Genomic DNA, 72,089 nt, shown 5'->3' with positions numbered 1-72,089 from the left:
ATGCTTGGCACAAATCGAGGCCAAATGGATATTTTCGCTTTAAACTATATCATCATATGACCTTAATGAGCAAATTTGCTTTAGCTCCTTTTTGTAAACTATGATTTAGAAATTTTATATTTTTTGCAATATACGCTGCTCAAAAAAATAAAGGGAACACTTACACAAGAGAACACAACTCCAAGTAAATCAAAGTTCTGTGAAATCAAACTGTCCACTTAGGAAGCAACACTGTTTGACAATCAATTTCACATGCTATTATGCAAATGGTATAGACAACAGATGGAAATTATTGGCAATTATCAAGACACACTCAATAAAGGAGTGTGCAATAATTATAGGGGATAACTCAGGAGACTCTTTGCGTGGAACAAGACAACTACAGGACACAGTTTTATAAGTGGTAAAGTCTATATTATCACACGGTGATTCAAACAGGTGCAGACAGAAACTCAAGTCCACAACACTTGGTGTAAATATTAAACGCAGCTTAGCAGTCTATAGGAAACTTCAGAGGAAAATGCAATCAAGCAGAAAGTCTATGAAGCACAGTTATTCTTGAGGATACTTGACACAAATAAATCCTTGTCTTAGTCCAAACACAGATAGATCAGCTTAAAAGGCAGTTCAAATAATATCTTAGCTCAACCAGGGAGGCCTGGTTAATAGTCTCAGGTTTTTGCAGAGCAGAAACAGCTTACATGTCCAGCAAATGCAGATGGAAGTAAACACGAACAGCAGATGAAGGAGGATTACTTGAAACTGGTGTATGCAGCAGGAACTCAGAGCAGAGTAGCAGGATCACCACACAGGTTCACAGGAGCAGGTATATAGCCAGGGAGTAATCAGAGGTCAGGAGCTGGATGCAAGGCAGAATACTCTAGCACAGACTGAAGGCTGGGGTGGAGTTTTATAGCGGGAAGACACAGTGCACATGAGACCAAAGACGCCATCTTGGAAAAGGGCAGTAATGCACAAAAGGTAAAAAATGTTCAGAGTCCTGACAGAGTGGTTCTGCAGGTGGGGACCACAGACCACATCTCAGTGCCAATGCTTTCTGGCTGATGTTTTGGTCACTTTTGAATGTTGGTTGTGCTTTCACACTCTACAACCCAAACAAGTGGCTCAGGTAGTGCAGCTCATCCAGGATGGCACATCAATGCGAGCTGTGGCAAGAAGGTTTGCTGTGTCTGTCAGCATAGTGTCCAGAGGCTGGATGAGCTACCAGGAGACAGGCCAGTACACCAGGAGATGTGGAGGAGGCCGTAGCAGGGTAACAACCCAGCAGCAGGACCTCTACCTATGCCTTTGTGCAAGGAGGAACAGGAGAAGCACGGCCAGAGCCCTGAAAAATGACCTCCAGCAGGCCACAAGTGTGCATGTGTCTGCACAAATGGTTAGAAACCGACTCCATGAGGATTGTCTGAGTGCCCGACGTCCACAGATGGGGGTTGTGCTCACAGCCCAACACGTGCAGGACGCTTGGCATGTGCCACAGAACACCAGGATTGGCAAATTCGCCACTGACGCCCTGTGCTCTTCACAGATGAAAGCAGGTTCACACTGAGCACATGTGACAGAGTATGGAGATGCCTTGGAGAGCGATCTGCTGCCTGCAACATCCTTCAGCATGACCGGTTTGGCAGTGGGTCAGTAATGGTGTGGGGTGGCATTTCTTTGGAGGGCCTCACAGCCCTCCATGTACTCGCCAGAGGTAGGCTGACTGCCATTAGGTACTGAGATGAGATCCTAAGACCCCTTGTGAAACCATATGCTGGTGCGGTTGGCCCTGGGTTCCTCCTAATGCAAGACAATGACAGACCTCATGTGGCTGCAGTGTGTCAGCAGTTCCTGCAAGATGAAGGCATTGAATCTTTCAACTGGCCCGCCCGTTCCCAAACCTGAAGCCGATTGAACACATCTGGGACATCATGTCTCGCAGCATCCACCAACGTCACGTTGTACCACAGACTGTCCAGGAGTTGGCGGATGCTTTAGTCCAGGTCTGGGAGGAGATCCCTCAGGAGGCCATCCGCCGCCTCATCAGGAGCATGCCCAGGCATTGTAGGGAGATCATACAGGCACGTGGAGGCCCCACACACTACTGAGCATCATTTCTTTGTCTTGAAGCATTTCCACTGAAGATGGATCAGCCTGTATCTTCATTTTCCACTTTGATTTTGAGCATCATTCCAACTCCAAACCTCCGTGGGATATTAGTTGTGATTTACATTGATCATTTTTAGGTTTTATTGTTCTCAACACATTCCACTATGTAATGAATAAAGATTACCAACTGGAATATTTAATTCAGTGATTTCTAGGATGTGGGTTTTAAGGGTTTCCTTTATTTTTTTGAGCAGTGTATTAAATCATGGTTCATGTCTAGGGTTGAGCGAAACGGATCGTTCATTTTCATAAGTCGCCGACTTTTGGTAAAGTCGGCGTCTCATGAAACCTGACCCGATCCCTGTGTGGGGTCGGCCATGCGGTACGCGATCTTGGCGCCAAAGTCGCGTTTCGTATGATGCGTTTAGCGCCATTTTTACAGCCAATGAAGGAGCGTGGGCAGAGTGATGACATAGGTGTTAGGGCGTGCACGCCTATCATCATTTTATTGCTTGTGCGCAGTAGCAATTTGGAATGTGTAAAACGAAATTTTCTGTGCTGGGACGGAGGGGGAGAGAGAGAGAGAGAGAGAGAGAGAGAGAGAGAGAGAGAGAGAAAGAAAAAAAAAATCCCCATTGATGTGCATAGGGTTTCGTGTTCCGGCCGGTCCTCGACTTTGCCCAGTAATCGGCCGATTTCGCCCGACTCGACTTTTCCAACAGTCGGGTTTCGTGAAACATGACTCGACCCTAAAAAAGTCAAGGTCGCTCAACCCTATTCATGTCATATTTTTTCTTTGTTATATATACAATTTGTTAAATAGTAAATTGTTATTTTTATTTTTATATATTTTTAAAAATTTTCAATTAACTTTTTCCTCTTTTTTCTTTATTTTGCATAATTCATCCTATTCATACTCTTCAAATTTTTTTATCCAGTCAGCTATTATTTGACAAATTATGCTTTGTATGCTGTGTCTTTTTAATATTTTTATTAAATAATAGATTTATTCTTTTTTATTTTTCACTCTCACGCCATTCACTTCACATTCTTTTTGCTTTATTATTGCATTATATAATTCATTATATATTTATATGTTTTTGTTATTCATTTATTATTTATTGTATAAGTATTCAGGAATTGTATCCAAATTTATGCACTATTGTTTACCTTTCAAATGTTTTCATTACATACACACAACCACATATATTTATTTTCTATTATACTCCATTAACACATACACACATTCTTCATACAGTACATCTATTTATTTGCGGTATATACATTTGAACCCTTTTTCCCACTGCTTGGGTAGCCTATCTGTGGACATATTCTATGTTGGTGAGCTCCACTGTAGAGCACATATGCTATTTCCTGTGGGTGTTCTTGCCTTCCACCTACTGGGATCATGTGCGCTCCAAGCTGAAGCGCACTATTACTAGAGATGGGCAAACCCGAACAGTAAAGTTCAGCATCAGTACCGATCATATACTTTTTGGGCACCGACACTGAACACGGACTTCAACAGGAAGTCCATGTTACTGTTCAGGTTCGGCTGCTCGAACACCGGGTGTTTGTCGCACTATCATGTGCATGGCAGCACGGCAAACACGCTTCTGATCGGCAGAGAAATCCTCCCAGCCAGTCAGAGAGCCATGGCTCCGATGCTGTCAAAAGACAGCGTGAGCACTCAGCTATGATCGGAGATATAAAGTTTACCTCCAGTCAGTGGTGTCATTTGATGGGACTACAGCTCCCATCATCCGACACCTTCTGCTACTAATAACAGCGAGCGCAGGAGAGGCTGATGGGTGTATTCATTAGCTGGCTCCTGCATTGTAAATAAATAATAATAAAAAATAGCGTGGGTTTCCCTGCATTTTTGATAATCAGCCAGGCAAAACAACAATGTCCCTCACCTGTCCATCGTTCTGTCCCATGCCATAATTGATGTCTGGGGGAAAAACAGTTTTCAACCTGGATGGTACCAAGATGTGGCCGTCCAGGCTGAGAACAACTGGTGACTAAACTGCTGTGAGTGCAGCCTCAGTAACTGGCGGTGACATCATTGAGGTTACTGCCGGTCACTGCAAGAAAAATTCTGCGGCTGTGGGCTGCTATTTGTAGGCTGGGGGAGCCAATATCCATGACCCCTTACCAGCCTGAAAATACAAGCCCCCAGCTGTCTGCTTTAGCAAGGCTGATTGTCAAAAATAGGGGGATCCCATTCTGTTTTTTAAAATTATTTAAATAATTTAAAAAAACAGCGTGGGGACCCCTCTATTCTTGATAACCAGCTTTGCTGAAGCTGACAGCTGAGGGTTGCAGCCCCCAGCTGTGAGTTTTGCCTGGCTGGTTATTAAAAATATGGAGGAACCCACGCCAGTTTTTTAAAATTATTTATTTACAGTTCAGTAGCTGGCTAATAAATGCACCCATCAGGTGTCGGATGATGGGAGCTGTAGTCCCATCAACTGACACCAGTGACCGGAGGTAAACTTTATACCTCCGATCACAGCTGAGCACTCACGCTGTCTTTTGACAGCATGAGAACTGTGGCTCTCTGACCAGCGGGGAGGATTTCACCACCGATCAGAAATGGTGTTTGCCGCGCTGTCATGCACAGGACAGTGTTGCAAACACTGGATGTTCGGGCCCCCCATCCAAGTGAATGGGGTCTGGGTTTGGGTCCGGGTCCGGGTACACTTCTGGTACACAAACTCGAACGTTTTATAACTGTTCGGCCAAACCTGCCAGACCCTGAACATCCAGGTGTCCGCCCATCTCTATTAAAGACCAAAGTGAGCACAGCCATCTACCATGAAATTTTAGACCACTTCATGCTTCCCTGTGAAGACAAACTTTTTGAAGATGGAAATGTCATAATCTAGCAGGACTTGGTACCTGTCCACACTGCCAAAAGTACCAATACCTGGTTTAAAAACAACATTATCACTGCACTTGATTGGCCAGCAAACTCACCTGACCATCACTCCATAGAGAATGAATGGTGTATTGTCAAGAGAAAGATGAGAGACACCAGACCCAGCAACGCAGTCAAGCTGAAGGCTCCTATCAAAGCAACCTGGGCTTCCAAAACACCTCAGCAGTGGAGCTCAAACCAATCTATTAGATGCACCAATTCTGGCACTTTGCCCAGCTCTTCCCACTTGCCCTGTAGCGGTGGAAAGAGGGGGTTCATATTTGTGAGGTAGATGTCACCCTTGTTTTGTCAGGTGACATCAAGCCCACGGATTAGTAATTGAGAGGCATCTAAGAAACCTATCCATTACTAATCCTATAGTTATATGGTAAATAAAGACACAGACAGAATAAAGTCCTTTGTTAGAAATAAAACAATACACATTTTTCCATTTTAATTAAAAATAACAAACACAGTTATACTCACCTAACACATAATTCCACAGAAGCCCTCGTTCTCCTGTACTAAACTAAAAAAAAAAAAAGCAATATCCCTCACCTGTCCATCATTCTGTCCCACTCCGTAATCCATGTCTGGGGAAAAAAAAGTTTTCAACCTGGACGGTGCCAAGATGCGACCATCCAGCCTGAGAACCACTGGTGACTGAACTGTTGCGAACGCAGCCTCAGTGACTGGCGGTGACAAAGAAGAAAGATTGGACTAAAACAGGCCCGCACAACCACATGATGTAGAAAAGTAACAAACGTTTTATTGAACACCACAACAAACAGCATAAAAACATTTAAAATACTTCAAATATGCACACAACACCCCTATTCAAATGTATCTGCAAGATTGAGTATATATGTGTTACACTGATGCGCTAGATAGGACTAGTTATTATGTATATAGCAACACATATGCACCAGCACTATTTGCCAAAATCTGAGAGGACCCACAGAGTGAACCAAGCGATGATAATAGAAGTCCAAAACAATATATGATTGGTCCCTTTGCTCTATAACAGGAAAAAGTAAAGAGATATAACTCTGAAAAAGTCAAAAATGGCAAAATAAAACTCCTAAATATACAAGAGTACGGCATCACGCCATAAATACCCAACTAAGACAGGAGCAAGCTGGAGCCACAGGAGTATAAGACTACACGAGTCACACAAGTCCGCATGCCGAAAATACTCAGCATGAAATGCAGATGGGGTGTGAGGAAATGGCCCCACGCGTATCGCTGCCGCAGCAGCTTCTTCAGGGGAAGTGGGTTGTGTGATGAACCGCCCACGTTATATGTAGAGCATAATTACCTTAAGTGCCCACCGTTGTGCTGCCACGAGAGTGGGAGACATAGGTCGCGATGTGCGCACCGGCCGGAAATAGAAAGGGGAGGCTGGGCGGAAGTTACAGGAATCTCCATGGAGAGGAGTTGCGCATGTGCACACATTGCTCAAGTAGTGAGCCATGTTGCGCAAGCGCCAAGCGGAAGAAACAGACAAAGTAGGAAGAACAGAGGCATATGATGTAATTAACCCACTGAAACAAAGTAAGGCAGGACACAAATGTGGACCTTAAAGGTACAAGAGGAACATAAGATAACCTGTATAACCGGGGAATAAATTATGTAATTAGTGCATGAAAAAACAGGCAAATACATATACAAGCCGGATGGCCACCAAATAATTCTCCATAAATGAAAGTACGGGAGTAGTGTATCAGAGCTACCACTCGTCAAACTCAATCTGACAGGTGCCCGCCCCTATCAAAATGTATCAAAAGGGTGTAACCCCCTCCTCCCCTCCCTGTCAGCCAGCTGTCCCTCCTTGTCTGGCTGTCAGCTTTTGATACACTTTGATATAGTTTGATACAGTGCTTATTATCCCCAGTATTGTTTTTATATTAGATTTTGATATGTAGTTGTTACATAGTTACATAGTTACATAGTTATTAAGGTTGAAGGAAGACTTTAAGTCCATCTAGTTCAACCCATAGCCTAACCTAACATGCCCTAACATGTTGATCCAGGGGAAGGCAAAAAAAACCCATGTGGTAAGAGTAAGTTCCATCATGGGGAAAAAAATTCCTTCCCGACCCCACATACGGCAATCAGACTAGTTCCCTGGATCAACGCCTTATCAAGGAATCTAATATATATACCCTGTAATATTATACTTTTCCAGAAAGGTATCCAGTCCCCTCTTAAATTGAAGCAATGAGTCACTCATTACAACATCATACGGCAGAGAGTTCCATAGTCTCACTGCTCTTACAGTAAAGAATCCGCGTCTGTTATTATGCTTAAACCTTCTTTCCTCCAGACGTAGAGGATACCCCCTTGTCCCTGTCAGCGGTCTATGATTAAAAAGATCAGCAGAAAGGTCTTTGTACTGTCCCCTCATATATTTATACATTAACATAAGATCACCCCTTAGTCTTCGTTTTTCCAAACTAAATAGCCCCAAGTGTAATAACCTATCTTGGTATTGCAGACCCCCCAGTCCTCTAATAACCTTGGTTGCTCTTCTCTGCACCCGCTCCAGTTCAGCTATGTCTTTCTTATACACCGGAGACCAGAACTGTGCACAGTATTCTAAGTGTGGTCGCACTAGTGACTTGTATAGAGGTAAAATTATGTTCTCCTCATGAGCATCTATGCCTCTTTTAATGCATCCCATTATTTTATTTGCCTTTGTAGCAGCTGCCTGACACTGGCCACTGAATATGAGTTTGTCATCCACCCATACACCCAGGTCTTTTTCATTGATTGTGTCTTTTACACATTGTTGTGTGACTGCATTCTGTAATCAGGGGGGCAGTGTGTTTATTACCAATGGTATGTCGTCTTTCTTTTATAACAACAGCCTCACTATATGGGCACATTATCTCATTTACACAGAGCCCTTATCTATTCCTTACTTAACTATAAACAGCTGTAGCCCTGCAAGAGCTGCGAGATTAACACAAACAGTTGTTTGTGGCTTCTGTAATATCTCATTGCCACATCACTCTAACACTGGGCATTATATGAGAATTACACTATCATACAGCTAACATTACAGTCTGATACATACTTTAACCCCTTCGTGCCATGCACTGCATTAGTGCCAGCCGCAGTACTAGTACGGCGCATCGATCACCGCGGTCTTGCGCTGAGCGCCGCGGTGATCGGGTGCGGGTGTCAGCTGTATATGACAGCTGACACCCCGCAGCAATGCCCACGATCGCGGGCATTTAACCCCTCTGATGCCGCTGTCAATAGTGACAGCGGCATAGAGGGGGATCGCGCAGGGACGGAGGCTCCCTGCGCTCTCCCACCGGAGCAACGCGATGAGATCGCGCTGCTCCGGTGACCTGGAAGGAGTCCCCGGATCCAAGATGGCCGCGGAACTCCTTCCGGGTCATGAGATGACCCTGCTTGCCGGCGTCTGCTGAAAATCCTCATAGCAGGCGCCGGCAAGCCTCTGCAATGTGCCTGTCACATCGGTGCACACTGTCAGATCACCGATCTGTGATGTCCCCCCCCTGGGACAAAGTAAAAAAGTAAAAAAAAAAATTTTCCACATGTGTAAAAAAATAAAAATAAATAAATTCCTAAATAAAGAAAAAAAAAAATTATTCCCATAAATACATTTCTTTATCTAAATAAAAAAAAAATCACACAATAAAAGTACACATATTTAGTATTGCCGCGTCCGTAACGACCCCACCTATAAAACTATATCACTAGTTAACCCCTTCAGTGAACACCGTAAAAAAAAAAAAAAAAAACGAGGCAAAAAACGACGCTTTATTCTCATACCGCCAAACAAAAAGTGGAATACCACGCGATCAAAAAGATGGATATAAATAACCATGGTACCGCTGAAAACGTCATCTTGTCCCGCAAAAAAAAGCCGCCATACAGCATCATCAGCAGAAAAATAAAAAAGTTATAGTCCTCAGAATAAAGTGATGCAAAAACAATTATTTTTTTATATAAAATAGTATTTATTGTGTAAAAGCGCCAAAACATAAAAAAATTACATAAATGAGGTATCGCTGTAATCGTACTGACCCGAAGAATAAAACTGCTTTATCCTTTTTACCAAACGCGGAACGGTATAAACGCCCCCCCTAAAAGAATTTCAGGAATTGCTGGTTTTTGTTCATTCTGCCTCCCAAAAATCAGAATAAAAAGCGATCAAAAAATGTCATGTACCCGAAAATGGTACCAATAAAAATGTCAACTCGTCTCGCAAAAAACAAGATCTCACATGACTCTGTGGACCAAAATATGGAAAAATTATAGCTCTCAAAATGTGGTTATGCAAAAACTATTTTTTGCAATAAAAAGCGTCTTTTAGTGTGTGGCGGCTGCCAACCATAAAAATCCGCCCAAAAAACGCTATAAAAGTAAATCAAATCCCCCTTCATCACCCCCTTAGTTAGGGAAAAATAATAAAATTTAAAAAAATATATTTATTTCCATTTTCCCGTTAGGCTACTTTCACACTAGCGTCGGTACAGGGCCGTCGCGCTGCGTCGGCCCGACATACCGACGCATACTGTGCAAGCGCCGCACAACGGGGGCAGCGGATGCTGTTTTTCCATGCATCCGCTGCCCCATTGTGAGGTGCGGGGAGGTGGGGGTGGAGTTCCAGCCGCGCATGCGCGGTCGGAAATGTGGACCGTCGGCACAAAAAAAGTTACATGTAATGTTTTTCGCTGCCGGCGGTCCTCCACAACATGACGCAACCGTCGCACGACGCTTGCGACGTGTGTCAATACGTCACTAATGTTAGTCTATGGGGAAAAAACGCATCCTGCAGATGACTTTGCAGGATGTGTTTTTTCGCCAAAACGACGCATTGCGACGTATGCAAAAAAACGGTAGTGTGAAAGTAGCTCTAGGGTTAGGGCTAGGGTTAGGGTTGGGGTTAGGGCTAGGATTAGGGCTGGGGTTAGGGTTGGGGTTAGGGTTTCAGTTAGAATTGGGGAGTTTTCACTGTTTAGGCACATCAGGGGCTCTCCAAACGCGACATGGCGTCCGATCTCAATTCCAGCCAATTCTGCTTTGAAAAACTAAAACAGTGCTCCTTCCCTTCCGAGTTCTCCTGTGCGCCCAAACAGTGGTTCCCCCCAACATATGGGGTATCAGCGTTCTCAGGACAAGTTGGACAACAACTTTTGTTGTCCAATTTCTCCTGTTACCCTTGGGAAAATAAAAACGTGGGGGCTAAAATATAATTTTCGTGGAAAAAAAATATTTTTTTATTTTCACGGCTCTGCGTGATAAACTGTAGTGAAACACTTGTTGGTTCAAAGTTCTCACAACACATCTAGATAAGTTCCGTGGGGGGGTCTAGTTTCCAATATGGGGTCACTTGTGGGGGGTTTCTACTGTTTAGGTACATCAGGGGCTCTGTCATGATCTCTGCAGGCAGAGATCATAGCAAGCCTATAGAGGGACAAGCTCTCGGAAGATGGAACTATACTGACCATGAACTAAGCCTGCCGCGCAACTAGAAATAGCCAGGTAGCATTTCCTATTTATCGCTAGATGCCCAGCTCTGGCCTAAGACCTAAATAGCTAGCAGAGGGAAATATAAGACCTGGCTCACCTCTAGAGAAATATTCCAAAGAAGACAGTAGCCCCCCACATATAATGACGGTGAGTTCAGATGAAACTACAAACGCAGCAGGAAAATAGTCTTAGCAAATTTGAGGTCCGCTTACTAGATAGCAGAAGACAGATAGTATACTTTCATGGTCAGCAGAAAAACACTAACAAAACACCATCCAGAGATTACCTTAAACTCTGGCATTAACTCATAACGCCAGAGTAGCAATCCCTGATCAACGAGAGCTTTCCAGACACAGTAACAAAACTTCAGCTGTGAACTGGAACAAATAGGCAAAACAAAACATGGACAAAAGTCCAACTTAACTAGTAGTTGTCTAGAAGCAGGAACAAGCACTGAGAGGCATCAGATAACATTGTTGACCGGCAAGAAACCACCAGAGAAATGAGCTTAAATAGCGACACCCACTACTGATGGAACCAGGTGAAACAGGAAAGAGGATGACAAGTCCAATTCCACAAGCGGCCACCGGGGGAGCCCAGAATCCAAATTCACAACAGTACCCCCCCCTCAAGGAGGGGGCACCGAACCCTCACCAGATCCACCAGGGCGACCAGGATGAGCCCTATGGAAGGCACGAACAAGATCAGAAGCATGAACATCAGATGCATTGACCCAAGAATTATCCTCCTGGCCGTAACCCTTCCAGTTGACCAGATACTGGAGTTTCCGTCTGGAAACACGAGAGTCCAAAATTTTCTCAACAACGTACTCCAACTCACCCTCAACCAACACCGGAGCAGGAGGCTCAACTGAAGGTACAACAGGTACCTCATACCTGCGCAATAACGACCGATGAAAAACGTTATGAATGGAAAAGGACGCAGGGAGGTCCAAACGGAAAGAAACAGGATTAAGAATCTCCAATATTCTATAAGGGCCGATGAACCGAGGTTTAAACTTAGGAGAATAGACCCTCATAGGGACAAAACGAGAAGACAACCACACTAAATCTCCAACACAAAGCCGAGAACCAACACGACGATGACGGTTGGCAAAACGCTGAGTCTTCTCCTGGGACAACTTCAAATTGTCCATAACCTGCCCCCAGATGTGATGCAATCTCTCCACCACCGCATCCACTCCAGGACAATCCGAGGATTCCACCTGACCGGAGGAAAATCGAGGGTGAAACCCCGAATTACAGAAAAACGGGGACACCAAGGTGGAAGAACTGGCCCGATTATTGAGGGCGAACTCTGCCAATGGCAAAAAAGCAACCCAATCATCCTGGTCAGCAGAGACAAAACACCTCAGATATGTCTCAAGGGTCTGATTAGTCCGCTCGGTCTGGCCATTAGTCTGAGGGTGAAAAGCAGATGAAAAAGACAAATCTATGCCCATCCTAGCACAGAATGCCCGCCAAAATCTAGACACAAATTGGGTACCTCTGTCAGAAACAATATTCTCAGGAATACCGTGCAATCGGACAACATTCTGAAAAAACAGAGGAACCAACTCAGAAGAAGAAGGCAACTTGGGCAGAGGAACCAAATGGACCATTTTAGAGAAACGGTCACAGACCACCCAGATGACAGACATCTTCTGGGAAACAGGCAGATCTGAAATAAAATCCATCGAGATGTGTGTCCAAGGCCTCTTAGGAATAGGCAAGGGCAACAGCAGTCCGCTAGCCCGAGAACTACAAGACTTGGCCCGAGCACAAACGTCACATGACTGCACAAAGACTCGCACATCTCGTGACAGAGAAGGCCACCAGAAGGATCTTGCCACCAAATCCCTGGTACCAAAAATTCCGGGATGACCTGCCAATGCAGAAGAATGTACCTCAGAGATGACTCTGCTGGTCCAATCATCCGGAACAAACAGTCTATCAGGCGGACAACGATCCGGTCTATCCGCCTGAAACTCTTGCAAGGACCGCCGCAGATCAGGAGAAACAGCCGACAAAATTACTCCCTCCCTAAGGATACCTGTGGGTTCAGAATTACCAGGAGAGTCCGGGTCAAAACTCCTAGAAAGGGCATCTGCCTTAACATTCTTAGAACCCGGTAGGTATGACACCACAAAATTAAAGCGAGAAAAAAATAAAGACCAGCGCGCCTGTCTAGGATTCAGGCGTCTGGCAGTCTCAAGATAAATCAAATTTTTGTGGTCAGTCAATACCACCACCTGATGCCTAGCCCCCTCGAGCCAATGGCGCCACTCCTCAAACGCCCACTTCATGGCCAAAAGCTCCCGATTCCCAACATCATAATTCCGCTCTGCGGGCGAAAATTTGCGAGAAAAGAAGGCACAAGGCCTAATGACGGAGCAGTCGGAACCTTTCTGCGACAACACTGCCCCAGCTCCGATCTCCGAAGCGTCAACCTCAACCTGAAAAGGCAGATTCACATCAGGCTGACGCAACACAGGGGCAGAGGCAAAACGGCGCTTAAGCTCCTGAAAGGCCTCTACAGCATGAGGGGACCAATTAGCAACATCAGCGCCTTGTCTGGTCAAATCAGTCAGTGGTTTAACGACATCCGAAAAACCAGCAATAAATCGGCGGTAAAAGTTGGCAAAGCCCAAAAATCTCTGAAGACCCTTAAGAGAGGAGGGCTGAGTCCAGTCACAAATAGCTTGCACCTTGACGGGATCCATCTCAATGGAAGAGGGAGAAAAAATATACCCCAAAAAGGAAATTTTCTGGACCCCAAAAACGCACTTAGACCCCTTCACACATAAAGAATTAGACCGCAGAACCTGAAAAACTCTCCTGACCTGCTGGACATGAGAGTCCCAGTCATCAGAAAAAATCAGAATATCATCCAGATATATTATCATAAATTTATCCAGAAAATCGCGGAAAATATCATGCATAAAAGACTGAAAAACTGAAGGGGCATTAGAAAGACCAAAAGGCATGACCAAATACTCAAAGTGGCCCTCGGGCGTATTAAATGCGGTCTTCCACTCATCCCCCTGCCTGATCCGCACCAAATTATACGCCCCACGAAGATCAATTTTAGAGAACCACTTAGCACCCTCTATACGAGCAAACAAATCCGTAAGCAATGGCAATGGGTATTGATACTTAACAGTGATCTTATTCAGAAGCCGATAATCAATACATGGTCTCAAAGAGCCGTCTTTTTTTGAGACAAAGAAAAACCCAGCTCCCAAGGGAGAAGAAGATGGACGAATATGTCCCTTTTCCAAAGACTCCTTTATATATTCCCGCATAGCAGCATGTTCCGGCACAGACAAATTAAACAAACGACCCTTTGGATATTTACAACCCGGTATCAAATCTATGGCACAATCGCACTCACGGTGCGGAGGTAACGACCCAAGCTTGGGTTCGTCAAAGACGTCTTGATAATCAGAGAGGAACTCAGGGACTTCAGAGGGAATGGACGACGAAATAGAAACCAAAGGTACGTCCCCATGAATACCCTTACATCCCCAGCTCAACACAGACATTGCTCTCCAGTCCAAGACTGGGTTGTGAGACTGCAACCATGGCAATCCCAGTACCAAATCGTCATGTAAATTATACAGCACCAGGAAACGAATAATCTCCTGGTGATCCGGATTGATAAGCATGGTTACTTGTGTCCAGTATTGTGGTTTATTATTAGCCAATGGGGTGGAGTCAATCCCCTTCAGAGGAATAAGAATCTCCAAAGGCTCTAAATTAAAACCACAACGATTGGCAAAGGACCAATCCATAAGACTCAGAGCGGCGCCAGAGTCAACATAGGCGTCCGTGGCAATGGATGACAAAGAGCAAATCAGGGTTACAGACAAAATAAACTTAGACTGAATGGTGCCAATGGAAACAGACTTATCAAGCTTCTTTGTACGCCTAGAGCATGCTGATATAACATGAGTAGAATCCCCACAATAGAAACACAATCCATTCTTCCGTCTAAAATTCTGTCGCTCGCTCCTGGACAGAATTCTATCACACTGCATACTTTCTGGCGTCTTTTCCATAGACACCGCCAGATGGTGCACCGGTTTGCGCTCCCGCAGACGCCTATCAATCTGAATAGCCATTGTCATGGACTCATTCAGACCTGCAGGCAAAGGGAACCCCACCATAACATCCTTAACGGCATCAGAGAGACCTTCTCTGAAAGTTGCCGCCAAAGCGCACTCATTCCACTGAGTAAGCACAGACCATTTACGGAATTTTTGGCAGAAAACTTCAGCTTCGTCTTGCCCCTGAGATAGTGCCATCAAAGTTTTTTCTGCCTGAAGTTCCAAATGAGGTTCCTCATAAAGCAAGCCCAAGGCCAGAAAAAACGCATCCACATCGCGTAACGCAGGATCCCCTGCTGGCAATGAGAAGGCCCAATCTTGAGGGTCACCCCTGAGCAAGGAAATCACAATCCTAACCTGCTGAGCAGGGTCTCCAGCTGAACGAGACTTCAGGGACAAATAAAGCTTACAATTATTTCGGAAATTCTGGAAGCTAGCTCTATTCCCTGTGAAGAACTCCGGCAAAGGAATTCTCGGCTCAGATACCGGAGCATGTACCACAAAATCTTGTAAATTTTGTACTTTCGTGATGAGATTATTCAAACCCGCAGTTACACTCTGGAGATCCATTATTGTCAGGTGCACACAGAGCATACAGAGATTAGGAGGAGAGAGAGAAAAAAGACTGCAGCAAGGCAGACTGGAGGAAAAAAAAAAAAAAATTCCAGCAGACTTCTTATAACTCTCCTTTCTCAACCTGGGTCTTTAACACTTTATGGGCCGGTCAAACTGTCATGATCTCTGCAGGCAGAGATCATAGCAAGCCTATAGAGGGACAAGCTCTCGGAAGATGGAACTATACTGACCATGAACTAAGCCTGCCGCGCAACTAGAAATAGCCAGGTAGCATTTCCTATTTATCGCTAGATGCCCAGCTCTGGCCTAAGACCTAAATAGCTAGCAGAGGGAAATATAAGACCTGGCTCACCTCTAGAGAAATATTCCAAAGAAGACAGTAGCCCCCCACATATAATGACGGTGAGTTCAGATGAAACTACAAACGCAGCAGGAAAATAGTCTTAGCAAATTTGAGGTCCGCTTACTAGATAGCAGAAGACAGATAGTATACTTTCATGGTCAGCAGAAAAACACTAACAAAACACCATCCAGAGATTACCTTAAACTCTGGCATTAACTCATAACGCCAGAGTAGCAATCCCTGATCAACGAGAGCTTTCCAGACACAGTAACAAAACTTCAGCTGTGAACTGGAACAAATAGGCAAAACAAAACATGGACAAAAGTCCAACTTAACTAGTAGTTGTCTAGAAGCAGGAACAAGCACTGAGAGGCATCAGATAACATTGTTGACCGGCAAGAAACCACCAGAGAAATGAGCTTAAATAGCGACACCCACTACTGATGGAACCAGGTGAAACAGGAAAGAGGATGACAAGTCCAATTCCACAAGCGGCCACCGGGGGAGCCCAGAATCCAAATTCACAACAGGGCTCTGCAAATGCAACATGACACCTGCAGACCAATCCATCTAAGTCTGCATTTCAAACGGCGCTCCTTCCCTTCCGAGCTCTGCCGTGCGCACAAACAGTGGTTCCCCCCCATATATGAGGTATCAGCGTACTCAGAACAAATTCGACAACAACTTTTGTTGTCCAATTTCTCCTGTTACCCTTGGGAAAATAAAAACGTGGGGGCTAAAATATAATTTTCGTGGAAAAAAAAATATTTTTTATTTTCACGGCTCTGCGTGATAAACTGTAGTGAAACACTTGTTGGTTCAAAGTTCTCACAACACATCTAGATAAGTTCCGTGGGGGGTCTAGTTTCCAATATGGGGTCACTTGTGGGGGGTTTCTACTGTTTAGGTACATCAGGGGCTCTGCAAATGCAACATGACACCTGCAGACCAATCCATCTAAGTCTGCATTTCAAACGGCGCTCCTTCCCTTCCGAGCTCTGCCGTGCGCCCAAACAGTGGTTTCCCCCAATGTATGGGGTATCAGCGTACTCAGGACAAATTGGACAATAACGTTTGTAGTCCAATTTCTCCTGTTACCCTTGGGGGAAAAAAAATTGCGGGCTAAAACATCATTTTGTGTAAAGAAAAAATGATTTTTTAATTTTCACAGCGCTACATTCTAAACTTTAGTGAAACAATTGGGGCTTAAAAATGCTCACCACACATCTAGATAAGTTCCTTAGGGGGTCTTCTTTCCAAAATGGTGTCACTTTTGGGGGTTTCCACTGTTTAGGCACGTCAGGGGCTCTCCAAACACGACATAGGTTCCGATCTCAATTCCAGCCAATTTTGCATTGAAAAGTCAAATGGCGCTCCTTCCCTTCTGAGCTCAGCCATGTGCCCAATCAATGGTTTACCCCAACATGTGGGGTATCGGCGTACTCAGGACAAATTGTACAACGACTTTTTTGGTCCAATTTCTCCTGTTACCCTTGGTAAAATAAAACAAATTGGATCTGAAGTAAAAATTTTGTGAAAAAAAAGTTAAATGTTCAATTTTTTTTAAACATTCCAAAAATTTCTGTGAAGCACCTGAAGGGTTAATAAACTTTTTGAATGTGGTTTTGAGTACCTTGAGGGGTGCAGTTTTTAGAATGGTGTCACTTTTGGGCATTTTCTGTCATATAGACCCCTCAAAGTCACTTCAAGTGTGAGGTGGTCCGTAAAAAAAATGGTTTTGCAAATTTTGTTGCAAAAATGAGAAATCGCTGGTCAACTTTAACCCTTATAACTCCCTAACAAAAAAAATTATGTTTCCAAAATTGTGCTGATGTAAAGCAGACATGTGGGAAATGTTGTTTATTAACTATATTATGTGATATAACTCTCTAATTTAAGGGCATAAAAACGAAAAATTTGAATATTGCTAAATTTTCATAATTTTCGACAAATTTCTGTTTTTTTCACAAATAAATGCACGTCATATCGAAGAAGTTTTACCACTATCATAAAGTACAATATGTCACGAGAAAACAGTCTCAGAATCACCAGGATCCGTTGAAGCGTTTCAGAGTTATGACCTCATAAAGTGACAGTGGTCAGAATTGTAAAAATTGGCCGTGTCACAGGTGAAAACAGGCTTTGGGGTGAAGGGGTTAATAAATGCTTCTAAAACTCAAACAATGACTGTCATTTTTCATAATATTGAGAATTATACTATCATGCAATGTTGAGAATTAGCTAACATTAACATTGCAGAGTGTCACTGTGGTTAGCTGGCCACATTGCTGTTTCACTCTAACACTGGTCATTATCTGTACAGGGTGGGGCGTTATCACATTCTAGCTAGCAAAGTGAGTTGATTGAGTCTGATACTATAACTTCTGACAGTTGCTAAAATAGAGTTTCTGCAACAGAAACTAGTGACCATTAACTAGATGCTAGCAGATGTTAGCGAGCAGTGTGAAGCTGATAGATGATAGACAAGAACATTTTTTATTAAATTGAGAATTTATTGCTGTAAAATAAATACAGCTCAGAAGACATTTCAATACTATACATTAACTAAATGCTAGAGTTTCTGTAACAGAAACTAGTGACCATTAACTAGATGCTGGCAGATGTTAACTAGCAGTGTGAAGCTGATAGACAAGAACATTTTTGATTAAATTGATAAAGCGATAATGTCAGGGTTGGACATGCATTTATGAGTCTTTCATACGTATCACGGTGTTGATCCTTTTCAGCTCATCACCCTGGCCTCGGTGTGTATGGCAATGTACCTGGTTTATAACACATTCTCACGGGTATATTATGTATATTTTGTGTTTTGCACCATTATTTGATACTATAATTCTCATTTTATATGAGATTTATAACACATTCTCATTTTTATATGAGATTTATAACACATTCTCACTGGTATATTATGTATATTTTGTGTTTTGCATCATTATCTGATACTGTAATTCTCATTTTATACAAGTTTTATTACACATTCTCATTTTTATATGAGTTTTATAACACATTCTCACGGGTATATTATGTATATTTTGTGTTTTGCATCATTATTTGATACTGTAATTCTCATTTTATATGAGATTTATAACACATTCTCATTTTTATATGAGTTTTATAACACATTCTCACGGGTATATTATGTACATTTTGTGTTTTGCATCATTATTTGATACTGTAATTCTCATTTTATATGAGATTTATAACACATTCTCATTTTTATATGAGTTTTATAACACATTCTCACAGGTATATTATGTATATTTTGTGTTTTGCATCATTATTTGATGCTGTAATTCTCATTTTATATGAGATTTATAACACATTCTCATTTTTATATGAGTTTTATAACACACTCTCACGGGGATATTATGTATACTTGTGTTTTGCATCATTATTTGATACTGTAATTCTCATTTTATATGAGATTTATAACACATTCTCATTTTGATATGAGTTTTATAACACACTCTCACAGGGATATTATGTACATTTTGTGTTTTGCATCATTATTTGATACTGTAATTCTCATTTTATATGAGATTTATAACACATTCTCATTTTTATATGAGTTTTATAACACACTCACGGGGATATTATGTATATTTGTGTTTTGCATCATTATTTGATACTGTAATTAACTAGATGCTAGCAGATGTTAGCAAGCAGTGTGAAGCTGATAGATGATAGACAAGAACATTTTTTATTAAATTGAGAATTTATTGCTGTGAAATAAATACAGCTCAGAAGACATTACAATACTATACATTAACTAAATGCTAGAGTTTCTGTAACAGAAACTAGTGACCATTAACTAGATGCTGGCAGATGTTAACTAGCAGTGTGAAGCTGATAGACAAGAATATTTTTGTTTAAATTGATAAAGCGATAATGTCAGGTATTTGACATGCATTTATCAGTCTTTCATACGTATCACGGTGTTGATCCTTTTCAGCTCATCACCCTGGCCTTGGTGTGTAAGGAAATGTACCTGGTTTATAACACATTTTCACGGGTATATTATGTATATTTTGTGTTTTGCACCATATTTGATACTGTAATTCTCATTTTATATGAGATTTATAACACATTCTCATTTTTATATGAGATTTATAACACATTCTCACGGGTATATAATGTATATTTTGTGTTTTGCATCATTATTTGATACTGTAGTTCTCATTTTATATGAGATTTATAACACATTCTCATTTTTATATGAGATTTATAACACATTCTCACGGGTATATTATGTATATTTTGTGTTTTGCATCATTATCTGATACTGTAATTCTCATTTTATACGAGTTTTATAACACATTCTCATTTTTATATGAGTTTTATAACACATTCTCACGGGTATATTATGTATATTTTGTGTTTTGCACCATTATTTGATACTGTAATTCTCATTTTATATGAGATTTATAACACATTCTCATTTTTATATGAGTTTTATAACACATCACATGCATTTTACGGGCATATTATGTTTATTCTGTGTTTTTTGCAGCTTTATTTGTTTCAAATTTACAAATCTAAAATGGTCTGTATGTATATGCGCGTTGAAATTGCGGGGCAGCCTTTGATGATGATAAAAATGCTGTAAAACGTCTGAACGATCTACGACATTTCATTATTAGTTAATTTTTCAACCAATAGCCAACCAAGCTTAGTCATGTGGACTTAGATTTATTTAAATTCACAGGTGGAGTGTATGTACACATGCATGATTTAGTTTAAAAGCATATAGTTGAGCGATAATGTCAGGAGTTGGACATGTGCAAATTGCCTCTTCTGAGAAAAAGAGGACTTTACTCTATAGCGCCACCTATTGGAAGTAGCGATCCTACAAGTCACAATCAACCCTTTAACGAGTCGTGCAATATGACTTAGGATAAAAGCCAAATCAGTATCTCAATTCGCAGACATGGTGTTTCGGGCTATTGGCCCTCATCAGTGCGAAGCATGAGAACTGATTTGGCTAGGTGAGAGGCTCTGGAGTGGGGTCTATGGAGAGTGACATACCATCTCTGGCTTGTCAAGGTAAGGAGGCTTATTCGCCGTGCAATGCTCCTCTGGGAATTTGACTCTGGGAGTTGGACAGACATTTATCAGTCTTTCATACGTATCACAGAAAGATTTTAAGTTTGATCTGTGCGAGTTTGATATTGACGTACTGAGCAGATATGGCAATAAAGATTTTGATGTGTTCATCATTCCACACAGGGCTCCCTGTGTAAGATGAATGTTCAGCAACAGGCTGTTTTTTACTTACGCGGCGCCGTAAGGTGCATATTTAGTTGTGCTGTATAATATAGTTTTATAGTTAACACACAGAACACGCCCATACAGCCAATTATTGCTTGTATTAACTCAATCATGATATATCTGGATTAAAACCTGAAATTTTACTCAATTGAGTTTCTGAGAGGTCTAAATTTACGCCTACTGCATAAATATGTTTATACTATGTAAAACATAGGTAATACGGAATAAGTCTTGCTATATTAATTTTACACCACAGACAAACACATTTTATACAGTAAAACTATATTATACAGCACAACTAAATATGCACCTACTGTATAAATATGACTATGTTAAACAAAACATATGTAATAAGTCTTTATACACGGTTAAATACCTCAAGCGATGAATACGGTAGTTAGGATCTATTAACAGCTATTAACTATTGTATTACACAAATTATGTCATAATAAATATACGGTTAAATTAATAAAACAAATACAACATAAACACGGGTTATACCGTAAAACTATATTATACTGTATCAGCTGCTTTAATCCTTTGTATGTAAACACGAACTAAGTGCAATTTCTCATACAGATACTGACACGTATCCATTGGTTTATATGCCGGAAAACTGGTGTGTTCCAGAACCATGTGACAATCTGGATTCAGATGTCGAGATCATAGATGTCAAGAACACTGTAATTTCGCCGCTACCCGCAGCGCCTAAAAGCCGTGGAAATTCATTAAGCAGCTGTCTCAAGAAAAGAAAAGGTAACGGTTCACTTGAAATACATACAGTTCTCACTTTTGTGTAGAAAATCACTTCTGTGTTAACTAATAGTTGTATTTTATTTACACCTGCGAAACTAGCTGTCAGAAAAATTCAATTTGAAAAAGAGAATATCCCCGTCTCGACGAGTTTGAACAATGCGCGGTCCATTAAACCAGGAGCTGCGGAGGTGCAATTCCCGGTTCATGCTTGTAAGTATATATCTGGTCTGCTCTATACTGTATTTATGCAGATATGGTTACTAGGGTTGAGCGAAACGGGTCGATCATTTTCAAAAGTCGCCGACTTTTGGCTAAGTCGGCGTCTCATGAAACCCGATCCGACCCCTGTGCTTGTCGGCCATGCGGTACGCGACTTTCGCGCCAAAGTCGCGTTTCAATGACGCGAAAAGCGCCATTTCTCAGCCAATGAAGGTGAACGCAGAGTGTGGGCAGCGTGATGACATAGATCCTGGTCCCCACCATCTTAGAGAAGGGCATTGCAGTGATTGGCTTGCTGTCTGCGGCGTCACAGGGGCTATAAAGGGGCGTTCCCGCCGACCGCCATCTTACTGCTGCTGATCTGAGCTTAGGGACAGGTTGCTGCCGCTTCATCAGAAGCAGGGAGAGCGTTAGGCAGGGTCCACTAACCACCAAACCGCTTGTGCTGCAGCGATTTCCACTGTCCAACACCACCTTCGGTGTGCAGGAACAGTGGAAGCTATTTTTTTTTTTTTTTCCCCTCAGCGCTGTAGCTCATTGGGCTGCCCTAGAAGGCTCCGTGATAGCTGTATTGCTGTGTGTACGCCACTGTGGAAACCAACTGCTTTTTTCAAAGCACATATCCTCTTGTTCCTTCCTTTCTGCACAGCTATCTTTTTTGTTTGTCCACACTTTTTATTTAATTTGTGCATCAGTCCACTCCTATTGCTGCCTGCCATACCTGGCTTACATTACTGCAGGGAGATAGTAATTGTAGGACAGTTTTTTTTTTTTTTGTTTTTTTTTTGTGGGAGATTAAGATTGGCATTTCTGCTACAGTGCCATCCCTGTGTGTGCCATCTCTCACTGAGTGGGCCATAGAAAGCCTATTTATTTTTTCCGTGATTTGTGTTCTAAAATCTACCTCAACACAGAAACACTACATCAATCAGTGGGAGAAAAATATTGGCCTCAGTCAGGGCTTGTGTGCCACTGCTGTGTGTGCGCTATCTCTCATTCAGTGGGCTATAGCAAGCCTATATTTTTTTTTTTTTTTTTTTTTTAATATTATTTGGTTTCAAAAGTCTCCCTGAAAAAAAAAAAAAACCTAAAAAAACAGTGGGAGAGTAATATTGCCCTTTCAGCTTGTGTGCCAGTCTTGACTCCTGGGTGTGCCACCTCTCTCCCTCTCATTCAGTGGGCCATAGAAAGCCTATTTATTTTTTTTTTTAAATATTATTGGGTTTCTAAAGTCTCCCTGAAAAAAACAAAAAATACATAAAAAAACAGTGGGAGAGTAATATTGCCCTTTCAGCTTGTGTGCCAGTCTTGACTCCTGGGTGTGCCACCTCTCTCCCTCTCATTCAGTGGGCCATAGAAAGCCTTTTTTTTTTTTGGTTTTTTTAATATTATTTGGTTTCTAAAGTCTCCCTGAAAAAAACAAAAAAAACATAAAAAACAGTGGGAGAGTAATATTGCCCTTTCAGCTTGTGCGCCAGTCTTGACTCCTGGTTGTGCCACCTCTCTCTCTCTAATTGTGGGCCATAGAAAGCCTTTTTTTTTTTTTAAAATATTATTGGGTTTCTAAAGTCTCCCTGAAAAAACAAAAAATACATAAAAAAACAGTGGGAGAGTAATATTGCCCTTTCAGCTTGTGTGCCAGTCTTGACTCCTGGGTGTGCCACCTCTCTCCCTTTCATTCAGTGGGCCATAGAAAGCCTATTTATTTTTTCCGTGATTTGTGTTCTAAATTCTACCTCAACACAAAAACACTACATCAATCAGTGGGAGAAAAATATTGGCCTCAGTCAGGGCTTGTGTGCCACTGCTGTGTGTGCTATCTCTCATTCAGTGGGCTATAGCAAGCCTATTTTTTTTTTTTTTTTTTTTTTTTTTTTAATATTATTTGGTTTCAAAAGTCTCCCTGAAAAAAAAAAAAAACCTAAAAAAACAGTGGGAGAGTAATATTGCCCTTTCAGCTTGTGTGCCAGTCTTGACTCCTGGGTGTGCCACCTCTCTCCCTCTCATTCAGTGGGCCATAGAAAGCCTATTTATTTTTTTTTTTAAATATTATTGGGTTTCTAAAGTCTCCCTGAAAAAACAAAAAATACATAAAAAAACAGTGGGAGAGTAATATTGCCCTTTCAGCTTGTGTGCCAGTCTTGACTCCTGGGTGTGCCACCTCTCTCCCTCTCATTCAGTGGGCCATAGAAAGCCTTTTTTTTTTTTGGTTTTTTTAATATTATTTGGTTTCTAAAGTCTCCCTGAAAAAAACAAAAAAAACATAAAAAACAGTGGGAGAGTAATATTGCCCTTTCAGCTTGTGCGCCAGTCTTGACTCCTGGTTGTGCCACCTCTCTCTCTCTAATTGTGGGCCATAGAAAGCCTTTTTTTTTTTTTTAAATATTATTGGGTTTCTAAAGTCTCCCTGAAAAAACAAAAAATACATAAAAAAACAGTGGGAGAGTAATATTGCCCTTTCAGCTTGTGTGCCAGTCTTGACTCCTGGGTGTGCCACCTCTCTCCCTTTCATTCAGTGGGCCATAGAAAGCCTATTTATTTTTTCCGTGATTTGTGTTCTAAATTCTACCTCAACACAAAAACACTACATCAATCAGTGGGAGAAAAATATTGGCCTCAGTCAGGGCTTGTGTGCCACTGCTGTGTGTGCTATCTCTCATTCAGTGGGCTATAGCAAGCCTATTTTTTTTTTTTTTTTTTTTTTTTTAATATTATTTGGTTTCAAAAGTCTCCCTGAAAAAAAAAAAAAACCTAAAAAAACAGTGGGAGAGTAATATTGCCCTTTCAGCTTGTGTGCCAGTCTTGACTCCTGGGTGTGCCACCTCTCTCCCTCTCATTCAGTGGGCCATAGAAAGCCTATTTATTTTTTTTTTTAAATATTATTGGGTTTCTAAAGTCTCCCTGAAAAAACAAAAAATACATAAAAAAACAGTGGGAGAGTAATATTGCCCTTTCAGCTTGTGTGCCAGTCTTGACTCCTGGGTGTGCCACCTCTCTCCCTTTCATTCAGTGGGCCATAGAAAGCCTATTTATTTTTTCCGTGATTTGTGTTCTAAATTCTACCTCAACACAAAAACACTACATCAATCAGTGGGAGAAAAATATTGGCCTCAGTCAGGGCTTGTGTGCCACTGCTGTGTGTGCTATCTCTCATTCAGTGGGCTATAGCAAGCCTATTTTTTTTTTTTTTTTTTTTTTTTTTTAATATTATTTGGTTTCTAAAGTCTCCCTGAAAAAAAAAAAAAACCTAAAAAAACAGTGGGAGAGTAATATTGCCCTTTCAGCTTGTGTGCCAGTCTTGACTCCTGGGTGTGCCACCTCTCTCCCTCTCATTCAGTGGGCCATAGAAAGCCTATTTATTTTTTTTTTAAAATATTATTGGGTTTCTAAAGTCTCCCTGAAAAAACAAAAAATACATAAAAAACAGTGGGAGAGTAATATTGCCCTTTCAGCTTGTGTGCCAGTCTTGACTCCTGGGTGTGCCACCTCTCTCCCTTTCATTCAGTGGGCCATAGAAAGCCTATTTTTTTTTTTTTTAATATTATTTGGTTTCTAATTCTCCCTGAAAAAAAAAAAAAAACCTAAAAAAACAGTGGGAGAGTAATATTGCCCTTTCAGCTTGTGTGCCAGTCTTGACTCCTGGGTGTGCCACCTCTCTCCCTCTCATTCAGTGGGCCATAGAAAGCCTATTTATTTTTTTTTTTAAATATTATTGGGTTTCTAAAGTCTCCCTGAAAAAAACAAAAAATACATAAAAAAACAGTGGGAGAGTAATATTGCCCTTTCAGCTTGTGTGCCAGTCTTGACTCCTGGGTGTGCCACCTCTCTCCCTTTCATTCAGTGGGCCATAGAAAGCCTATTTATTTTTTTTTTTAAATATTATTGGGTTTCTAAAGTCTCCCTGAAAAAAAAAAAAAAACCTAAAAAAACAGTGGGAGAGTAATATTGCCCTTTCAGCTTGTGTGCCAGTCTTGACTCCTGGGTGTGTCACCTCTCTCCCTCTCATTCAGTGGGCCATAGAAAGCCTATTTATTTTTTTTTTTAAATATTATTGGGTTTCTAAAGTCTCCCTGAAAAAACAAAAAATACATAAAAAAACAGTGGGAGAGTAATATTGCCCTTTCAGCTTGTGTGCCAGTCTTGACTCCTGGGTGTGCCACCTCTCTCCCTCTCATTCAGTGGGCCATAGAAAGCCTTTTTTTTTTTTGGTTTTTTTAATATTATTTGGTTTCTAAAGTCTCCCTGAAAAAAACAAAAAAAACATAAAAAACAGTGGGAGAGTAATATTGCCCTTTCAGCTTGTGCGCCAGTCTTGACTCCTGGTTGTGCCACCTCTCTCTCTCTAATTGTGGGCCATAGAAAGCCTTTTTTTTTTTTTTTTTTAATATTATTTGGTTTCTAAAGTCTCCCTGAGAAAAAAAAATAAATAAATTAGGTGGGAGATTAATATTGACATTAGTGCTTGAGTGACAGTCCTGCGTGTGTGTCATCTCTGTGATTTTGTGCCACAGAAAACAGAGTGTGTAACATTGTGCCTGATTTTCCTTGTGGTCTCACCAACCTGTTAAGGGATATTGAAATCATACTGAAGTTATAGCTCACCGTGTAAGTTGTTTGATAGCAACAAATAAAGTTACTTTGGTTAAGATTTTAAAACAATGAGGAAGTCTGGTGCAAGAGGTCGTCGTGGGCGTTCATTGTCAGCTGGTAATGATGGTAGTGGTAGTGGAGCATCAGGTGGTCGTGGGGATAAAAATATTCCACCTAAGTCTGGAGCTGTGGAGCCAGTTTCGTCGTCAGGCTACACAAGGCCTCGAACGCTCTCTTTTCTGGGAGTAGGAAAACCGCTTTTAAAGGCGGAGCAGCAACAGCAAGTTTTGGCTTACATTGCAGACTCAGCCTCTAGCTCTTTTGCCTCCTCTTCCGAAACTGGTAAATGTAAAAGCAGCGCGTCGCTTGTGGATGTTCACGGTCAGGGACAAGTCGCTTCCTTGTCCTCCTCAGCAAAAACTACAACAAGAGAGAAGGATGCAGCAGGCGACACAACGGGTCACTCCATGGAGCTCTTTACACATACCGTCCCTGGCTTAGAAAGTGAAACATTTAACAGGCCATGCCCATTACAAGTATATTCTGACATGGAGTGCACTGATGCACAGCCACAGCCAGAGTACTATGCTGCTCCTTTGACTCAGACCACCACATTGCCCTCTCAGGGTACAGATCCACAATCAGACCCTGATGAGACTATGTTGCCCCGCCACGAACGCTATACCACCGACCGACACAGTGACACAGACGAAGTTGCACACGAGCTCGAAGAGGAGGTAATAGATGACCCAGTTATTGACCCCGATTGGCAGCCATTGGGGGAACAGGGTGCAGGCGGCAGTAGTTCAGAAGCGGAGGTGGAGGAGGGGCCGCAGCAGGCATCAACATCGCAACAGGTTCCATCTGCCGGGCCCGTATCTGGACCAAAACGCGTGTCAAAGCCAAAACCTGTTGGAGCACAGCGTTGCCATCCGGTTAAAGCTCAGTCTGCAATCCCTGAAAAGGGATCAGAGTCTAGGAAGAGTGCAGTCTGGCATTTTTTTAAACAACATCCAACTGATCAGCGCAAAGTCATCTGTCAAAAATGTTCAACTAGCTTAAGCAGAGGTCAGAATCTGAAAAGTCTAAATACTAGTTGCATGCATAGACACTTAACCACCATGCATTCTCAAGCCTGGACTAACTACCAAACGTCCCTCAAGGTTGTAGCACCCTCGGCCAATGAAGCTAGTCAGCAACGCAACATCCCTTCCGTCACTGTAAGGCCACCATTTTCCGCACCACCGGCAGTATCTGTGCAGGTTTCTTTGCCAGCCAAAAGCAGTCAGGGTCAGGGAATCACCAGTTTTGTAGGAGGAAATATTGCATGTAGGGCACCGGCGGAAACAATACCGTCTCCAACCGTCTCTCAGTCTGCCATGTCCACCGGCACACCCGAAAGTTCCACGATCTACAGCTCTCCAGTCCAGCTCACCCTACATGAGACTCTGGTTAGAAAAAGGAAGTACTTATCCTCGCATCCGCGTACACAGGGTTTTAACGCCCACATAGCTAGACTAATCTCGTTAGAGATGATGCCCTACCGGTTAGTTGAAAGCGAAGCTTTCAAAGCCCTGATGGAGTACGCTGAACCACGATACGAGCTACCCAGTCGACACTTTTTTTCCAGAAAAGCCATCCCAGCCCTGCACCAGCATGTTAAACAGCGCATCGTCCATGCACTCAGGCAATCTGTGAGTACAAAGGTGCACCTGACTACAGATGCATGGACCAGTAGGCATGGCCAGGGACGTTATGTGTCCATCACGGCACACTGGGTGAATGTGGTGGATGCAGGGTCCACAGGCGACATCAATTTAGGGACAGTTGTGCCTAGCCCACGGTCTAGGAAACAGTTGGCTGTAGGCGTTCGCACCCCCTCCTCCTCCTCCTCGTCCTCCTGCAGAAGCTACAGCTCTTCCACAGAACGCAGTCGGCCAACCACTCCATCGGCAGATGACACTGTTGCACACCAGTTGTCCCATTATGGGCCAGCTACTGCCAAGCGTCAGCAGGCTGTATTGGCTATGAAGTGTTTGGGCGACAACAGACACACCGCGGAAGTTCTGTCCGAGTTCTTGCAACAAGAAACGCAGTCGTGGCTGGGCACAGTAGATCTTGAGGCAGGCAAGGTAGTGAGTGATAACGGAAGGAATTTCATGGCTGCCATCTCCCTTTCCCAACTGAAACACATTCCTTGCCTGGCTCACACCTTAAACCTGGTGGTGCAGTGCTTATTGAAAACTTATCCTGGGTTCTCCGACCTGCTCCTCAAAGTGCGTGCACTTTGCTCACATATCCGACGTTCGCCTGTACACGCCAGCCGTATGCAAACCTATCAGCGGTCTTTGAACCTTCCCCAGCATCGCCTAATCATAGACGTTGCAACAAGGTGGAACTCAACACTGCACATGCTTCAGAGACTGTGCGAACAGAGGCGTGCTGTTATTTATTTGTGGGAGGATACACGGGCAGGCAGTAGGATGGCAGACATGGAGTTGTCAGGTGTGCAGTGGTCGAAGATACAAGACATGTGTCAAGTCCTTCAGTGTTTTGAGGAATGCACACGGCTGGTTAGTGCAGACAACGCCGTAATAAGCATGAGCATCCCCCTAATGCGTCTGCTGATGCAAAGTTTGACGCACATAAAGGAGCAGGCGTCTGCACCAGAGGAAGAGGGAAGCCTTGATGACAGTCAGCCATTGTCTGGTCAGGGCAGTGTACAGGACGAGGTAGCGGGCGAAGAGGAGGTGGAGGACGAGGAGGATGATGGGGATGAGTATATTTTTAATGCGGAAACTTTCACGGGGGCACAGGAAATTGGTTGCGTGTCACGGCCGGGTTCTGGTTTTTTGAGGGACACAAGTGACGTAGATTTGCCTGCAACTGCCCCTCAACCAATCACAACCGGAGATTTGACAACTGGAACTTTGGCCCACATGGCGGATTATGCCTTACGTATCCTAAAAAGGGACACACGCATTACGAAAATGATGAACGATGACGATTACTGGTTGGCCTGCCTCCTTGATCCACGCTATAAAGGCAAATTGCAAAATATTATGCCACATGAGAACTTGGAACTAATATTAGCAACCAAACAATCAACTCTTGTTGACCGTTTGCTTCAGGCATTCCCAGCACACAGCGCACGTGATCGTTCTCACACGAGCTCCAGGGGGCAGCAGACTAGGAGTGTTAGGGGTGCACACATCAGAAGTGGCGTTGGACAGAGGGGTTTTCTGACCAGGTTGTGGAGTGATTTTGCTATGACCGCAGACAGGACAGGTACTGCTGCATCAATTGAAAGTGACAGGAGACAACATTTGTCCAGTATGGTTACTAACTATTTTTCATCCCTTATCGATGTTCTCCCTCAACCGTCATTCCCATTTGATTACTGGGCCTCCAAATTAGACACCTGGCCAGAATTGGCAGAATATGCATTGCAGGAGCTTGCTTGCCCGGCAGCAAGTGTCCTATCAGAAAGAGTATTCAGTGCTGCAGGGTCAATATTAACCGAAAAAAGGACTCGTCTGGCTACCCAAAATGTTGACGATCTAACATTCATTAAAATGAACCACAACTGGATTTCAAAATCTTTTGCCCCACCTTGCCCGGCCGACACCTAGCTTTCCTATGAAAAGCTCTTGCCTGTGAATTACTTTTCTAATGTCTAATTTGCTGCTGCAGATTGTACAGCATACGACATGTTTACACCTCCCTAAATGGCCAAACTCCCCACACGGGGCCGTGGTATCGCGACTTGGCGCAAGCACCCGTGAGACTGCTGTTTGTCTGAAGAGGTGGGTGTGCTCGCTTTTGGTTGACGGCATTGCTACTGGGTCCCTCATAGTACAATGTAGTGTCTCTGGCGGTGGTGGTGCGCACCCAACGTCAGACACACCGTTGTAACATGAGTGGCCCTGGGGCGGTCCCGCCGGCCTCAAGAGAGTTCCCCCCTACCCCAGCTCAAACTGGGCTCTACTACGTGCAAAATTATGTCGCACAGCTCCACCAATCTTTAGTCTATTCGCTGACATCATTCAATGTCTGGCACTGACAATACAAATTTGTAGACATCTATGATGCAACTTAAAGTAGTCTGTGTCTGTGTCCTATATTGGCACCATTAAATAGTTACTGCCAAATTACTATGTCAGAAACACAGCAGATGAGCCCACCCCTGTACCTAAGTATGCCATCTTTTTTTTTGTTTTGGTTGTTTTGCGAGACATTAACATCTATTTATATTTTGGGAGTACTGGGACAGACACTCCTTGCACTACTCCTCCACTCAGCACCAAGCTGCCTGCCCGTGTATCCATGTAACCGCTGTAAAACTGCCATGAGCCTATTGTTTGTTATTTTAGGCCTTTGATAGCCTGTCTGCGGTCCCTACTCCTCCACTGACCACCAAGCTGCCTGCCCGTGTATCCATGTAACCGCTGTAAAACTGCCATGAGCCTATTGTTTGTTATTTTAGGCCTTTGAAGCCTTTCTGCGCTCCCTCCTTCCACTAGTCCTCCACTGACCAGACCACTGCTGCCCGTGTACCCCTGGAACCAATTTTAAAGTGCCTACAGCCAGCCCATTTTATTGTGTTAGGCCTTCGAAGCCTGTCTGCGGTCCATACTTCCACTAGTCCTCCACTGACCAGACCACTGCTGCCCGTGTACCCCTGGAACCAATTTTAAAGTGCCTACAGCCAGCCCATTTTATTGTGTTAGGCCTTCGAAGCCTGTCTGCGGTCCATACTTCCACTAGTCCTCCACTGACCAGACCACTGCTGCCCGTGTACCCCTGGAACCAATTTTAAAGTGCCTACAGCCAGCCCATTTTATTGTGTTAGGCCTTCGAAGCCTGTCTGCGGTCCATACTTCCACTAGGCCTCCACTGACCAGACCACTGCTGCCCGTGTACCCCTGGAACCAATTTTAAAGTGCCTACAGCCAGCCCATTTTATTGTGTTAGGCCTTCGAAGCCTGTCTGCGGTCCATACTTTAAATACTCCTCCACTCACCACCAAGCTGCCTGCCCGTGTATCCATGTAACCGCTGTAAAACTGCCATGAGCCTATTGTTTGTTATGTTAGGCCTTTGATAGCCTGTCTGCGGTCCCTACTTTAAATACTCCTCCACTCACCACCACCAAGCTGCCTGCCCGTGTATCCATGTAACCGCTGTAAAACTGCCATGAGCCTATTGTTTGTTATGTTAGGCCTTTGATAGCCTGTCTGCGGTCCTTACTTTAAATACTCCTCCACTCACCACCTAGCTGCCTGTGTATCCATGTAACCGATGTAAAACTGCCATGACTGCCTACTGTTTGTTATTTTAGGCCTTTGATAGCCTGTCTGCGGCCCCTACTTGCAATACTCCTCCACTGACCACAATGCTGCCTGGAGTGCCTGCCTGTGTATCCATGTAACCGATGTAAAACTGCCATGACTGCCTACTGTTTGTTATTTTAGGCCTTTGATAGCCTGTCTGCGGCCCCTACTTGCAATACTCCTCCACTGAGCACAATGCTGCCTGGAGTGCCTGCCTGTGTATCCATGTAACCGATGTAAAACTGCCATGACTGCCTACTGTTTGTTATTTTAGGCCTTTGATAGCCTGTCTGCAGCCCCTACTTGCAATACTCCTCCACTGACCACACCAATGCTGCCCGTGTACCCCTGGAACCTATTTAAAAGTTCATAGAGCCTAGTTATATATTTTATTTACTATTAATAAGGCCATGATGGACTACGCTGTACCACGCTACAAGCTAACCAGTCGACACTTCTTTTGCGAGAAAAGCCATCCCAACCCTCCACCAGCATGTAGAAGACCGCATTGTCCATGCACTCTGGCAATCTGTGAGTACAAAGGTGCACCTGACAACAGACGCATGGACCTGTAGGCATGGCCACGGAAGATTACGTGTCCATTACGGCGCAATGGGTTAATGTGGTGGATGCATGGTCCACAGGGGACAGCCTACTAAGTCTGTCTGCAGTCCCTAATTCAAATTGTCCTCCACTGTCTAAATCGGAACTTCCACCTTCTGGCTTTCGGCCTATAGTATCAGAAATTAAACTGCATTTGGCCTTCAACTTTGGTTAGGGCCTACTAACGGCTTCTGCCCCTCCCTGGTGTTGCCCTCAACTAAATAAAGCTGAGCTTCAACCTTCCGGCTCTCATTAAGTGGTTTTTTAAAAAAAAATGGTGGTTAGGGCCTACTAACGGCTTCTGCCCCTCCCTGGTGTTGTCCTCAACTAAATAAAGCTGAGCTTCAACCTTCCGGCTCTCATTAAGTGGTTTTAAAAAAAAAAAAAATGGTGGTTAGGGCCTACTAACGGCTTCTGCCCCTCCCTGGTGTTGTCCTCAACTAAATAAAGCTGAGCTTCAACCTTCCGGCTCTCATTAAGTGGTTTTTAAAAAAAAATGGTGGTTAGGGCCTACTAACGGCTTCTGCCCCTCCCTGGTGTTGTCCTCAACTAAATAAAGCTGAGCTTCAACCTTCCGGCTCTCATTAAGTGGTTTTAAAAAAAAAAAAAATGGTGGTTAGGGCCTACTAACGGCTTCTGCCCCTCCCTGGTGTTGTCCTCAACTAAATAAAGCTGAGCTTCAACCTTCCGGCTCTCATTATGTGGTTTAAAAAAAAAAAATGGTGGTTAGGGCCTACTAACGGCTTCTGCCCCTCCCTGGTGTTGTCCTCAACTAAATAAAGCTGAGCTTCAACCTTCCGGCTCTCATTAAGTGGTTTTAAAAAAAAAATGGTGGTTAGGGCCTACTAACGGCTTCTGCCCCTCCCTGGTGTTGTCCTCAACTAAATAAAGCTGAGCTTCAACCTTCCGGCTCTCATTAAGTGGTTTTAAAAAAAAAAAAAATGGTGGTTAGGGCCTACTAACGGCTTCTGCCCCTCCCTGGTGTTGTCCTCAACTAAATAAAGCTGAGCTTCAACCTTCCGGCTCTCATTAAGTGGTTTTAAAAAAAAAATGGTGGTTAGGGCCTACTAACGGCTTCTGCCCCTCCCTGGTGTTGTCCTCAACTAAATAAAGCTGAGCTTCAACCTTCCGGCTCTCATTATGTGGTTTAAAAAAAAAAATGGTGGTTAGGGCCTACTAACGGCTTCTGCCCCTCCCTGGTGTTGTCCTCAACTAAATAAAGCTGAGCTTCAACCTTCCGGCTCTCATTAAGTGGTTTAAAAAAAAAAAATGGTGGTTAGGGCCTACTAACGGCTTCTGCCCCTCCCTGGTGTTGTCCTCAACTAAATAAAGCTGAGCTTCAACCTTCCGGCTCTCATTAAGTGGTTTTAAAAAAAAAATGGTGGTTAGGGCCTACTAACGGCTTCTGCCCCTCCCTGGTGTTGTCCTCAACTAAATAAAGCTGAGCTTCAACCTTCCGGCTCTCATTAAGTGGTTTTAAAAAAAAAAAAAATGGTGGTTAGGGCCTACTAACGGCTTCTGCCCCTCCCTGGTGTTGTCCTCAACTAAATAAAGCTGAGCTTCAACCTTCCGGCTCTCATTAAGTGGTTTTAAAAAAAAAATGGTGGTTAGGGCCTACTAACGGCTTCTGCCCCTCCCTGGTGTTGTCCTCAACTAAATAAAGCTGAGCTTCAACCTTCCGGCTCTCATTATGTGGTTTAAAAAAAAAAAATGGTGGTTAGGGCCTACTAACGGCTTCTGCCCCTCCCTGGTGTTGTCCTCAACTAAATAAAGCTGAGCTTCAACCTTCCGGCTCTCATTAAGTGGTTTTAAAAAAAAAATGGTGGTTAGGGCCTACTAACGGCTTCTGCCCCTCCCTGGTGTTGTCCTCAACTAAATAAAGCTGAGCTTCAACCTTCCGGCTCTCATTAAGTGGTTTTAAAAAAAAAAAAAATGGTGGTTAGGGCCTACTAACGGCTTCTGCCCCTCCCTGGTGTTGCCCTCAACTAAATAAAGCTGAGCTTCAACCTTCTGCTCCAAATTACCATTTTAAAAAATGCAATAGGCTTTTCCGGCCTACTAAAGGTGTCTGCCCCTCCCTGGTGTTGTCCTCAACTGAACAAAGCTGAGCTTCCACATTCTGGCTTTCGCCCTATACTATCAGATATTAAACTGCATTTGGCCTACTAGTGTGGTTAGGCCCTTGAAACAGTGTCTGCTGCTCTTGGGTTTGCTACTCCACTGAACAAAGCAATGCCGCCTGTTTAGTCCTGTTACCAATTTTGAACTGCATGTAGCCTACTTTATTCTTTGGCCCTATATCTGTTTCCTCCTCATCCTGCCCATTGCCCAGCCACTGCTAAATGAGTCTGCTGGTACATTGACCTAGACCACTACATTCCCCTTGTACTCTACACAGCCAGAATCTGTCCCTGCTGAAAGTAAGGTTCCCCTTCCCGCATGTTATACCACCTTACACAGGGACAAAGAGGAAGGTGCAGATGAAAGTGCAGGTTCCTTCATCAGGTGGGGGGGCATACTCGTTGGCGACGTCACTGGCACAGGGCCCCTCAGAGTACGCAAAAGTGTCGCTGCTGGTGGGAGGCGCCCCCGCCATGCAAACACACCGCCGTACTTTGAGGGGCCCTGTGCCAGTGGCAATGCGAACGAGTGGGCCCCCCCTGCTTGCTCAGGATCACAGCACTTGCAACTTTTAAATACTTACCTTTCCCTGCAACACCGCCGTGACGTAGTCCGCATTTCCTGGGCCCACGAAAAACTTGAGCCAGCCCTACTCCCCCCACAACTTTCCCCCAATTCCCTATGCCCAACTATTATTATACAGTTAATTAAGATTGGCAAGCTTCAGAAACAAGAATGGATGTTTTTGGCATTAAAATGGGCACTGTAGGTGTTTTCCTGGCCTCCACTCACTGCCGACTATGCTTCCCCATTGACTTGCATTGGGTTTCGTGTTTCGGTCGATCCCCGACTTTTAGCGATAATCGGCCGACTGCACTCGACTCGACTCTGGACAAAATCGGGTTTCCCAAAACCCTACTCGATCTTAAAAAAATGAAAGTCGCTCAACCCTAATGGTTACAATGATTTCATAGATAACTGTTGCCGGTAAGTTTTCAAATATTAAGCTGGATCATAGATAAGTGTCGGCATGTAGCTTTTCCAATTTTACACCGATTTCGCGAGTAACAGACACTTGCATCTTTTCTTTTAGATACGCCGGATCTTCAACCATGAGATTTGCAGAGGTGTAATTACGGATCTGCGCAGAATCAGCCACAAAGAGCTAATGCGTCTGTGAGAACAACGCCTCTTTCGCCCATCTGTGTTGTAGATCGTGAGGAAAGCTACGCGGCACCCAAACACTCAGGGAATCCAAGCCCCAAGATTTCACGTCATAAATCTAAGAATGTTTCAAGAAAGCGATTTGCATCGCAGATCGCCAGTCCCTGTATAACTCCGGAGGCCAATAGCACAGTCAGCACCCCACAAGTTACTTCTGAAAACAGAGAAATTGAACAGCTCTCCGAGGATATGTGCTCACCCACAGTTCCGTTCAATATATGGGTGTGTCAAGCTGTACAATCTGCATATTCTGCTCTTGCAGGATCTTCCAGCGATTTTGACAATGTACTACCTCTAAAGAAACGCTCAGTGTCGCGGCGCCGCGTAAGTAAAAAACAGCCTGTTGCTGAACATTCATCTTACACGGGGAGCCCTGTGTGGAATGATGAACACATCAAAATCTTTATTGCCATGTCTGCTCAGTACGTCCATATCAAACTCGCACAGATCAAACTAAAATCTTTCTGTGATACGTATGAAAGACTGATAAATGCCTGTCCAACTCCTGACAATATCGCTGAACTATATGCTTTTAAACTAAATCATGCATGTGTACATACACTCCACCTGTGAATTTAAATAAATCTAAGTCCACATGACTAAGCTTGGTTGGCTATTGGTTGAAAAATTAACTAATAATGAAATGTCGTAGATCGATCAGACGTTTTACAGCATTTTTATCATCATCAAAGGCCGCCCCGCAATTTCAACACGCATATACATACAGACCATTTTAGATTTGTAAATTTGAAACAAATAATGCTGAAAAAAACACAGAATAAACATAATATGCCCGTAAAATGCGTGTGATGTGTTATAAAACTCATATAAAAATGAGAAAGTGTTATAAATCTCATATAAAAATGAGAATGTGTTATAAATCTCATATAAAATGAGAATTACAGTATCAAATAATGATCCAAAACACAAAATATACATAATATCCCCGTGAGATTGTGTTATAAATCTCATATAAAATGAGAACTACAGTATCAAATAATGATGCAAAACACAAAATATACATAATATCCCCGTGAGAATGTGTTGTAAAACTCATATAAAAATGAGAATGTGTTATAAATCCCATATAAAATGAGATTTACAGTATAAAATAATGATGCAAAACACAAAATATACATAATATACCTGTGAGAATGTGTTATAAAACTCATAATAATGAGAATGTGTTATAAATCTCATATAAAATGAGAATTACAGTATCAAATAATGATGCAAAACACAAATATACATAATATACCCATGAGAGTGTGTTATAAAACTCATATAAAAATGAGAATTTTTTATAAATCTCATATAAAATGAGAATTACAGTATCAAATAATGATGCAAAACACAAAATATACATAATATACCCGTGGGAATGTGTTATAAAACTCATATAAAAATGAGAATGTGTTATAAATCTCATATAAAATGACAATTACAGTATCAAATAATGATGCAAAACACAAAATGTACATAATATACCCGTGAGAATGTGTTATAAAACTCATATAAAAATGAGAATGCGTTATAAATCTCATATAAAATGAGAACTACAGTATCAAATAATGATGCAAAACACAAAATATACATAATATACCCGTGAGAGTGTGTTATAAAACTCATATAAAAATGAGAATATGTTATAAATCTCATATAAAATGAGAATTACAGTATCAAATAGTGATGCAAAACACAAAATAGACATAATATACCTGTGAGAGTGTGTTCTAAAACTCATATAAAAATGAGAATGTGTTATAAATCTCATATAAAATGAGAATTACAGTATCAAATAATGATGCAAAACACAAAATATACATAATATACCCATGAGAATGTGTTATAAAACTCATATAAAAATGAGAATGTGTTATAAATCTCATATAAAATGAGAATTACAGTATCAAATAATGATGCAAAACACAAAATGTACATAATATACCCGTGAGAATGTTATAAAACTCATATAAAAATGAGAATGCGTTATAAATCTCATATAAAATGAGAATTACAGTATCAAATAATGATGCAAAACACAAAATATACATAATATACCCGTGAGAATGTGTTATAAAACTCATATAAAAATGAGAATGTGTTATAAAACTTGTATAAAATGAGAATTACAGTATCAGATAATGATGCAAAACACAAAATATACATAATATACCCGTGAGAATGTGTTATAAATCTCATATAAAAATGAGAATACGTTATAAATCTCATATAAAATGAGAATTACAGTATCAAATAATGATGCAAAACACAAAATATACATAATATACCCGTGAGAATGTGTTATAAAACTCATATAAAAATGAGAATGTGTTATAAAACTTGTATAAAATGAGAATTACAGTATCAGATAATGATGCAAAACACAAAATATACATAATATACCCGTGAGAATGTGTTATAAAACTCATATAAAAATGAGAATGTGTTATAAAACTTGTATAAAATGAGAATTACAGTATCAAATATGGTGCAAAACACAAAATATACATAATATACCCGTGAGAATGTGTTATAAACCAGGTACATTGCCATACACACCGAGGCCAGGGTGATGAGCTGAAAAGGATCAACACCGTGATACGTATGAAAGACTGATAAATGCATGTCCAACACCTGACATTATCGCTTTATCAATTTAATCAAAAATGTTCTTGTCTATCAGCTTCACACTGCTAGTTAACATCTGCCAGCATCTAGTTAATGGTCACTAGTTTCTGTTACAGAAACTCTAGCATTTAGTTAATGTATAGTATTGAAATGTCTTCTGAGCTGTATTTATTTTACAGCAATAAATTCTCAATTTAATAAAAAATGTTCTTGTCTATCATCTATCAGCTTCACACTGCTCGCTAACATCTGCTAGCATCTAGTTAACCCCTTCCCGACCCATGACGCCACGTAGGCGTCATGAAAACCCGTGCCAATCCGACCCATGACGCCTATGTGGCGTCATGGAATGATCGCGTCCCTGCAGATCGGGTGAAGGGGTTAACTCCGATTTCACCCGATCTGCAGAGACAGGGGGAGTGGTGCTTCAGCCCAGGGGGGGTGGCTTCACCCCCCCGTGGCTACGATCGCTCTGATTGGCTGTTGAAAGTGAAACTGCCAATCAGAGCGATTTGTAATATTTCACCTGAAAAACTGGTGAAATATTACTATCCAGCCATGGCCGATGCTGCAATATCATCGGCCATGGCTGGAAATACTGATGTGAGCCCCCCCACCCCACCGATCGCCCCCCCAGTGCTCCGTTATGGGGTCCGGTCCCCTCGGTCCTGTGCTCCGCTGCCCCGTGCTCCTGCCCGCTCCCCCCGTGCTGCTATGCCACCCCCCTGTGCTCCGACGCCCCCCCCGTGCCCCGATCTCCCCCCCCTTATACTCACCGAGGCTCCCGGTGTCCGTCCGCCTCCTCGCTGGGCGCCGCCATCTTCCAAAATGGCGGGCGCATGCTCAGTGCGCCCGCCGAATCTGCCAGTCGGCAGATTCGTTAAAAGTACATTTTGATCGCTGTGGTAGGTTCTATCACAGCGATCAAAATAAAAAAAATAATAAATAAACCCCCCCCTTTATCACCCCCATAGGTAGGGACAATAATAAAATAAAGAAAATATATATATATTTTTTTTTTCTTTTTCCACTAGGGTTAGGGTTAGAACTAGGGTTAGGGTTACGGGTAGGGTTAGGGTTAGGGGTAGGGTTAGGGTTATGGCATGTGCGGATTTGGCTGCGGATCCGCAGCGGATTGGCCGCGGATCCCCAGTGGATTGGCCGCGGATCCGCAGCGGATTGGCCGGCGTATCCACAGCGGATTGGCCACTGCGAATTCGTAGCAGTTTTCCATCAGGTTTACAGTACCATGTACACCTATGGAAAACCAAATCCGCTGTGCCCATGGTGCGGAAAATTCCGTGCAGAAACGCTGCGTTGTATTTTCCGCAGCATGTCAATTCTTTGTGCGGATTCCGCAGCGTTTTACACCTGTTCCTCAATAGGAATCCGCAGGTGAAATCCGCACAAAAAAACACTGGAAATCTGCTGTAAATCCGCAGGTAAAACGCAGTGCCTTTTACCTGCAGATTTTTCAAAAATCATGCGGAAAAATCTTACACGAATCCGCAACGTGGGCACATACCCTTAGGGTTAGGGTTGGAATTAGGGCTAGGGTTGGAAAAAAGGTTAAGAATAGGCTTGTGGTTAGGGTTACGGATAGGGTTAGGGGTGTGTTGGGGTTACAGTTGTGGTTAGGGTTGGGATTAGGGTTAGGGTTGGGATTAGGGTTAGGATTAGGGTTGGAATTAGGGTTATGGGTGTGTTGGGGTTAGGGTTGTGGTTAGGGGTGTGTTGGGGTTAGGGTTGGGATTAGGGTTATGGCTACAGTTGGGATTAGGATTAGGGGTGTGTTGTGGTTAGTGTTGAAGTTAGAATTGAGGGGTATCCACTGTTTAAACACATCAGGGGCTCTGCAAACGCAACATGGCGCCACCATTGATTCCAGCCAATCTTGCATTCAAAAAGTCAAATGGTGCTCCCTCCATTCCAAGCCCCGACATGCGCCCAAACAGTGGTTTACCCCCACATTTGGGGTACCAGCGTACTCAGGACAAACTGGGCAACAACTGTTGGGGTCCAATTTCTCCTGTTACCCTTGCAAAAATAAAAAATTACTTGCTAAGACATAATTTTTGAGGAAAGAACAATTATTTTTTATTTTCATGGCTCTGCGTTATAAACTTCTGTGAAGCACTTGGGGGTTGAAAGTGCTCACCACACATCTAGATAAGTTCCTTCGGGGGTCTAGTTTCCAAAATGGGGTCACTTGTGGGGTGTTTCTACTGTTTAGGCACATCAGGGGCTCTGCAAATGCAACGTGACGCCCGCAGACCATTACATCAAAGTCTGCATTTCAAATGTCACTACTTCCCTTCCGAGCCCTGACGTGTGCCCAAACAGTGGTTTACCCCCACATATGGGGTATCACTGTACTCACAACAAACTGGGCAACAAACATTGGGGCCCAATTTCTCCTGTTACCCTTGTGAAAATAAAAAATTGCTTGCTAAAACATCTTTTTTGAGGAAAGAAAAATTATTTTTTATTTTCACGGCTCTGCGTTGTAAACTTCTGTGAAGCACTTGGGGGTTGAACGTGCTCATGACACATCTAGATAAGTTCCTTGGGGGGTCTAGTTTCCAAAATGGGGTCACTTGTGGGGTGTTTCTACTGTTTAGGCACATCAGGGGCTCTGCAAATGCAATGTGACGCCCGCAGACCATTCCATCAAAGTCTGCATTTCAAATGTCACTACTTCCCTTCCGAGCCCTGACGTGTGCCCAAACAGTGGTTTACCCCCACATATGGGGTATCAGCGTACTCACAACAAACTGGGCAACAAATATTGGGGTCCAATTTCTCCTGTTACCCTTGAGAAAATAAAAAAATTGCTTGCTAAAACATCTTTTTTGAGGAAAGAAAAATGATTTTTTATTTTCACGGCTCTGCGTTGTAAACTTCTGTGAAGCACTTGGGGGTTGAACGTGCTCACCACACATCTAGATAAGTTCCTTGGGGGTCCAGTTTCCAAAATGGGGTCAGTTGTGGGGGGTTTCTACTGTTTAGGCATATCAGGGGCTCTGCAAACGTAACATGATGCCCGCAGACCATTCCATCAAAGTCTGCATTCCAAAATGTCACTACTTCCCTTCCGAGCCCCGGCATGTGCCCAAACAGTGGTTTACCCCCACATATGGGGTATCAGCGTACTCAGGAGAAACTGGACAACAACTTTTGGGGTCCAATTTCTCCTGTTACCCTTGCAAAAATAAAAAATTCTGGGCTAAAAAAATATTTTTGAGGAAAGGAAACACATTTATTATTTTCACGGCTCTGCGTTATAAACTTCTGTGAAGCACTTGGGGGTTCAAAGTGCTTACCACACATGTAGATAAGTTCCCTTGGGGGTCTAGTTTCCAAAATGGAGTCACTTGTGGGGAGTTCCTACTGTTTAGGCACATCAGGGGCTCTGCAAACGCAACCTGACGCCCGCAGAGCATTCCATCAAAGTCTGCATTTCAAAACGTCACTACTTCCCTTCCGAACCCCGACGTGTGCCAAAACAGTGGTTTACCCCCACATATGGGGTATCAGCGTACTCAGGAGAAACTGGACAACAACTTTTGGGGTCCAATTTCTCCTGTTACCTTTGGGAAAATAAAAAATTGAGGGCTAAAAAATTATTATTTTATTTTCACGGCTCTGCGTTATAAACTTCTGCGAAGCACTTGGGGGTTCAAAGTGCTCACCACACATCTAGATTAGTTCCTTGGGAGGTCTAGTTTCCAAAATGGGGTCACTTGTGTGGGAGCTCCAATGTTTAGGCACACAGGGGCTCTCCAAACGCGACATGGTGTCCGCTAATGATTGGAGCTAATTTTCCATTCAAAAAGCCAAATGGCGTGCCTTCCGTTCCGAGCCCTGCCGTGCGCCCAAACAGTGGTTTACCCCCACATATGGGGTATCATCGTACTCAGGACAAACTGGACAACAACATCTGGGGTCTAATTTCTCCTATTACCCTTGGGAAAATAAAAAATTCTGGGCTAAAAATCATTTTTGAGGAAAGAAAAATTATTTTTTATTTTCACGGCTCTGCGTTGTAAACTTCTGTGAAGCACCTGGGGGTTATAAGTGCTCACTATGCATCTAGATAAGTTCCTTTGGGGGTCTAGTTTCCAAAATGGGGTAACTTGTAGGGGAGCTCCAATGTTTAGGCACATAGGGGCTCTCCAAACGCGACATGGTGTCCGCTAACGATTGGAGCTAATTTTCCATTCAAAAAGTCAAATGGCACGCCTCCCCTTCCGAGCCTTGCCGTGCACCCAAACAGTGGTTTACCCCCACATATGAGGTATCAACATACTCAGGAGAAATTGCCCAACAAATTTTAGGATCCATTTTAACCTGTTGCCCATGTGAAAATGAAAAAATTAAGGCTAAAATAAATTTTGTGTGAAAAAAAAGTACTTTTTCATTTTTACGGATCAATTTGTGAAGCACCTGAGAGTTTAAAGTACTCACTATGCTTCTAGATAAGTTCCTTGGGGGGTCTAGTTTCCAAAATGGGGTCACTTGTGGGAGCGCTCCAATGTTTAGGCACACAGGGGCTCTCCAAACGTGACATGGTGTCTGCTAGCGATGGAGATAATTTTTCATTCAAAAAGTCAAATGGCGCTCCTTCCCTTCCGAGCCTTACCATGTGCCCAAACAGTGGTTTACCCCCACATGTGAGGTATCAGTGTACTCAGGAGAAATTGTCCAACAAATCTTAGGATCCATTTTATCCTGTTGCCCATGTGAAAATGAAAAAATTGAGGCTAAAATAATTTTTTTGTGAAAAAAAAGTACTGTTTCATTTTTACGGATCAATTTGTGAAGCACCTGGGGGTTTAAAGTGCTCACTATGCTTCTAGATAAGTTCCTTGGGGGGTCTAGTTTCCAAAATGGGGTCACTTGTGGGGGAGCTCCAATGTTTAGGCACACGGGGGCTCTCCAAACGCGACATGGTGTCCGCTAAAGATTGGAGCCAATTTTTCATTGAAAAAGTCAAATGGCGCTCCTTCCCTTCCGAGCCCTGCCGTGCGCCCAAACAGTGGTTTACCCCCACATATGAGGTATCAGCGTACTCAGGACAAATTGGACAACAACGTTCGTGGTCCAGTTTCTCCTTTTACTCTTGGGAAAATAAAAAAAAATTTCGCTAAAAGATCATTTTTGTGACTAAAAAGTTAAATGTTCATTTTTTCCTTGCATGTTGCTTCTGCTGCTCTGAAACACCCGAAGGGTTAATAAACTTCTTGAATGTGGTTTTGAGCACCTTGAGGGGTGCAGTTTTTAGAATGGTGTCACTTTTGGGTATTTTCAGCCATATAGAACCCTCAAACTGACTTCAAATGTGAGGTGGTCCCTAAAAAAAATGGTTTTGTAAATTTTGTTGTAAAAATGAGAAATCACTGGTCAAATTTTAACCCTTATAACTTCCTAGCAAAAAAAATAATTGTTTCCAAAATTGAGCTGATGTAAAGTAGACATGTGGGAAATGTTATTTATTAACTATTTTGTGTCACATAACTCTCTGGTTTAACAGAATAAAAATTCAAAATGTGAAAATTGCAAAATTTTCAAAATTTTTGCCAAATTTCCGTTTTTTTCACAAATAAACTCAGAAAGTATCAACCTAAATTTACCACTAACATGAAGCCCAATATGTCACGAAAAAACAATCTCAGAATCGCTAGGATCCGTTGAAGCGTTCCTGAGTTATTACCTCATAAAGGGACACTGGTCAGAATTGCAAAAAACGGCAAGGTCATTAAGGCCAAAATAGGCTGGGTCATGAAGGGGTTAATGGTCACTAGTTTCTGTTACAGAAACTCTATTTTAGCAACTGTCAGCAGCTATAAATACAAATACCACTGATGCATATCAAATATCAGAAGGGCAAATACCCTGTCCCCCCGAGGAAGCTCACGCGAAACGCGCGTCGGGGCCACCGGACACACACTGGCACCATAGAATATTCGGGTAAGATTGACAGGAAGAGTTAGATACTTGTATTATGCTGTTTGACTTGTGACTTAAGATGCAGTCCACTAGGGGGCATAAATGCCACTCATATAGAGCACTATGCACTTTATAGTTATATTCGCTAGCTACTGAGTGAGCATTGTGTCCCTTTAGATGTCTGTATGTGTCAGTTATAAGCCCTAGGTGCTACTTTTTCAGTGTGGTTGTTCCGCCATACATGTGCTAAAACGTGTACCTTGTCTGTTTACATTCGTGGTTATTGATGTCTATATGTTTCTCAATAAAATCTTTACTGTTTTTTATAATCTGATGGGTGTGTATACTCCGTAGTTCTTTTGTAGGATTTATATTGTCAGCAGTTATAGTATCAGACTCAATCAACTCACTTTGCTAGCTAGAATGTGATAACGCCCCACCCTGTACAGATAATGACCAGTGTTAGAGTGAAACAGCAATGTGGCCAGCTAACCACAGTGACACTCTGCAATGTTAATGTTAGCTAATTCTCAACATTGCATGATAGTATAATTCTCAATATTATGAAAAATGACAGTCATTGTATGAGTTTTAAAAGCATTTATTAAAGTATGTATCAGACTGTAATGTTAGCTGTATGATAGTGTAATTCTCATATAATGCCCAGTGTTAGAGTGATGTGGCAATGAGATATTACAGAAGCCACAAACAACTGTTTGTGTTAATCTCGCAGCTCTTGCAGGGCTACAGCTGTTTGTAGTTAAGTAAGGAATAGATAAGGGCTCTGTGTAAATGAGATAATGTGCCCATATAGTGAGGCTGTTGTTATAAAAGAAACATGACATACCATTGGTAATAAACACACTGCCCCCCTGATTACAGAATGCAGTCACACAACAACTACATATCAAAATCTAATATAAAAACAATACTGGGGATAATAAGCACTATATCAAACTATATCAAAGTGTATCAAAAGCTGACAGCCAGACAAGGAGGGACAGCTGGCTGACAGGGAGGGGAGGAGGGGGTTACACCCTTTTGATACATTTTGATAGGGGCGGGCACATGTCAGATTGAGTTTGACGAGTGGTAGCTCTGACACACTACTTACGGGAGAAACAGCATAAAAGTGAAAGATATGATATGCTATGAAAAGTGACAAAATAATTGAGATATTGTCTCTCTTAAACAGAGAGCTCACAAGATGCACAAATAAAGCTAACCATAATGTGCAATAAGTCCTCTTATAATAGGACAAACAAATGCACGTAAAAATGTCCATAGGAATATATCCACTGTCCATAAGATAGAAAAATGTTCCGATTCCCTGTTCCGTTAGTCCCTTCAAGTGGGTGATCCCCACGAAAACACATCCAATGACCGCGTCCTTCCGTATTCAGGCTCATGAGTTTCCGTGATCCATCCTCCTCACTAGTAAAGTAATCCAGAAACAAGATTGTCCACAGGTCATGTACAGGAAAGCACGTGATATCCGGCATGCAGAACTATAGGTCCGAACGAACCAGTGTACCCTCCAGAGCGGGCTGAAAATGATACAAATATAGGAAAGAATAGAATTATTACAACAAAAATGAAACAGTGAACATTCCTATAATTGTTCAACTACCTAAAAAACCCGTGAAGAGAAGTTCCTCATTCAAGCCGGAGGGAGCCACTGATTGTAATTCAAAAATCCATCTGGACTCAATTTGAAAAAGAAGCTTACGACTATCCCCTCCTCTCTCATTGGGGGTGAGTTTTTGCAAGCCCACCATCCTAAGATTAGTTGAAGAGCCCCCATGTTTAGTTAAAAAATGTTCAGCCACTGGGGTGAGAGTCCTGCCCTTCTTTAAATCTGAGGTTGCTAGATGTATCGTTGAAATATGTTTCTGTGTACGTTTCCTCAGCTCTTGCGAGGTCTGCCCAACGTACACCAATTTACACGGGCAAATGAGGGCATAAATTACATCCCTAGATCTACAGTTAATATATGCTTTTAAGGGATGTCTGCTAAGGAGTGTAGGATGGACAAAAAAGTCACGAGTCGGAACCATGTGCGGACAGATGTTACACCCCCCACATGGAAATGAACCTCTGAGAATGATGCCTCTATTCAACCTAACCGTAGGTCTTTTAAAGTGGCTCCTTGTGAATATATCTCTCAAATTTGGTACCCGTCTTGCTGTCATAAGATGTCTGTCACTCGTAACCTCCATCGTTTGTTGGTCCGCTCGTAGGATTTGCCAGTGTTTAAATAGAATATAACTGACCTGCTTCCAGCTGTTATTGAAATCGGTGATGAATCTAGTCTGTGTCTCCTGACGTTGGCTTCCAGATGATAGGAGTGACTTCTGATCCTGTCCTCTTGCTCTTTGATAAGCTGTAGAGATGACACGTTGGGGGTAACCCCTTTGTTTAAAGCGAGTCGACAGATCCCGGGCCTGGACCGAAAAATCACAATCACGGGTACAATTACGTCTCACGCGTAAAAATTGCCCTGTGGGCACATCCACCTTGGTGTGCCAGGGGTGAAAACTAGAAAATTCCAGAAGTGCATTAGTTGCCATACGTTTTCAAAATAGATTCGTCGCCAGGCGATTCTCATAAGGAAAGATCCTCAGGTCCAGAAAGGTGATTTCTCTGGCAGAAATGGAATAAGTGAGGAAGATGTTGTAGGGGTTACAATTCAAAACATTGAAAAATTCAATACACTCCTCTTTCGTACCCCTCCAAAGGATAAAAATGTCGTCTATAAAGCGAAACCAGGCGTGTACGTGGGCAGCGAAAGAGGGTGAAGGGTAGACAAATTTCTCCTCCCACCAGCCTAAAAAGGTGTTAGCATAGGCTGGTGCACATTTCGCGCCCATCGCCACGCCTGATCGCTGTAAATAATAGACCCTGTCGAAGAGAAAAAAATTGTGATGAAGGACAAATGAAAACAGGTCAAGTAAAAAAGAGTCGTGCCCTCTATCCGTAGAATTGTTCTTATTCAAAAAGTAAGCTACCGCCTCCGTCCCATCTTTGTGACCAATATTAGAATTCAATTATTCTACATCGCACGTTATTAATAGGAAATCCTCAGGGAGTTTAACCTGATTACATAATTCAATAAAGTGTGAGGAGTCACGAACATATGAAGGGAGAGAAGAGGCAATGGGCTGAAGAAAGAAGTCCAGGTACTCACCCGCCCTTTCACACATGCTGCCGACACTTGAGACTATAGGTCTACCGGGAGGCCTCGTGCTGTCTTTGTGTATCTTCGGCAACATATAAAATGTTGCCGTGACCGGGTTTTCCACCCACAGGTATTGCTTCTCTTGTGGGGTAATGATGGCAAGCTGCAGGGCCCTGCAAAGGAGTCGTTCAAATTTTAGGAGGAACATGGATGTGGGGTCAGAAGGAAGCCTTTGATAATACTGGACATTATTGAGCTGCCGTTTGGCTTCAACCTCATACAATTGGATAGACCACAACACCACATTGCTCCCTTTGTCTGCCTCTTTAATGGTAAACCCACTGTTGTTTTGTAGGGCAGTTAAAGCTCATTTTTCTTCTACTTTTAAGTTGGAAGTGCCACTTACCTGGGCTGGCATGGCCAAAATGTCCCGCTTGACCACCTCAACGAATATCTTTATAGCCGGCACCAGGGAGAAGGACGGTGTTTTAACAGATTTATTCCGGTACGGAAACTTCCTTCTAGTAGACCCCGTTTCATTTTCCTCTAGTAGTGCCAATAAATCCTGAAATATTTGACGTTCATCCATGGAAATTGTCTGCAAAATATCCAGTCTCCTGTACATGACCTGAAAGGTAAGTTTTCTGCAAAAGAGATAGAGATCTTTTATAAGAGTAAACTTATCTATAGGATGTGTGGGAACGAACGATAAGCCCTTCTGAAGAACAGACAACTCAGTAGATGTAAGAACATGATCGGAAAGATTGATTACCTGTAATGCCATGGAACTAGACTCATGTTCTGATGTGTTCCAACAGGAAACAGCCAAATCCGCTACTTCCACCTGGTGGGATACTTGTGACGGTAGGGAGATCTGTGACCCCTGTAGCGGGTTGACCTTCTTTGCATGTTTCTTACGTTTTCCTCCCCGTCTGGTCCGTGGTCTACCTCGCTCCCGGTTGAAGATAAAAAATCACTAGAACTCTCCTCCCTGCGAGGGGACGTAGTAGCTAGTGATAAAGGATTGTCCTTATTCACCCTTGGACGATGGGCATTACCCGTGTGTCTCCACTTGTATGCCATCTTTTGTTCAAAATCTGTCTTATCCCTCTGGAACATATTTCAACAATACATCTAGCAACCTCAGATTTAAAGAAGGGCAGGACTCTCACCCCAGTGGCTGAACATTTTTTAACTAAACATGGGGGCTCTTCGACTAATCTTAGGATGGTGGGCTTGCAAAAACTCACCCCCAATGAGAGAGGAGGGGATAATCGTAAGCTTCTTTTACAAATTGAGTCCAGATGGATTTTTGAATTACAATCAGTGGCTCCCTCCAGCTTGAATGAGGAACTTCTCTTCACGGGTTTTTTAGGTAGTTGAACAATTATAGGAATGTTCACTGTTTCATTTTTGTTTTTTGTAATAATTCTATTCTTTCCTATATTTGTATCATTTTCAGCCCGCTCTGGAGGGTACACTGGTTCGTTCGGACCTATAGTTCTGCATGCCGGATATCACGTGCTTTCCTGTACATGACCTGTGGACCATCTTGTTTCTGGATTACTTTACTAGTGAGGAGGATGGATCACGGACCCTCATGAGCCTGAATACGGAAGGACGCGGTCATTGGATGTGTTTTCGTGGGGATCACCCACTTGAAGGGACTAACGGAACAGGGAATCGGAACATTTTTCTATCTTATGGACAGTGGATATATTCCTATGGACATTTTTACGTGCATTTGTTTGTCCTATTATAAGAGGACTTATTGCACATTATGGTTAGCTTTATTTGTGCATCTTGTGAGCTCTCTGTTTAAGAGAGACAATATCTCAATTATTTTGTCACTTTTCATAGCATATCATATCTTTCACTTTTATGCTGTTTCTCCCGTACTTTCATTTATGGAGAATTATTTGGTGGCCATCCGGCTTGTATATGTATTTGCTAACTTACTAATTACATAATTTATTCCCCGGTTATACAGGTTATCTTGTGTTCCTCTTGTACCTTTAAGGTCCACATTTGTGTCCTGCCTTACTTTGTTTCAGTGGGTTAATTACATCATATGCCTCTGTTCTTCCTACTTTGTCTGTTTCTTCCGCTTGGCGCTTGCGCAACATGGCTCACTACTTGAGCCGTGTGTGCGCATGCGCAACTCCTCTCCATGGAGATTCCTGTAACTTCCGCCCAGCCTCCCCTTTCTATTTCCGGCCGGCACGCACATCGCGACCTATGTCTCCCACTCTCGTGGCAGCACAATGGTGGGCACTTATGGTAATTATGCTCTACATATAACGTGGGCGGTTCATCACACAACCCACTTCCCCTGACGAAGCTGCTGCGGCAGCGATACGCGTGGGGCCAGTTCCTCACACCCCATCTGCATTTCATGCTGAGTATTTTCGGCATGCGGACTTGTGTGACTCGTGCAGTCTTATACTCCTGTGGCTCCAGCTTGCTCCTGTCTTAGTTGGGTATTTATGGCGTGATGCCGTACTCTTGTATATTTAGGTGTTTTATTTTGCTATTTTTGACTTTTTCAGAGTTATATCTCTTTACTTTTTCCTGTTATAGAGCAAAGGGACCAATCATATATTGTTTTGGACTTCCATTATCATCGCTTGGTTCACTCTGTGGGTCCTCTCAGATTTTGGCAAATAGTGCTGGTGCATATGTGTTGTTATATACTTAATAACTAGTCCTATCTAGCACATCAGTGTAACACATATATACTCAATCTTGCAGATACATTTGAATAGGGGTGTTGTGTACATATTTGTGGTATTTTAAATGTTTTTATGCTGTTTGTTGTGGTGTTCAATAAAACGTTTGTTACTTTTCTACATCATGTGGTTGTGCGGGCCTGTTTTAGTCCAATCTTTCTTCTTTGTCGTGGTCATATATATTATTGGACTAGGCATTGCACCCCCCCTAATATTTGGTATACTGCTAGGGTGCACCCTTTCTCTATAATTTCAGTGACTGGCGGTGACATAATCAAGGTTACCTCCAGTCACTGAGACTGTGTTCCCTGCTGGGCTGAACTGCCATGACCTCGGTGAGATCCACGCGGTGAGAGTTTTTCTTTATTTAAATAATTTAAAAAAACAACATGGTGGTTGCATCCCCCAGCTGTGAGTTTTGCCTGGCTGGTTATCAAACATGCAGAGGAACCCACGCCATTTTAAAAAAAAAAATATTTATTTACAGTCTATAAGCAGCTGATGAATACTCCCATCCGCTGCTCCTGCTCTCACTGTTATTGGCGGCAGCAAGTGCCTAGTCCCATCAGCTGACTTTCCTTGTGGAGTGTGTCAATGACTGCCTTCTGAACATCTGTAAAGTCAGCAGTCCTTGTATTATTGATAATTACAAATAATAACAATTGTATCACTTAATACTGAGCAGATAGGATTAGATTAGGGATGGTAAAATATACTGTAGTAATCATTGTCTACTATGGTAATTTTTTACTAAATTGAGTTATGGTTAGAATCAAATAACACAGAAAAGAAGAATCAGATCCATGCATGCGTCTCACAGCCATCGAGCGCTGATCACTGACACACATCAGTGATGAATCTCTGGTCGTTGTTTGCTTTTGTGACAAAAGAATAAAAAAATATAAAGATTAGGGAGAGTAAAAATATATTAAAGTAATCGTCGTCTACTACAGTATTTTTAATTAATTAAGTTAGAGTTTGTGTCGGTGCGGAAAAAAGTAATCAGATCCCATAGATGCTCCAGGACAGAAAATGAACTAGCACCTACCCCGTATGGACCTCACCCCCCGAAGATTATGAGCCACAGATTTCTGATTTTTTTGGTGCAACCAAGAATCCAAATTGATGCCTCCGGTCACACAGAAATATACTTTTTCTAAGCCTTTTTCTCTGAGTATTTTGTAAACCTCATGGTGGTGAAGACAAAATTGTACTCCCAGCAATTTTGGGCACCAAACCGCCCTACATCATTTTCTAACTAGACCCCTGTAGACAAAGTAGAAACTGTGACATTTTGGGTTCTGGTTCTTCAGCTGGGGTTGGTGAAGAAGCCAGAACTTCGGCAACATTGGAGGGTTAATGTTTTAACACTCCAGTGTTCCACTTGGCCATGACCCTTAAACATTTTGAGGCCATTCAAAATTTTTTTCATTACAATGATAATGCACAGTGTCTTCACCAAGATGACCCAAAACTTTGACCAACTTTTCAAAGTTTGGCCGGTCATTGATGACTTCAGCAACAAGTTTGCTGAGGTATAAGTGCCCCAAAGGGACAAGTGTGTGGGGAGGAGTCTCTAATAAATTTCAAGTGGAGGCTCCAATTCCAACAAAACATGCCCAGTAAGAGGATCAGGTATGGAATTAAGCTCTACAAACTGTACCTCAGGGTACACCTACAGCTTTAGAATTTATGAAGGGAAAAACACCCAGATTCAACCCCTTGAATGCCTCTGTCTCCTGGGAGTGAGTGAGAAAATTGTGTGGGATTTGGTGCACCCACTGTTGGATCAAGGATGTAAATAACTTTTATACCTGATAACTTTTATACGAGCAACCCACTCTTTAAGTGCCTCTCTGAGCAAGCTATCAGAGCCTATGGTACTGTCTGCAGAAATCAGAAAGGCCTCTCTAAGATGCTAATTGGGCAGCTGCTCAGAAAGGGTGAGAGCAGAGCAAAATGTAGGAGCAACATGATGGTGGTCAAGTACAAGGACAAGATGGATTTCCTTTTCTTGAACACCATACATGGTGATGGCAGCATCTCCACCACTGTATGAGATATCTCTACACAGGTCCACACATCAAACTGTGTACTGGTGTACAACAAGAACATGGGGTGAGTTGATCTCCCTAATCAAGTCCTCCAGCAATACTGTGCCATGGGAAAAGCCAAGGTGTGCTACAAGAAGATGGCCATGCACATTGCACAGATAGCAATGTACAACACTTTTGTGCTATCACATTGTGCAGACCAGACCGGTACGTTGTACCTTCAGTTTTAGGAGGAAGTGATTAAGGCCCTAATGTTTGGCAGTCAGGAAGGACTGGTCCCCAGTACTTCCAGAACTGAAAGTGCTCATATCGTACCAGGCCAATACTTTTTCGGTGAGGTCCCACAAACCTTAAAGAAAGGAAGGTTGCAAAATAGGTATCGAATGTGTTACAAAAAGGGGGACACGCAAGGACACCATTTGGAAATGCTACACCTGCCTCGACAAACCTGGCCTGCATATGAAAGAATGCTTCAAACTGTACCAGACATCCATGGACCACTACATTCATTTCTGATTTGCAAAACTCACTGTATGCAAACCTGATGTACAGAACTCACATATGCCAACCTGATGTACACTATACAACTCATGTATGCCAACCTGATGCACTCCACATATTTTACATATATGTCACGACTCACCACATAAAAAAATCACATACCAGAAAACACTAGATCAATTCAATATAGAGTTACTTGTGGGGGGTGTTTCTACTGTTTAGGCACCTCAGGGGCTCTCCAAACAGGACATGACACCCACAGACTATTGAAAAAAGATAAAACATAATCATTTAGATTAGCTGATAGGACAAGATTTTTTTTCTCTTCTAAATAAAAAAGTTTACATTAAGAACTCACGCCCGCACGCACACCTGAATAAAATTTGGTACACATACAAAGCCCGCATATATGAAAAACTGTTGTCCCACTCATCTCAAACGTGTACGAGGCATACGCCTTCCTTGCCTCCTAACCCAGAACAGAAAAAACTGTACCAGAGATCCATGGAGTACTACATTCATTTCTGACTTGCACAACTCACGTATGCCAACCTGACATACACTACTCACGTATGCCAACCTGACATACACTACACAACTCATGTATGCCAACCTAATGCACTCCACATAATTTACATATATGCCACCAGATTTAAAAAAATGACATGCCAGAAAAACACTAGATCAATTCCAATATAGGGTCACTTGTGGGGGGTCCACTATTTAGGCACATCAGGGGCTCTCCAAATGTGACATGGTGTCTGTTTTTGATTCCAACCAATTTTGCATTCAAAAATCAAATAGTGTTCCTTTTCTTCCGAGCCCTGTCATGCACCCAAACAGTGGTTTTTCCCCACAAATGAGGTATCTGCATACTCAGGCGAAATTGCAAAACAGTTATTAAGGGTCCATTTTCTCATGTCACCTTTGTAAAAATAAAAAATTTGGGGCTAAAAGATCATTTTTGTGGAAAAAGTGTGAATTTTATATTTTTACGGCTCTACGTTATAAACTTCTGTGAATCACCTCGGTGTTCAAAGCGCTCACCACACTTATAGATAAGTTCCTTGAGGGGTCCAGTTTCCAAAATGGGGTCACTTGTGTGGTGGCTTTCCATTGTCTAGGCAAGGCACATCAGGGGCTCTCCAAATGTGACATGGCGTCCACTCTCGATCCCAGTCAATTTTGCGTTCAAAAAAATTAAACGGGCTCCTTCCCTTCCGAGCTCTGCTGTGCGCCCAAACAGTGGTTTTGCGCCACATATAGGGTATCTGCATATTCAGGAATTGCACAACCATTTTGGGTCCATTTTAAATGTTCATTTTTTCCTTCCATATTGCTTCAGTTCCTGTGAAGCACCTAAAAGGTTAATAAACTTACATGTGGTTTTGAGCACCTCGAGGGGTGCAGTTTTTAGATTTGTATCGCGTTTGTATATTTTCTGCCATATAGGCCCCTTAAAGTCCCTTCAAATGGGATGTGGTTCCTAAAAAATGGTTTTGAAATTTTTTTGTAAAAGTTAGAAATTGTTGGTCAACTTTTATCACCTATAACTTCCAACAAAAAAAATGCTTCAAAAATTGTGCTGATGTAAGGTAGGCTTGTGGAAAATGTTATTTATTAACTATTTTGTGTGACATATTTCTGATTTAAGGGCATAAAAATTAAAAGTTTGAAAATTGCTACATTTACAAAAAATTTTCAAAATTTCCAATTTTTTCACAAATAAATGCAAGACACATCGACAAAATTTTATCACTATCTTGAAGTACAATATGTCATAAAGAAACAGTCTCAGAAACAGTGGGATTGGTTGAAGCATTCAAGAGTTATTACCTCATAAATTGTCACTGGTCAGAATTGTAAAATTTGGCCGGGTCATGAAGGTGAAAACAGACTTGGGAGTTAAGGGCTTAATAGAAACTTAAAACCATGGATTTGATACTGAGATCCCTGTGACTCAGCACAGGTCTCATTCTGATCCTATGTGCGCATCAGACTCAGTTATTCAAGTCCATGGGGATCAGTGAGGCACAGATGCAGATTGGAGGCTTCACATTTGCTTCCATTTTGCGTATTGGCTTTGTTGCTTAGTGATAAAGTTAATAAAAATTTGATCTTCCAAAGATTTTATTATTGGCTTGGAAGCAAGGACAGGTCTACGCATAAAAGCAATTAGGTACAACTAGGATGAAACCTGAGAAAAAAAAATTGTTTCTCTTGGAGTTTTACACGCACACGGATGCAGACGAGCATTTAAATCATCTGTGTGCTGTCTGATTTTTGATCAGATCGCACAAGGACAGCACGCTGATCAATGTTGTTCAATAGTGCTGTTGAGATGAGCAATTTTTTTCTTGGTAAGACTGTCCAAGAGAAAAAAAAAACATAGCATGAAATACTTTCTACCGAGTCTCAGATGATACTCACACATTGAAGTCTATGGGTGCGAGAAAAAGAAAAATCTGATCTCCCACGGAATATCCAAAGGGCATCCACTTTCACAAATAGATTTCTATTATAAAGCTAGGAAACTGTATGTGATCATGTACATATTTTAAAGTAGTGGTATAAAAAATGGCTCACACAATGACATAAAAAAACGGATACAAGGATGGCACATGGATTAAAATCTGATGAAAATTAGAAAAAAATCACTGGAGTTTTCTGGATGAAACTCAGGTGATTTCTCATACTCTCATCTGCAGGCGCCCTTACATTGTCAGCTGAATCTGGGAATACCGGCGGGTTTGGCCGACATTAGTCTTATATGCATGAGGGACTTTAACTACTATCTAAAGTGTATGGTCACTTTAACTCTGACATATCAGTAGGGGGCATCACGACGTAGAGTGCTTAGGGCAGCAAGAACATCAAATACAGCCCTGCCTAAACCACATTTAGGGTCCGCTTGTTTGGCATTTCTGTAGCAATTAGAGCCAATCTGCATGTCTACTTAAGCACAAGCTGGGCACAATGTATGGGCGCTACAACGTACTGGGCACTTCCATTTTGTCTCTGCAACATCCATTGAAGCTTGTTTCTGGTAAACACCTAAGATAAATTCTGAGAGGAGTGTAATTTCAAAAATGGGGTCAGTTGAGTGGGGATTTTGCTCTTCTTACACTTAAACTATTCAATGAAAATATGATCTCCAAGAGTCAAATAGTGCTCCTTACCTCCCGAGTCTCACCATGTGACTAAGCAGTACGATCCAGCCACATATGGGAAATTGTCATGCTCAGCAGAAATTGAGTGACAAACATTGGTGCTATTTTTACCCATTTCCCAGTGTGAAAACAAAAAATCTAGGGCTAAGACAAAATGTTAGTGGTTAAAATGAAATTATTATTTCTTCACTGCCAAATGGTATGAAATGTGTGACACACCAGTGGTGTCAATATGATCCCTGGACCCTTAGATTAATTCATTAAGGGGTGTAGTTTGTAAAATAGAGTCACTAATGGGAAGGGGAGGTTCTGCTCTTCTGGCACCTCAGGGGCCATGCCAAGATTCATTTTTAATTTTCCCGACTCAACGTTATAAAATTCTTTGAAGCACCTGTGAGTTCAAGGTGCTCACCATACCTCTAAATTAAAACCTTGTGGGACCTAGTTTCCAAAAATAGGTTCACTTGTGGAAGGTTTCTACTGTCTGTTTAGTAAATAAGGCAGCACACTGCAGCGCTGAAACATGCAAACATGAAACATGAAAACTGAACTGCATTACTGCACTAGAAATATGAAAAATGAGAGCGTTTAGTGCATAAAAATGGCCAATTTTATGTGTACCTGGTAGCCACTTTAGGGCATCTCTCGTATACCAGGTCCTACGCTTTCCTTTCCTCGCTGAGAATAAACGTCTCAATCTGAATGGGTACCTTTGAAACCTCTTCTTAGACTAACATTATCTCTCTCTGTGGAGGGGTAATGGACCTGTTGCGATTAAAACACCTGTGGCTAAGAGGCGGAGTGCTCAGTCAGAAGGCTAAAGAATACATTTAAAAAAACTGACCGTCACATCCAAACATAGACTAAGTGTGAACAGGTGCTGAACCTAGAGTAACCAACTCATATACAGTCAAGTAAATAAGGCAGCACACTGCAGCGCTGAAACATGCAAACATGAAACATGAAAACTGAACTGCATTACTGCACTAGAAATATGAAAAATGAGAGCGTTTAGTGCATAAAAATGGCCAATTTTATGTGTACCTGGTAGCCTCTTTAGGGCATTTCTCGTATACCAGGTCCTACGCTTTCCTTTCCTCACTGAGAATAAACGTCTCAATCTGAATGGATACCTGTGAAACCTCTTCTTAGACTAACATTTTCTCTTTCTGTGGAGGGGTAATGGACCTGTTGCGATTAAAACACCTGTGGCTAGGAGGCGGAGTGCTCGGTCAGAAGGCTAAAGAATACATTTAAAAAAACTGACCGTCACATCCAAACATAGACTAAGTGTGAACAGGTGCTGAACCTAGAGTAACCAACTCATATACAGTCAAGTAAATAAGGCAACACACTGCAGCGCTGAAACATGCAAACATGAAACATGAAAACTAAACTGCATTACTGCACTAGAAATATGAAAAATGAGAGCGTTTAGCGCATAAAAATGGCCAATTTTATGTGTACCTGGTAGCCACTTTAGGGCATCTCTCGTATACCAGGTCCTACGCTTTCCTTTCCTCACTGAGAATAAATGTCTCAATATGAATGGGTACCTGTGAAACCTCTTCTTAGACTAACATTCTCTCTCTCTGTGGAGGGTTTACGAGAGATGCCCTAAAGTGGCTACCAGGTACACATAAAATTGGCCATTTTTATGTGCTAAACGCTCTCATTTTTCATATTTCTAGTGCAGTAATGCAGATTCAGTTTTCATGTTTCATGTTTGCATGTTTCAGTGCTGCAGTGTGCTGCCTTATTTACTTGACTGTATATGAGTTGGTTACTCTAGGTTCAGCACCTGTTCACACTTAGTCTATGTTTGGATGTGACGGTCAGTTTTTTGAAATGTATTCTTTAGCCTTCTTACCGAGCACTCCGCCTCCTAGCCACAGGTGTTTTAATCGCAACAGGTCCATTACCCCTCCACAGAGAGAGAGAATGCTAGTCTAAGAAGAGGTTTCACAGGTACCCATTCAGATTGAGACGTTTACTCTCAGCGAGGAAAGGAAAGCGTAGGACCTGGTATACGAGAGATGCCCTAAAGTGGCTACCAGGTACACATAAAATTGGCCATTTTTATGCGCTAAACGCTCTCATTTTTCATATTTCTAGTGTAGTAATGCAGTTCAGTTTTCATGTTTCATGTTTGCATGTTTCAGCGCTGCAGTGTGCTGCCTTATTTACTTGACTGTATATGAGTTGGTTACTCTAGGTTCAGCACCTGTTCACACTTAGTCAATGTTTGGATGTGACGGTCAGTTTTTTTAAATCTACTGTCTGTTTAGGCACATCAGAATGTCTATACAAACTACATGGAGTCCTCTATCTATTTTAGCCAATTTTGCACACCAAGAGCCAAATAGTGCTCCTTCCCTTACAAGCCCTTCCGTGCACCCAAAGAGTAGTTTTCTATCACATGTGGAGGTGTCTTTGCACTCAGGAAAAATTGCACAACAAATTGTATGGTCCATTTTCTCCTGTTACCCTTGTGAAAATAAAAAATCCAGGGCAAAAACAACATTTTTATGGAAAAGTGTTATCCATTTTAACAACTCAACTTTAGAAAATTCCGCAAAGTACCTGTTTGTTCAAGGTGTTCACCACACCTCTAAATAAATTCTTTAAGGGGTGTAGTTTCCAAAATGAGTTTACTTGCACGTGGTTTCCACTGTCTAGGTACATCAGGGTCTCTTAAAACACGACATGATGTCTGCAATCTATTCCAGCCAATTTTGCACTGCAATTATCAAATGGTAATCCTTCCCTTCCAAGCCGTGTCGGGCACCCAATCATTGGTTATCCATCAGCGTACTCAGGAGACATTGCACAACAAATGTTATGTCTATTCTCTGCTATTACCCTTGTGAAATTGCAAAAATTAGTGCAAAACAACATTTTTGTGGGAAAAATCTAAATGATCATTTAATCCTTCCAAGTTGCTTTAATTTCTGTAAAGCACCTTGAGGGTTAATAAACTTTTTCATTGTGGTTTTGAGGCCTTTTAGGGGTTCAGTTTTTAAAATAATGTTAGTTTTGGATATTTTCTGTAATATAGGCCCCTCAATGTCACTTCAAATGTTATGTGGTCCCTGAAAAAAATGGTTTTATAAACTTTGTTGGAAAAATAAAAAATATCTGATATTCTTTAAACCGTATAACTTCATAACAAAAAGAAAATTATGTTTAAACAATTATGCTTATGTAAAGTAGACACGTGGTAAATGTTATTTATGATCTATTTTGTGTGGTATTACCATCTGGTTTAAGGTCATAAAAATTGAAAGTTTGAAAATTACGAAAGTTTCAAATTTGTTGTCAATTTTTCATAAATAAAAGCAAATCGTATTGATCAAAAAGTACAACATGCCACAAAAAAAAACAGTCTCAGAGTCACTGTGATATGCTGAAGAATTCAAGAGATATTACCTCGTAAAGTGACACTAGTCAGAATTGTCAAATTTGGCCTGGTCATGAAGGTAAAAACACACTGGGGAGTAAGAGGGTTAAAACCTAAGGGCCATTCATTGATCTCCCTGAGAATCTGCATCAAGAGATTATTGTAAATGGAGGGTGTTGCCAGTGTGAGGCATGAAATTACTAACTCTTTTATCACATCAAATGTGAAAATTAGGTCTTGCACCTGTTATTCTTTACATACAAGTTCAACAGTAAAGTTCCATTTATTTTTAAAAAGAGGACTGTGTTCTTCTTGACTAACTCAGGGTCCCTGTTCCAATGCCATTAGGTGTTATGCGGTCACCAGGAAAAATCAAGTGAACTGGCAATGACACACACATCCAACATTGCGGCTTGGCGAGAAACAACCAAACACTCTCAAGAGACATGAACCCGCCATTGTCTGATCACTTATACTATAATCTGCAATGTAATGTTATTGCAGTATACAGTATATATCCTGCTTCCTATGAAGCTCAGCCTGATTGTGTAGTGGGGAGCTGATGAATACCAGTACATGCACGCACTGGCAAACACAACATTTAAATAAAATACATTTTCAGAGATCGACATCTTCACGTTTGGCAGTAGTTGGCAGACAGTAGTCGGCGGAGCTCAGCTCCAGCTGTTAGCTATACAATTTAGCCATCATTTGCCATGTGTGGAGCAGTCAAACCAGATACATTTCCCATATGTATGCATTTTTCAAAAGTTTTTTTTATTTTCTAAGGATGTTAGAAGGCTTAAAAGTTTGGCAGTGATGTTTAATGGAAATATTTTTTTTCTGTTTTTCATGTTACTAACATCCTAAGAAGCCATGATAGCAGGTATACCCTATGATCATTTCTTATCCTTGGGCTACCATGGCAACCATCAAGACAATGCAATCATGATAATGGGGTGCAGATGGGGTTAAAGAGGGATGCCCTCACCTGACTAATTTCTGCTAGTTTTAGGTTTTAAGTAGTAGTGTACCCGTCCTCTCCAGACGAAGGACCTGTATCCAGAAATTTCTACATCAACCACTATCTCCCCTCCGGTACTTTCCCCCCCCCCCTCTCTCTGCCCCCCCCCTTTTTTTTTATCGCAGTTGCTGTTACTCTTGATTCACATGTTAAAGTGTTTACTGTTTCTTTTGAGCTTCTTGGGTTGTACAACCCGAACTTCGTGACCTAAAATTGTCACCAATATTTTATGCAAATAACCATAGTTATGGTCACCTTGATGATCAATATACATTTGTATGGTACGTTTTATTCTATTCAAAAGTTTGTAACACGATGTCTCAGATTCATGTGTACCACTTTGTTGTTCATGTAATTTGAAAATTTGGAAATAAAAAATAAAAAAAATAAAAAAGAGGGATGCCCTCTGTTAATTATCTCGATGTCATTGTGACTATTGAAAGCAGCATCCAGGGGATTAAACTAGCATAATTAGTCCTAGCACACCATTTGTCTTATCATATGTAATGGAAAAAAACAGGAAAAAAATTCCAAATGGGGTGAAATGGTGAAAAAAATGCAATTCTGTCAGTTTGGAGGAATTTTATTATTACAGAATTCATTCCATTGTAAACGTGACCTGACAGCATGATTCTACAGGTTAGTATGAATATGGAGATATGAAACCTGTATAGATATTTTTCTAAGTAATGAAAAAAAATTCAGAAGTTTGTAAAAAAAATTCACAACATAACATAGAACACATATCAGAAATAAAAGTTAGAAATGTTTCCGATTCATTTGAAAATGTTTGCTCATTTAGAAATTGATGGCAGCAGCACATCTTTAAAAAGTTAGACAGGGTTAACAAAAGGTTGGAAAAGCAAGCAATACTAATGAAAAACAGCTAGAGGTTCAAAATTCAACTAAGTCACATGATTATGTATAAATAGAACATGTTAGAGAGGCAGAGTCTCTCAGAAGCAAAGATGGTCAGAGGTCACCAATCTGTGAACAACTGCATCTAAAAATTGTAAAATAATTTCATAAAAATGTTCCTCAATGTAAAATTACAGAGACTTGGAATATCCTACCATGCATGGTACATATTATCATAAAAAGAGTCAGAGATCCTAGGGAAATCCATGTTATTATAGTCAATTTTTAACTACAGTCCCTCAGGTGGCACTGCATTGAAAACAGGCATGATTCAGCTGTGCAAATCACTGCATGGGCTCAGGAAAACTTCCAGAAACTATTGTCAGTGAACATAGCTCTCCGTGCACACCACAAGTGCACGTTCTATCATGCAAAAAGAAAGCCATATATCAACACAATCCAGAAACACTTTAATTGAAAGATGTGCCAAATTAATTAAAGCGGCGCACAACGTTTCTTGAACATCTACCATTGGATTTATGAGTTTATTTTCTCCTCATATCATTGAATTTCAATCCTGCTATATCATTGCATTTTCCAGAATTTACAATTTATTTTCTTTTGGCAGAATTTCTGGATTGTTATCTCGGTACTAATATTGTACTGAGCTAATAAAAGACTGTATATCTAGGGTATTATATAAATCTATGTTGAAGATTTTATTAATATGGATGAGCTCTGCTAGACGTTGCATGAATAGCACAGTTTATTATAAAAAAAGATTATGAATTTTGGAAGACTGTGTGAGTTAAGTTTCTTTCAACCTGCCAAAACTAGTCAGTAGTGTTTAAAGCTTCTAAATAACAAGCTCGTTGGGAGTCACCCCTTCACTGCTGAAAGGATTAAGTTATATTTTCATCTTATCCCATGTGTGCAAATACCAAGTAATTATGGTGTTCTTATGTGACCTTATGGGGCATGTGCTTGTCTCTTCGGTCCCTCAGCCAGTGCTACTATAGTGAATTCACAGCCAAGGCTTGGGAGAACCCTGGCTCTCATAAAGTATTTCTTTTGGCAGGGCTCTGTGGATTCTCAGGCTGGCAAGAAAACACCATTTTGGAACCACTGGCAGCCATCATGTGGTTTGTCACAGCATTGCTTATGATTTAGAATCCTGATTTAGGGTCAACACTGTGCTCTTTTGTTTGTCCATGTTTGTACATCATTTGCAAATTTGTATTAGCTAATACACGTCCTAAGAGTGGAGCATGTCTTACACTGTGGTATTAGAGTTAGTTCTTTGGCATGGAAGCCACGGTACAAACTTGTGGCTCCAAAGCTGCAATATACCTATGTAACTCTCTAGATTATGATTAAATTATACTTTAAAAGTTAGGGGTGTTGAAGGAGGCCTCAGGCCTACTCCTGCTCAGCAACCATTTTAATGACTTTGGATCAAGACTCCATTTTGTGTTTGAATTTCTTTGTGAGCAATGAAGAATAAATTTAGCAGTGTTACCTGACTCGGCTTGTATCCAAGCTATGCCCTGCGAAAAAATGGCAGACACAAACTAATACCAGCAGAACTGTATATATCATAAGTAGAGATGAGTGAATATTTAAATGTTTGGTTTGGGTTACAATCATCGAATTTGCAATATTCGCCGACTTATTCATCGAATATTCGCCGAACACAACCGAATGCCATTCAAGGCAATGGGAGGCAAAAACATACGCATGCACAACACCTTATAACGGCCCCAAAAGCTGCCAAAATACATCAAATGAGGGAAAGACACCAGGAAAGTGGCCTCAATTCACTCACAGTGCAAATTGTAGCACAGCACTGCAGCAATCAGCCAGGCAGGAGGTATCAGGATCTGGGCCATTATTTACAGCTTTCAACTGAACATCACAGTAAGACGAGGTGGGTGAGGGATCAGTGTAGGCCTCCTGTGCTGGGAGTCCTGATACTACATGCAACAGCTCAACCTGCTTTCATGCTCAGCCACACTTAGGTGGCATAAATATCATATAAATTTCATAGACTACTATTGTCAGAAACATCTAAGGATAGAACCAGGGTTAGTTGACTCCAAGGAAGTGAAGGCCTGACGGTCTCGGAGGCCTACTGCAACAGTCAACAGGCATGAAGGAGACCCAACCACTAGTCTACACAGTTACAAAAATTAGTGGCAGACACCAACAAAGTGACATAAATTTAAATAGAGTAGAACTAGCATAGCGGGGGCCGACACCACTTCCACTACAGCCAACTGAGCAGATGGAAATTGTAATGGGCAAGGTAGTGGAACCACTCTGCCATATCCCTCTGAAATCCTGGAGAGGCGTAACTATGAGGCCTACCAAATCCCAATTCGGATAAGTGGCAGCAGGCAAAATCTACGACCCAAGGAGGGACAAGGAGGTGGCACAGGTGCTGGTCAATGGCTGACCTACAGAAGGTGGAAGCTGACCCCCTACAGCGGGTTAGCTGCTACGGCCCAAGGGAGGGATGAAGAATGCAGTCAGGAACTTTAGGGACTCTGGAACCACAGGTGCAGATGGGACCCGCTGAGGAACAGAAAAGCACTGGCAGGTGGGGGCTGAACTGGTTGTTAGACAGATATTTGTAACCCCTTCTCATGTACAGCACCATGGAATCAATGGTGCTATTTAAATAAATAATAATAATAATAATAATAAAAATGGGCACTGGCAGGTGCAATCTGGACCGGCTGATGGACAGAAGAGCACAGACAGGTATGAGCAGATGGGAAAAGACAGGCAAGAGCAGGCGGGTACAGGGTAGATAAGCAGATGGGCAGACCCTGGGAACCTGACAACTATCAAGCATGCAAGGCAAACTAACAACATGGCTGAGGCACCTCCATATTGGAGGAGAAGCTTTAAATAGAAGGTGTCGCCCAGCTATAGGCTGAGAATACCTTAGGTTGATGCGGGCGGTCTCTTTAAGTGGGAGGGAGCGCGCTTGCGCTTATGACTGCCCTATAGACCTCATACTGGGGGCAAAGCTTCCTCACAGGCATGTCTACCCTTTGTCCCTTCTGGAGACTGAGGCTATGTCAGAGTATGTCAAGGAAAATCTGGCAAGGGGGTTTATTGGGAAGTCAGTGTCTCCTGCTGGAGCTGAGTTCTTCTTTGTTCAGAGGAAAAACAGGGGAACTTCATCCTTGCATTCACCAAGAAGGAAGCTAACCCAAGCAATGGACTGAGGTCTCTAAGGCCTTTGCTTCCTTGAAGTCCCACTTCACTATGGCTCCTGTGCTACATCAGACTGATGTGGATAAGCCCTTCATCCTGGAGGTGGATGCCTCTTCCATCAGTGCAGTAGCTATCCTATGTCAGAAGGATGCTCACGGTCGGAAACATCCTTGTTTCTTTTTCTCTAAGACCTTCTCACTGGTGGAAAATAATGATTCTATTGAGGACATGGAGTTACTGGCCATGAAGTTGGCCTTCTCGGAGTGGAGATATCTCCTAGAGGGAGCTCAGCATCCCTTCCAAGTATTTACGGACTACAAAAATCTACTTTATCTGCAGACGGCCCATTGTCTGAATTCTCGCCAGGCCAGGAGGTCCTTATCCTTTTCCCGATATAATTTCACAATTCATTTTCTCTCTGGGGGGAAGAATTTACATGCTGATGCCCTATCCCATTCCATAGTCTCATCCGAGGAAGGGTACGAGCCACTGCTAATTGTCCCTTCAGAGAGTCTTCGAATGATGGCTCCGGTCTTGCTCGAGCAGATACCTCCAAGCAAATCTTATGTACCAGCTAATCTGCGATTGGAGGTTCTCTCTTGGGCTCACACCTCTAAGTTAGGTGGGCATTTTGGCATCAAGAGGACCACTGAACTTTAGGCAAGGTCTTATTGGTGGCCACGGAGGGCGCGTGACGTGAGGGACTACGTACAAGCTTGTGTTTCTTGTGCCAGGGATCTGCCTTCCCGGCTTAGACCCTTGGGCTTGCTTCACCTCTTACCGGTGGCAGATAGACCCTTGGAGATGGTCAGGATGGACTTATTATGGACCTGCCCATGTCCCATAAGAACACAGTAATTTGGGTAGTCACCGACCATTTCTACAAGATGGTACATCTGGTCTCCCTTCCGCATGTACTGTCATCACGGGCCTTGGCAGTACTCTTTGTAAAGCATATCTTCCGCCTTCATGGGATGCCTCACAAGATTGTCAGTGACCGGGGTCCCCAGTTCGCCTCTCAGTTCTGGAGAGAGCTTTGTCAGTTGCTCTGTATTGAGCTTAATCTCTCTTCTGCATATCATCCCAAGACAAATAGGCTGGTGAAGAGGGCCAATCAGACTCTGGTCACGGACCTATGACATTTTGTCTCTGCAAGGTATGATGACTAAGCATCCTTACTGCCTTTGGCAGAGTTTGCTCTTAATAATGCCATCTCCGGTTCCACAGGGCAGACGCCGTTTCTCCATGACTACGGTCAGCATCCACATGTTCCCGTGCCTATGGCTGCTCATCTTCCAACCCTAGGGTGGTGGACTGGGCAGTGGAGGCTCGTGGCATCTGGGACCATACGCAAGATGCCATTAGGGCTTCAAAGGAGAGAATGAGGACCTCCACCGACGCTCATGATCAGAAGAGGTGAGTTATCTAGGCAGGAGATTGAATTGAGCTGGACAAAGTCCAGATCAGGGTTGTTACCGTCTTTGTGTATCTTAGAGTTTGAAAGTTTTGAGAGGCCACGAGAATTGGCTAGAGATAGAAGCTGAGATGCAGTTGGGGAGGTGAAGCTGTTGAAGTCTCACATGATAAGGATAGTCAATTCTGAGGACATGAAGTGTGGCAGCAACACATAAAAGTAGTCAAAGAAGTGGGTGGGTGAGCCTGGGGGCTGGTTTATGACTGCTACTCTGAGGGACAGGGAATGGCTCACCCTGATGGTGTGAACCTCAAAAGAAGAATGGTGTCCAATCGGCCTGTATTTATTTATTTGGTTAAAAAGAGGATTGTTGCTGGCAGCGAGGAGTGTAGGGTTATCATGGAGTTAGCAGTGATCATACAGCAGTGTATACACATATTCCATGTGTTCTAATCAGGACATAGATAAGCCGTACGCTGTCTATTACTTTACTGAAAACTAATTATTGTGAAGAGCCTGCAGCCTCCTCAGATGATTCATCACCCAATCATTTAATTGTCTGGACGATAGGGGCCAGATGAGAGCTATTCACAGCAAAGATCACAGCGCTTGTTTATGTATGACTCATGGCCTGTGACCTTTGTGATTATTGCATAGTGTGAAGAAACCAGATTATATCTTAATTACCTAGACAACTATGTTTAGCAAACCAAGAAGAATTGACTTTTTATCTGTATGTTGGCTTTTGGATTTAAGTGTTAATTTCTGGTTGGTCAAGAAAACAGACTGCTGTTTGTGTAAGCCTGGAATATTGACTTGTAAGCTGATATTTGATATAACATAGTGTGCTCTTATGCTTGATGAATAGTGAGGTCTACTGATATGCTAATTATAGATTGTCTAGCCCAGATAGTTTGTTGATTTTCACAACAGAGATTAAATAAATAGATTACATGTTCAAAAGGGACAACTTAGTAATCGCCATTCTTCCCCTTGTCTGTGAGGGTGGACTGAAGGACACTGGTTAAATCTAAAAATACATTACATGCCACTATATAAAGAGACTTTTTATTCTGGTCGGGGTGACTCTTCAGAATCTAAGCTTAGGGTGCTATGGACCCGGCTGGTAGAACACAGGACTGTTTCATTGACCATCGCTGAAAACTCAGAGATGTCTTAAAGAATCCAGGTTGGGACAATTGGTTCACCTGGCCACATACCTCACTGCTCTTGGTTAGCTTCCTAAGCTTGTTGTTACCTCCACACAGTGGGGGCCTGCCAAAAGTAGGGAGCCACTGGTGGGGATATGCGACACTGGAAGCAGCTCTAATCCCGGCGAGTCAGCGGAAGGGTGAGACTCTGTAATTTGCACCATTTTGAAGAATTTTGCTGGGACTGTTTTATGTGTCATCTGCCTGTTTTCTGGTTCAATAAAACATTGCCACACTATTTTATCCTCACCGTGTGTTGTCTGAGTAGCGTTATGCCCACGTTAATGGGAGAGCGGGTGTTAGGCGGGACAATCACTGGACCATGAGGTTCCAGCTAGCGGACCTGGGTGCCCACCCACCCCCCGTGTCTCCAACATGGCCACTCCAATCTGTTGGCCACGGAAACAGAGTCTTTCCACCTTGTGGATACAGTTGGTTTCTGAAATCTGATGGCCATTGCATTCCCCGCAGTACCAGTTGCCCAGTCACCATTACTTCTCTAAGAAAGATGTGCCTGCACTACAGCAACAAGTCGCAGACAACATCACCCATTCCCTAAAAAAAATCTATGTAAGGCTACGTTCACATTTGCGTTGTGCGCCGCAGCGTCGGCGCCGCAGCGCACAACGCAAACAAAAATGCGGCAAAACGCACGCTAAAACGCTGCGTTTTGCGCCGCATGCGTCGTTTTTGGCCGAAAGTTGGACGCAAAAAAAATGCAACTTGATGCGTTTCTTGCGTCCAACGCTTGCGGCCATGCGGCGCAAAACGCAGCACAACGCATGTCCATGCGCCCCCATGTTAAATATAGGGGCGCATGACGCATGCGGCGCCGCTGCGGCGCCCGACGCTGCGGCGCTGACCGCAAATGTGAACGTAGCCTTAGGCTGGTTTCACACTTGCGTTTTTGTCTGCAGCGTTTTTTGCAAAAAAAACACATGCGTTTTTTCCCCTATATTTAACATTGAAAACGCATGCGTTTTTTTTGTATGCGTTTGGTCGCGTTTTCAAACGCATGCGTTTTTTTCTGCATGCGTTCATTTTCAAAAATGCAACCTGTAGTATTTTTTTGCGCGTTTTTTTTGCCGCGAAAAAACGCATGCGTTTTTTCGCGGCAAAAAAATGCATTGCTGTCTATGTAAACGCATGCGTTTTTAAGCACATGCGTTTGTTTGCGTTAAAAACGCATGCGTTTTTATAGAAAAAAACCAGAAAACACACTGAAAAGTCACCCACCACCATCAAGGTGATAAAGGGATCCAAACCCTAACCCTAACCCTACCCCAAACCTCACCCCTAACCGTTTATTGAACATTTTCTGACAGTCATAGTGCCACATATTTCAGTGCCACGTATTTCAATGCCACGTATTTCAATGCCACGTAGTTCAGTGCCACGTATTTCAGTGCCACGTATTTCAGTGCCACGTACTATAAATACTATAACTACGTGGTTATACGTGGCACTGAAATATCGTGGCACGTAAATACGTGGCACTTAAATGCGTGGCACTTATATACGTGGCACTTATATACGTGGCACTTAAATACGTGGCACTTAAATACGTGGCACTTATATATGTGGCACTTAAATACGTGGCACTTAAATACGTGGCACTTATATACGTGGCACTTAAATACGTGGCACTTAAATACATGGCACTTAAATACGTGGCACTAAAATACGTGGCACTTAAATACGTGGCACTTAAATACGTAGCACTTAAATACGTGGCACTAAAATACGTGGCACTTATATACGTGGCACTTAAATACGTGGCACTTAAATACGTGGCCACTGATTAGGGTTAGGGGTAGGGTTAGGGGTAGGGGTAGGGTTAGGGGTAGGGTTAGGGTTAGGGTTTTTTGGTTTTTTCTTGTTTTCTTGTGTTTTTCTATAAAAACGCATGCGTCTAAAAAACGCATGCGTTTTACCGCGTTTACATGCGTTTTTTTCACACATGCGTTTTTTAAAAAACGCATGCAGATAAAAACGCAAGTGTGAAACCAGCCTTAGCCAGGATGCATTCCAACAATGACACCTGGATGAGCAAGCATGGACACGGGAGTTACATCTCGATGACTGGGCACTGGGTGACTCTGGTGGCTGTAGGGGCAGTTGGGGAAGGGGCTGCTCCACAAGTCTTGCAATCCCCAAGGCTTGCAGGGCGCATGGGGATGGAGAAATAAACCACTATAAACCATAAGATGGATAACTAAACTGCTAGACAACTGGATGGAGAACTAGACTACTAAAAAGCTAGGGCTGTAGAACTAAACCACTACACACCATACGATTCAGAACAAAAGTAATAGACAACAGGGGTTGAAGAACTAAACTACTAAACAGCTTGGGTTGGAGAACTAAACTAGCACACACCAGTGGATGGAGAACTAAAGCAGTAGACACCAAGTTGTCAATAAACACCAAGTTATGGAATCCCCAGTGCTTGCAAAACCAACCTCTGTATGTAACAGTTTCTCCAGTGCTTCTGTCTCCTCCATCTCCGCTATTGCCTTCACCTGAGCCCTCAAACCCTACCATAATTTTTATCACACGTTCCAACACTGCGCAGCCAGGGTTCACCGTAATCAGTCAGTGTTTACATTAATATGCCTTGGAGATCATAGTCATACACATGAACAGTTGTGGACAGCTATCCATGCCGAGTTTGAGCAATCGCTGTCTACACTCAACCTGGAGCAATTGAAGGCTGTGTGCCAACCTTACACACGTGCCTTGCATGGCTCACATCCTCAACCTGATGGTACAGCAATTCCTCTGCCACTGTCCCAGTAGGGATGTGCTGCTGCAGAAATCACTGTCATTGTGTGCTGACTTCCACCATTCCACCTCAGTTGGTATAGAGATCTTTCGGACTACCAGTTAACCAGCTGATATGCGATAAGACCACACCATGGAATTAAACTCTGCAACTCTGGCAGCAGTCATCAGCTTTACTATTACTGTCATCTACATGCTGGAGCACACTTTAAATAATCTAGGTGAGGAGGTAGTGGTGGTGGTCCCGGAGGAGGAGGAGGAAGCAGAGGAGAAATCCTTTAGGGTTAACAATATCTATAAGTTCAGGCTTGTCATCTCACAGGCTGTTGTCATGGGAGGAACAAATGGAGGAGGCCCATGAAAAGGACGAGAAGGAAGAGGTGATAGACACGCAACAGTTAGCAAATGAAGACGATAATGATTCCTTCTATGTTGTCCATGGTGGTCAGGAGGGGATGGAGGAAGAAAGCTTGAGTGTTATCCTACCAACAACATACTATGGAGTTGGACCTCATGAAAGAGACCCACCCATGAGCGCCTTATTGCAGCACTGTCTGCAACATGATTGTTATTGTTACCTGTATAGTTATGATTTGAAACTGTGCTGACTACTAGGTTGCCAGTGTGTACTATCCTCAGTACAAAATTAAATTTTGCCTGTTGCTTTACACCCTGAAATGGGACGCGTCCATGCTGCAGTGTCAAAACATGCATGAAGACAATCTTGACAGTGGTTTTTCCCAAGACAGCAGTGAGGCACACAGTTTGCATCGCAGTGATATATTTCCAACCACAGAAACGTTCAGTTGTCAATGAAAAAACATTAGCAGCCTTGCAGCGCTGTAGTCCTGTGTTCCATCCCCATCAAGGACCGCATCTGCAAAGAGTTTGTATGTTTTAGCAAATGTTTGCGAGGGTTTACTCCAAGTAATTATTTTTCTAACCACACTACAAAGAAATCGAGATATTAAATTTAGATTGTGAGTCCCAATGGTGACAGTGCCAGTAATGCAAAGTCTGTAAATGTCTGTAAAGCAAATGTTGAATTATTTGCGCTATATAAGTGATAAAACAAAAAAAAAAATAATTCTCATCCTCACTCAGGTGGCACACATATCAGTTTCGTAGATTACTATTGTCAGAAAAATGTAAGGATAGTAACACAGGTAGTTGACTCAAAGAGAGTGGAGGACTGCCGGTATTGGAGGCCTACTACTACAGGCAAGGAGACCCAACCCAAAATGAAAAAGACCCAACCAGGAATTTACACATTTACAAACATTTATTGGCAGACACCAACAAAGTGACATCAATTTCACCACAGTAGGAATAGGGTCTAATAGGTCTTCGACTACACCAATCCAGCAAATGGACACCCAAGCAAGACTGTTCATATTTCCACATATCAGTGTTAATATCTCCACGCAATACAGCATAGCCAGCTCCTAAACTAGTTAAAACTTAACATTTAATATGTATACATAAAACCATTAGCAGTCAAAAAATAAAGTGCTCGTGATTACCAGTGCACTTAATAAGTGCAGATGGTGCAGATGGATTACCCATTGCAGTGCCCCTGAGCTGGTGGTATGTCCTTCCATTAAAGGTAAAGAAGTTGTTTCTGAGAGAGAATTCCAGGAGTTCCAGAACAAATTGATTGTGTTTCTCAAATTGACACTATCTGGACCCAAGGAAGTGTTTTACCCCCTGTATCCCACGGTCATGAGGTATGGAAGAATATAATGTATCCACGTCAATACTGGCCAACAGGGTTTCATGCTCAATTGGTATCCCCTCTAGCTTCTGGAGAAGGTCTGTTGTGTCTTGGATATATGAGGGCAGTGTAGTCACAAAAGGTTTTAAAATGTGGTCAACATATGTCCCTAGGTTGTTACATATACTCCCTATTCCAGAAACAATTGGTCTTCCTTTAAGAGGGGTCTATTCCTTATGTACCTTTGGGAGGCTATAGAATGTGGCCATGATCGGGTGCTGAAGGAGGAAGGCAAACTCATCTTGACTAATCAGTTGGGTGGCTTTTGCTTTCAACAACAGTTTCGGAAGTGCATCAATACAGGTTAATGTCGGATTATCCCTGATCACTTTATATGTCGAGGTATCCTGTAGTAAGGAAAAACACATGTCCGTATATTGTTTTACATCCATTATAACAATATTCCCCCCTTTGTCTGAGGGTTTTATTACTATGGAGGTGTCTTTTTCCAGATTAAAAAGTGCTTCCATTTGTTCCTTGGAG

Source organism: Ranitomeya variabilis, chromosome 5 (assembly GCF_051348905.1).
Source record: "Ranitomeya variabilis isolate aRanVar5 chromosome 5, aRanVar5.hap1, whole genome shotgun sequence".
Taxonomy (NCBI): Eukaryota; Metazoa; Chordata; class Amphibia; order Anura; family Dendrobatidae; genus Ranitomeya; species Ranitomeya variabilis.
This window is presented reverse-complemented; position numbering follows the sequence as displayed.